The sequence below is a fragment of the Papaver somniferum genome, chromosome 8 (genome assembly GCF_003573695.1).
Source record: "Papaver somniferum cultivar HN1 chromosome 8, ASM357369v1, whole genome shotgun sequence".
In the NCBI taxonomy this organism is placed as follows: domain Eukaryota; kingdom Viridiplantae; phylum Streptophyta; class Magnoliopsida; order Ranunculales; family Papaveraceae; genus Papaver; species Papaver somniferum.
In genome coordinates this window covers 127045199-127099838 of record NC_039365.1, presented here as the reverse complement: position 1 = coordinate 127099838, position 54640 = coordinate 127045199, and the positions used below count along the sequence as shown (strand labels likewise).

At 35.8% G+C, this 54640-nt stretch overlaps 4 protein-coding genes across 5 annotated transcripts; 2 read left to right on the top strand and 2 right to left on the bottom strand.

Annotated features, from left to right (window-relative positions):
* Positions 1-13498: 13498 nt before the first annotated feature.
* On the top strand, positions 13499-18813 carry LOC113302967. Of its 2 annotated transcripts, XR_003337239.1 has the most exons (10): positions 13499-13782; positions 14475-14586; positions 14736-14845; positions 16093-16218; positions 16307-16427; positions 16515-16599; positions 17733-17846; positions 17929-17968; positions 18036-18099; positions 18425-18808. XR_003337239.1 is itself a non-coding variant. In XM_026551944.1 (9 exons), exons 1-9 carry the CDS (start codon positions 13615-13617, stop codon positions 18575-18577), a joined length of 1029 nt encoding a protein of 342 aa, XP_026407729.1. In that variant the 5' UTR covers positions 13501-13614; the 3' UTR covers positions 18578-18813. The 2 variants fall into 2 exon arrangements, 1 of the variants encoding a protein (XP_026407729.1); XM_026551944.1 differs by lacking the exon at positions 18036-18099 and having other exon boundaries at positions 13501-13782; positions 18425-18813.
* Positions 18814-18962: 149 nt separating this feature from the next.
* On the top strand, positions 18963-19367 carry LOC113306015. The gene has a single exon (XM_026555005.1). It carries the CDS (start codon positions 18963-18965, stop codon positions 19365-19367), a length of 405 nt encoding a protein of 134 aa, XP_026410790.1.
* A 2136-nt stretch (positions 19368-21503) lies between these two features.
* Positions 21504-22396, bottom strand: LOC113302966 (probable calcium-binding protein CML16). The gene has a single exon (XM_026551943.1). The coding sequence runs from the start codon at positions 22134-22136 to the stop codon at positions 21648-21650; it is 489 nt and encodes a 162-aa protein (XP_026407728.1). The 5' UTR covers positions 22137-22396; the 3' UTR covers positions 21504-21647.
* Positions 22397-22649: 253 nt separating this feature from the next.
* On the bottom strand, positions 22650-23760 carry LOC113306014. The gene is made up of 2 exons (XM_026555004.1): positions 23365-23760; positions 22650-23279 (listed from the first exon to the last, which is right to left on the bottom strand). Exons 1-2 carry the CDS (start codon positions 23758-23760, stop codon positions 22650-22652), a joined length of 1026 nt encoding a protein of 341 aa, XP_026410789.1.
* Between the last annotated feature and the right edge of the window lie 30880 nt (positions 23761-54640).

Sequence of the window (54640 nt, the reverse complement as noted above, 5' to 3'; positions counted from 1 at the left end):
GACTTTTATATGTGAAACTGATTTGTTTATCAAGTATTCGACTTTGGGTCGTAGCAACTCTTGGTTGTGGGTGGGATCAGCTAAGGGAATCAAGTGCGTAGAATCCTGTTGGGGTTCAGAGACGTAAGGAGCACAACTGTACCTTGATCAATGTGAGATTGATTAGGGCTCAACTACATTCCAGTCCGAAGTTCATTGGTAGTAGGCTAGTGTCTGTAGACGCTTAATACAGTGTGGTGTTCAAAGATGGACTAGGTCTCAGGGTTTTTCTCCATTTGCGGTTTTCTTCGTTAACAAAATTCTGGTGTCTGTGTTATTTCTTTTTCGCATTATATTTTGTTATATAATAAAAATATCATAGGTTGTGCGTTAAGATCAATCAATTAGATAATTCAACCTTTGGTTGTTGATATAAATTGATTGACACGTGATCATTGGTCTTTTGGCTAGCAAATTCCTATTTGTTGATTGCAGATTGAATTGAGAAATTGAGATATAAATACTTTGATATGCTTTTCTCTAGATTGAGTCTGACTGTCTAGTTGATTCTCTTGAAAGTATATTGGAGTTTGTCTATTCAGATTGGCGAACAAAATATTGGGTGTGGTTGTTAGACCCCCGTTTTTTCAATTGGTATCAGAGCAGGCAAACATGTTTAAGACCTCATAAGTCTATGTTTGTAGCAATCTGATTTATGTGGACTTAAGAAGTATCTCTCAAACTAATTACATAGAAATGTCTTCCAAAGTTTCTGATTATGCCAAAAATCTTGGGTTTCACTCAAAGGATAACTCCTTATCAGATTCTTCTGAATCCCGAGGAAAAAACGAGAAAATTAACATCGTATCAGAATCTGAAATGGAACTCACCAGATCGTTAAATAAATCTGTTGATATCGTTGATTTCCAAGGTTCTAAAATCAAGACTCTTGAAGAAAATAATGATCAGCTCATTGATGAATTCGAGAAATCTCTTAAAAGAGAACGTGAACTTTATTGCTTTATTGAATTTCTCTCTAACAATATCGAAAAATTGATTCACGAAACTACTCTACAACGTGAAAATATTAGTATGCTTGAAGATACTGTTAAAGAAGACTCAATTAGAGAAGAACGTTTAATCAAGACTCATTCATCGGAAATAAACAGTCATCGTGTTGAAAAAGAGAAACTTGTTGCATCTCTTCGATGTGCCCAAGAACAGTCTAACACCTTGAAAAAGGAAAACTCTATTTTGATGAGTAAGTCATCCTCTGTACCTTCTCTTGATACTCACAAGGCTTTACCCAGCGTGGAGAAAATTCCCTCCAAGGAATTACCCACAGTGAATCACCTGCAAAACTCGCATGTGCCGGAAAAGGTTATGAGTCAATGCAATTATGTTTCTAATACACGGTGTTGTTCCTTATGTGGGAAAAAGAATCATTATGCTCTTCATTGTTTTTCTAGAAAGAAACAAATCTCCGATCTTCATAATTTGCTTATTTTTACTGTCAACAGAGTAAATCGTCTGAAGACATATACAGTGAATTTCTTTCCTACAGAAAACCAGAATTCTTATAAGAATGATCTCTCTTCAAGAAATCATCACAGGTTGCAAGTTCATCTTAATGGTATAAACTCTTGTGCGACAAATGAACACATTCCCTGTGCTTATAAGAATAAGTCTGGCAAGTCTAAATCGAGAAGATGTAAGTCCTTCAACTCTTCTCCTCTGAAACCGATCTCTAGAGGTCTTAGACTTAGTCCTCAGAAAAATCCTTCCGATAGACTTTTAAAAGGGTTTATAACAAATTCACCTGGAATAAGTTATAATCAATGGAAAGATGGGAATACACGTCACAAACGCACAAAAGATTGGTACAACTCTTCTCCCATAATTCATAGTGAGATTACTTCTCACTCCTTTACATGATCTCAGGTAATCTCATCCTTGTATTTATCTTGAGAGTTGCAAGGATGATGATTGTGGGAGTCTCAAGATTAGTTTTATGTTTTTATGCGTTTTTATGTTATCCATTCTTGATCGTGCTGATCATGTGTCATGATCTAGATTTTTGAGCATTGTTAACAAATAGTGTGTTTCCTCTTGTTGGATTTTTTCCAAATCCATTCTTCATATGTGACCGGTCCAAGAACGTCCGTATCCCCTTTATATGAGTTCATAGGGTTTCCACAACAAGAGATTCCTTCTCCTGTTTACAAATATATATATATATATATATATATATATATATATATTCTATATTGTGTTATTCCATCACTAACAAAAATTATATGGAAAACTCTTCAAGATCTCAAGAGATTGTGAATCTTGACATGTAGGAGGACACTCAAGGACGTGGTTCAGTTCAAGAACTTGTTATGAAGAAGATGCTTGCAAGGAAAGAGCACAACTCTTGGATTGATGAATCTGTCAAGGATTTAATTCGTTTTCAGGATGATTCAAAGGTCGGGTTTGCAAATCTTCAACTACAAGTAAATCATCTTTTAGATGGCCAGGAAAGAATCCTTGCTAATCAACAGATCTTGATACGGAATCAGAAGAAACTTATCATGGACTGCGTTAAGGCTAGACAACCTGCTCGTGTTGTTGATCGTAAAGTTAGTGTTCTAACTCATGAACATGGAGTTTACACGGTCAAGAGATTCAAGGAAATCATCGACACCTTATATGATGGATTCGTTGAAAGGTATGAAGTTATCAAAGAACAATAATCTTTGTCTAAGAAACTTCTTATGAGAATTTATTCTTGTGTTTTTAAGAAGGATAACTAGGGTTTGGAATAGCCATTATTGTGAGTACACATAGCTATTGCCAACGTTTTCATCTTGCAATGTTTTTAGATTTATTTGTTTAAATTCTAAAGTTTTATTTGGAAGATGATTTTTGCAGTATTAATATTTATGGTTTTATATATTGTAAATGGTTATGGGATATATTTGTGTTTACAAAGAAGGTATGAAGTTATCAAAGAACAATAATCTTTGTCGAGGAAACTTCTTATGAGAATTTACGCTTATGTTGAAGAAGGAGAACTAGGGTTTGGAATAGATTTATTTGTGATTACACATAACTATTTCAATGATTTTCATCTTGCAATGTTTTTAGATTTATTTATTTAAATTCTAAAGTTATTTGGAAGATGATTTTTGCAGTATTTAATCTTTTTGATTTCATATATTGCAATTGCTTATGAGATATATCTGTGTTTACATTCGTGAACTTTGCTTATCTCATATATGCTGAAAAGTTAAGTCTATTATGTCTTTATGCAAATATTGAAAAAAGATAGAATGAACTTTTGAAAAATTCCGCAGTATTGATCTTTCCCCGATCCACTTTTATATGAAAGTATTGTATGGCTCTGTAAGTTCTCTTATGTTGACTGTTTCCGATTAAATTAATCAATAAGATCTTCTTGTGGTTAATTTATTTGAGTTTACTGGATAAAAATCCATGTGATTTGTTAATGTCCAGAGAAATCCTTCTTTTCTCGTAAAAGTAAGGTCGTTCATGTTGTTCTCTTGGGAATGACATCAAATGGGGGAGAGTTCTTAATTGAACTTGTACTTAATTGTCATATCTTTGTGGGGAGTGCGACTGTGGAATATTTTTATCTTGTATCTTTATAAACTCCTTGATGGATACACTAAGTTTTGACTATGTGAAATCATCGAAACAAAGTTGATATGTTCTCTTTTAGTCATGAAGTATCTTTTTGAAAATTTCATTATGATCCCGTAGTTTTCGTACCTTTTCCAATTTATATTAAAAAAAATGGGGAGTATTATTTGGTAGTTCACACTATATACATATGGTTTACGGATCATTATGTAAGGGGGAGTGGTTTTCATTGTAAGATGAAGTATTGACTAAGAAGAGTGATACATATCACCACAGTATTATTTCAAAGTTGTGATACAACTGGACTTTGATTATCTATAATAATACTATGACATTGTATATAACAATGACTGAGAACATCTGTTTTCTTATTGATATGGCCACGGGTCTTCAACAACAATGATGCTGAGTTGGACACGTTTAGAATCACTGAAGTACTTGGAGTAACGAAGAATTCAAGGAATGTTGAAGAGCCAAGGAAATCAAGCATGATGGATGAGAAGCTACAAAGTTTATTTATTTTGTAATAGAAACACGAAAAGAGGAGAGCTCTGCGAATCGGTTTTGACTCAGGCGAAAAATTGGTTTGACTCGTAACGTTTAATTCTTCGATCTACTTCGTTTTTCACAATTCTTTCATTAATTCAGGTGTTTTCTTCTGGTTTTTTCAATGATCGGTGTAGTAAAATACGATGATTACTATCAATAGATAAGTAAATATGTCAAAATTAATAGGAAATAGATCAGATAAACCAGTTTCTGAATCTTCTTCAAAACCTGATGAGAATCCAAATTTAAATTCTAGTGAAGCAAATCCTTCTGAGTTCTTATCGTTTATACCTGATGAAGATATCGATGAAAGTTTAGAGGAGTGAAAATTTAGTTTGATTGACAGATTAGATCTGGTAAAGCTGAAATTTGAGGTTGCAGAATCATCTTTAAGAAGACAATGGAATTCTTCAGGTAAGATTCAACTAATTCCAATTGGAAAAGGTTTCTTTATCGTCAAATTAGAAAATGAATCTGATATGAATCTTATTTGGATTGGTGATTGGGTGGTTGAATCTCAGAGTCTTAAGTTAAGAAAATGGGAACCAAATTTTAACCCTGAATCATATAAAACATCATTGGCTTATGTATTGGTTCAATTTCCTGGGTTGAGACTAGAGTATTGGAAGGAGAAAATATTGATGAATACTGGAAAAGCTTTAGGAAGACCAATAAAAGTTGATGAAACAACTCTTAAGAAAGAAGTAGGCTATTATGCAAGTCTTCTGGTGGAAATGGATTTAGCAAAAGCAATTCCAAGCAAAATCTGTGTGGAATCTAAATACGGGAAGTTTGAACAGGCAGTAAATATCCATAATCTCCCTAAATTTTGTTATCATTGCAAGATAGTAGGTCACTTTACAGCAGAGTGCAGAAATAAAAGAAGAGAGCAAGAACAACAATTTGTTGCTGCTGAGTTACCAAAGGAATCACCGAAAGTTTCGAGAAGAGTAGTTACAAAAATAAAGCCACAAATTACAGGTTTTGATATTTGTCCCCCTGCTAAGGATGTTTGTGAAACAAGTACTTCAGATATACAAAATTTAGAAACTCCACATGAAAAATCAGTTAACTCAGGTAAATTTCAGGTATTACAAGAACCTTAATGAGGAATATCTTAACTCAGATATTGAGTTTCCTGCTTTATCAGTGGAGCATCTTTTGAATACTGCTTCTAGTGCTCCATATATTAATAAGGTGAGTACAATTGTACCACATATTGGTAAAGGTTATTTAAATGAAAATGCTCCAAAAGTAAAACAGAAGACTCGGCAAGGTAATGTTGTCACAACAAGACAACAAGCAGCAAGTTTAGCTATTCACGGTAGTAAAAAATAGCTTTTGAGAAGGAATTCTTCTCAAACTCATTCTTCTAAATGAAAGTGGTATACTGGAATATCAGAGGCCTGAGAAGAATCAGAGCCAAAGATAAACTTAGAAGTTTAGTAAATTCTTTTAATCCTTCTTTAATTTTTCTTGCAGAGCCAAAAGTTCATTATTCTGCAGATTTTTGTAAAAAGTTGAAATTACTAGGAATGCATTATGAAGCTATACATAATTTAAGAGAAGATAGAAAAGGTAATATTTGGATTTTGTGGAGCTCTTCAATTCAGAAACCAAATGTAATATCTTCTTATGATCAACAAATAACAGTGGAAGTGGGGGACACATTAATAACATGAATTCATGCTGCATCTTTAACAGTAAATAGAATAAGCTTATGGGATGAATTGGTTGATACTAGCAATATTAATAAACCTTGGCTAGTGATGGGAGATTTCAACACAATAATGAGTGAAGATGAAAAGAAAGGTGGATTAAGGCCTTTAAGAATATCAATGCTGGAGTTTAATAATTGTCTTCATAACAGTGGTTTGATTCAGGCACAAAACTGGGTTAGAATTTACTTGGTGAAATAATAGATCTGGAAAGAAGAGAATTGTGTGCAATTTTGATAGAGCAGTTTTTAATGAAAAATGGTTAGAAAAATATCCGAGCTGGGGATACAAAGTTGTTATGAGAGGTATTTCTGATCATAATACTTTATATGGAGTAAATATTGATATTCCAAAGCCAAAGAATACTCCCTTCAGAGCACTAAAAGTATGGAAAAACCATCCAGAGTTCTTGAATGTTATAAGAAAATCTTGGGAACAACATATGGAAGGTAATCCCATCTTTATCTTCATGAGTAGACTGAAAAGATTGAAAATAGAATTAAAAGAGTGGAACTGGTTAGTATTTGGAGATGTAAATAAGAAGTTAAAGCTTGCAGAAGAAAAAGTAATGGAAACTATAGCAGCTTCAGATAGTAATCTTTCTGACAAATTCTTACTAAACAAACTTGTGACAACAAGGGGCAAACAGGAAGTACTGATTCAACAACAATAAGAGATTCTTCATCAGAAATCAAGAATTATGTGGTTAAAAGATGGTTCATCTAATTCAAAATACTTCCATGTGAATATGAAGTTAAGACAAACTCAAAGTATGATAACTGAACTTGAAAATTCTGCAGGAAATATCATCACTGATCAAAAAGAAATAGCTGGTGAGTTGGTCAACCATTTTGAAGAAAAATTCAAAAGTCAGGAGGTTAATATTGAAGAGAGCATATTTGAAAATATCCCAAAGGTGATGACTATTGAAGCCAACATCATGACAGATTTTGTTCCTACAAATGAAGAAATCAAAACTGCAATCTTTGAATTGAACCCAGAGAGTACTCCTGGTCCTGATGGATTTGCAGGTTGGTTCTATAGATTCTCATGGGATATAATTGGGCAAGATATAAAAAAATTAATACAATTTTGCTTGAGTAAGGGCTTCATTCCATCTGGTCTAAATGCAAACTTTCTAAAGCGGTTACCTAAAGTGAACAATGCAAAAAAGGCAAAATAGTTCAGACTAATTGGTCTTATGAACTTCAGCTTTAAGATCTTCACAAAAATTTGGGCAACAAGGCTGGGGAGAGTAATAAATAAAATAGTATCACCTAAGCAATGAGCATTCATAAAAGGCAGAATAATCCAAGAACAAATAACATTAGCCTCAGAAATGATAAATGAAATTGGAGTTAAGAAAATAGGAAGAAACTTTGGTTTAAAGCTTGACATTACTCAAGCACATGATTCTCTTATCTGGAAATTCATGTTCCAAGTGTTAAGTAATTTGGATTTTCAAATAAAGGTCTTCATTGGTTAAAAGTTCTACTACAATCAACTAAAATATTTTTTTTAGTAAATGGAGGTCCTGAGGGGTATTTTCAAGTTGGCAGAGGCCTAAGACAGGGTGACCCTCTGTCACCTCTTTTTTTTGTCATAACGGAAGATGTACTGAGCAGGAATATTTCCAAACTAATCCAAGATGGAAGTCTGAAAGCAATGTTAAACAGAGGAGGTATCCAACCATCACATATATTTTTTGCTGATGACATATTTCTATTTTGTAATGCTGAAAGAAGAAATGTCAGAAAGTTAATGAATTTACTCAAGACATATCAAGATGCTTCTGGTCAACAAGTGAATCTGGAAAAAAGCAAATGTTTCATTGGTGGCACAAGTGACAGTAGAAGATTGCAGATTTCAGAAGAATGTAATGTTGCATTAGCTGGTTTCCCAGACAAGTACTTGGGAGTAATGCTTGTTCCAGGTAATATCAAATCTTATCATGTATGGAGTGTTATGGATGTAATGTAAGATAGATTGGCAGGATGGAAAGGAAAACTATTATCATTTCAAGAGAGACTTATTTTGGTAAAGTTTGTGCTAAACAGTTTGCCAATATACTCAATGTCAGCTTACAAGTGGCCAAAGAAGGCTATAAATGAGTGTGAAAGAATAATGAGGAATTTTTTATGGTCAGGTGACCCAGCAAGTAGAAAAAAAATAACTTTGCAATAGAATAAAACATTTCCTCCAATAAGTGAAGGTGGTCTGGGTTTGAGAAGACTATAAATTGTCATTAAAGCTCTTTTAATGAAGCTATTCTGGAGGATTCAAAATGGATCAGATGATTGGTCTAAATTCTTTTAAGCAAAATTTCAAAATAAAAAAGGTGATTGGATTACATACTACAAGAAATCATCCATATGGCCAGGAGTAAAGTGGATTATTGAGGAAGTAAAGGAAAATACAAGATGGATAGTTGGAGATGGAAGTAACATATCTGCTTGGAATGATAAATGGGTGTTGGAGAAACCTCTACAAGAATGTATCTTGATAATACTTATATAAGACAATTTCCTGAAATGAAAGTATCAGATTTTCTTTTGGAAGGAGAATGGATCTTACCTACTGAATTACTGTAAATAATTCAACTGAATGACTTACCAGTTGTTAGTGGTGGAAGAGACAGGAGAATCTGGACTGGTACTATCACAGGGGATTTTACAGTATTTGCAGTGGAGATAATCAGGCAAAAATTTCCTCCCTTACAGTGAACTCAGAAGGTATGGCATAACTCTGTGCATCCTAGTATATCTAGTAATGTATGGAAACTTGCTAGAAACATATGTGCAACATATGACAGTATGAAAAAGAGAAAGTTTAATATGGCTTCAAGATGCATATTCTGTAGGAAGGAAGAGGAAACAAGAGATCATATCCTTTGGTACTGCAATTACAGTGAACTCATCTGGAGTTGGTTAGGTGGAATCTTCAATTTCATAAATCCAAGATCTTTTGAAGATGTTCTACCAGTAACAAAAGTCCTGCTATCAAAGAATTATGGAGACTGGCTGCATTTATAACTATGAAGGATCTCTGGTTTCTGAGAAATGAATTTATTTTTTGACAAAGGAAAATGTGATCTTAATATCCCTAAGAAGAAAATAATGAAAGCCATATTAGAAAGTGATATAATAATGAAAACACATATGTGGAACAATCAATATGATCCGCAAATACTAAAAATGTTTGGTATTTGAAGACAAGAAGGGTGAAGAGTCTGATAATCAAAGAAGTTTTCTTCCAACTGTCAAGTCAGGGTAAATTATTACTTTGCTGTGATGGTGCTTCTAGGGGAAACCCAGGTATGGCTTGTTATGGTATAGTAGGGAGAAATCACACAGGTGATTTTGTGATTGCAATTTCAAGAGGACTAGGCATTTCTACTAATTTCTATGCAGAGGTCTTTGCAATACTAATTGCAGGAGAATGGACAGTTCATAATGGATTCTATGAACTTGTTTTCAGAACAGATTCAAAAGCAGTTATGAACGCATTCCAAAGTAAGAGGCTTCCTTGGTTTGCAATAACAAGATGGGAAAAGATTTCTGCTGCAGTGTTTTCGTGGAGCTTCACTGATAGTTACAGAGAAGTTAACTTCTCTGCTGACAATATGACAAAAAAGGGAGCTGCTCTTGGTAGGATAAAAAAGAATCTTTGATAGTAAACCATCTTTCTTGAGCTGTATGGAAAGCCCAGACTAAATTTATTTTAGGTTTTGTTAAAAAAGTCATGTAATGGGCTTCTTTTTGGTCTTTTTTGTTTTTACATTTCTTGAGTTGTAAATTCTTTTGAACTTCTTTGGTTATTAATAAAATTTTATTGTTAAGAAAAAACAAATATTTATTTTTTAATCCATATATATTGATAGTTTTGTCATAAAATTGACAAAGGGGGAGATTGTTAGAGCACTGCTCGATCGAACTCGCAAGCGTTGCTATCTAAAGCTTGTTTTTCAAGTTTAGTTGATCAAAAATATATAATTGATTTCTAGTATACGTATAACTATGTCTCGGATTAGGATAAGATGTGTAGTTGAGCTTTAGACTTCACGGCGTTCACCAATTGAAGACGAAGATCTACTGAGGAGCTTAGAGGAACTTTATCAACAAAAGGTATGTGGAGACTAAAACTTATTTATCACTCAAAAGTCTATTCTATTCTATCTTCTAATGAGACTAAGTCGTATAGTTATATAGACTTTTACATTATACACATTTGATATTTCGAGCCGAGTTTATCTCACTTATCCATTTCTCGAAATATGTGTTGAAAGATTTTTGCTTTAGCTATGTTCATCATATTCTTGACGAGTTTAGTTGGAAACAATCTATTTGTTGGAAACTAAATATTATCTCAAAAGATGATCATGTGAAAATTACATTGAACATCTTATATGATTTGTGTGAGACAGTCAATTGATGTTAGCTTGGGAAGTTTCGTATTGATCATATGATCACTTGAAAATTACTTGAAGCTAATAGTTTGTGTGAAACAACCATTATCGTCTTCCAAGGTTGTTTCAATGATTGAAATCAGAGTTTAGAACGATTACCCATGTCTGGATACAACACGGTATGCATACCTAGTATGCGAACGAGTTTACCTGAGTTGGGTCCGGAACGGTTCTTCGGGAACCGAGTTTGCGAACGTCTTGACTAGGCCAAGGTACAGAGCTATTGTTCACGTACCTGGTTTGCGAATACAATGGTGAGGTTCTAAAATCGGTTATGTATGATTCTCATACTCGTGAACTAAAATATTTATAATTTAAGGAATGCAATATGTGCAAACCGTGGCATAATGTTCATGAATTTACATTTATGTATAATTACTTTGTAAGATTATTAATCAAACCGATTTCGATTCAATTTGTTCATATATATTTCCTTGAGATAGTGAACAATTGAACAGCTCTATTTGAAACACAATTAGATTCATTTGATTATCTTTCATGATTGATTGATCTTCATATTTGATCTAGAAGTGTTAAATGAATATGGTTAAGACAAAAGTGTTCATATGGCTAACTTCAGTTAACTGTTATTGAGTCAACTCAATATACACGTTTAGGTACGGTAACACATATCTAAATATAAGTATATTTCATTTGTGTGTAACAAGCTAAGACCATCTTACGGTGGAGATTGATTGCTTTATTTCTAAGAAAACTTAGCTTGAATCTTAAATCAGGATTTCATCTAATGGTGAATATCGAGTGCTTTGTTACTAAGCTATCTTAGCTTTGATTGAAAGTAACCCTGATTTGAAAGGCTATATAAGGGAGAACTCTAGCAACTGGAAAACCTAATCCCGACACTTTCCAGTGTCCTAGTTGCTTACTAGAGTCGATTCTCCTTTAACCTAGGTTTTTCCAAAACCATTATAGGTTAACGACTTGAAAACTTCATTTGGGATTCGTGAAGCCAGATCAAATTATTTTCTCTGTAGTTCCGTATTATGATCTTACTTGTTCTATCATATTGAGTTTTATCTTTTCTAAGATTTACTCGAGATTTATCTCCGATAGGTAAGACATAAAAAGTAATCACAACAGTTATTCATCTCAGACTCTTGTGATTCCGCAATAACTTTTCTTGTTAATCGGTTGGGTTATTGTGAAGTGACTAATATTTCTAGGCTGCTTTTCGGGAGTATAAGACTGGATTATTAGTTGGTTCCTATTCACCTTGATTTATCAAAAGACGGAACAAAAACCGAATAAAGAATAAACATATATGGGGGAGACAGATTTGTTTATAAGTCTTCGACTTTCGGTCGTATCAACTCTTAGTTGTGGGTGGGATCCGTAAAGGGAATCAAGTGCGCAGAATCCGGCGTGGTTCTAGAGATGTAAGGAATGCGACTGTACCTTAATCGGTGTGAGACTTTGTTAGAGCTCAACTATATTCCAGTCTGAAGTTAACTTGTAGTATGCTAGAGTCTGTAGTGGCTTAATACAGTGTGGTGTTCAAATCTAGACTAGGTCCCGGGGTTTTTCTGCATTTGCGGTTTCCTCGTTAACAAAATTTCTGGTGTCTGTTTTATTTCTTTTTCGCATTATATTTTTATATAATTGAAATATCACAGGTGTGCGTAGGTAAATCAGTTGATAAATCCAACCTTATTTATTGGATAAAACTTGATTGGCACTTGGGCATTTGGTCTTGGTACCGTCCAGGTTATTTATCATATCAATCAGGATCGCAGATCTCTATCTGTTTGATTTGCTGATTGTATTGAGAAATAGATAAAAACTCTTTGATATAATTCTTGATTGAGTTTCGCTTTTAAGTTGGTGCTCTCGGAATTACATTGTAGTTTAGTCCATAGAAATTGCCGAATGAATTACTGGGTGTGGTTGTTATACTCCCGCATTTCCAGTCTCAAACCAACTCCTTGCTTTGGCGTGCGTGTGATGCGCATACAACTTGTAACTGTCAGCTTGAGCCAATATCCAGCCACCATAACACTGTACATGTTTTGTCCTGAGCTAATGTAGCGCAACACTCGTCTTGGCATGATCCAATGTACATCTATCTTAGCGCTGTAATCATCCTGACCATGCACTTAACTCAGCTGATGACGACATTCGAGTAAAGTCATGACAATCATGCCTTGATCTGCTGCTTGGCTCAGTTTCATACTTTAGGTGCATCACTTGCATTTTTTTTTTGCCGCGCAATAGATAACAATGTCGCATCTGGCAACAACATTGTTGCATTGCACTGTCCAAGCCTTGGCCAATGCATGGGCCAATGTCTAAGTGATTGCATAACTTGCATTGCTTCCTTAATTCCTTCCTTGAGCTAACTCTGAATCAACGATATGCAATACTATAGCATAATGTTGCACATATAGCCTATCTTGTTTCAACCATCATATCGCTACATCACCGGACATTATAGCTATATCGGCTAGGCCTCTGACAACAGTATCATTGCGCTTCACTGGCTAGGCCGGTCATACATACTCTTTAAGAGCAAGTCTTATGGTGGAATCCAAATTATTCCAAGTGTGGAAAAATCATGGAATGTCAAGTCTAGTGGTTTCCAAGTTGGGGTCTTCCAAAGAAAATCCAAGCAAGTTTCCACGGTTTCGTGGAATCCATCTGAACGCCAATAAGAATAGCGTTAAACGCAATTAAGAATGGAGCTAAAAGAACGCAATCAAGAATTGCGTTTTTTTATCCGTAGATTTAAAATAAGTTGTTGAAATCTAACGGTTGAAAAAAAAAGCTCCATTCTTAATTGCGTTTTTTTAGCTCCATTAAGAATTGCGTTTGTTTTTTATCCGTTAGATTTAAAATGAGTTGTTGAAATCTAACGACTGAAAAAAGATCCATTCTTAATTGCGTTTTTTTAGCTCCATTCTTAATTGCGTTTTTTTAGCTCCATTAAGAATAGCGTTTCTACTATTTCATCATTACACTTGCGCTTCCATCCACAGTTCCAAATGTTGAGGTGACGTGGAAGATGGATGGATTCCACCATAAGACTTTCTCTAACTTAGTTTTAGATTCTAACACGACCGTCGGCCAGCAATGCTCACTAGCTGATTTAACAAGATGATCCGATCTGTATTATAACTCGTTATACGTTATTTTGACCCCAATTACCATTAGTTGCAGAAGAAACGTCTTCTATCGAATTCATCAAGCTTATCGTTGAAGAAAAAAGAAGAGGAGTGAGTGAGTGAGTGAGTGAGAGAGATGGGAGAAGATCCACAGAAAACAAAGAAGATCGCAGCAGCAGCATATGATTACGAGAATGATTCGAGATGGGAAGATTACTGGTCTAACATACTCATTCCTCCTCACATGGCTTCTCGTTCTGATGTGGTTGATCACTACAAGAAGAAGTTTTATCAGCGTTACATAGTTGAGTTTCCATTAAATTTTACCCTAGTTTTTATTTCGTTAAAGTTTTTTCATGGAATTATAACTGATGCTGACTGATTTAGGTCTACTTATTCGTTATTTTGAATCAGGATTGTGTTGGATTTGAGTTGAATTTTAGTTGAATTTAATTTTTTCTATTGTTTTTTAAGATTAAAAAACCTTAATCACGTCTGGGATTTTTGATGTTGGTCTTCTTTTCCAATGTCTCATCTTTTTATATCCATGAATCAAGTAAACTGGTTTTATTTGTTGAAAGTTAATTATGCTGCTTTGGATGAAATTCACGGTGGCATCATAGACTGTTACTCTTTGGTAGGGTTTCTTAAAAGAAATTAGTAGTGTTCGTCCATTTTTTTACTTTTTCTGTATGATCGATTCTTTTACTTGAATTCCTGATTCTCGTAGCCAGATTTTTTTATAGGGCATACCCGTAAGTGCTGGAAGTGTTTTAGTAGTTTCAATAAAAAACTGTTCAGTCTGGGTTTGTGAATTAGCTGCATTCTGGACGGGGGTGAAATCTAGGATTCTAGATCTGTCTTTCTTTACTATTTCTAATTTTCTAGAAAAACTTTTTTCCGTTGGTTTGTTGTGCTACCTTTGCAGCTTGTTGGTTTAATAGTTTACGTAAGCTATTAGTAAGAGTGTTAATTACAGTTAATTTATATGAACAGGACCCTGATCTCGTGGTTGAAGCGATGTCTTCTGGCAGTTCCTCTCAGTCATCGAAGTCTTCATCCACATCATCGCAACCTGCTTCTGAACAAGTACGGGGTCGAAGCACAGGTAGACAAAATAAAGCTCTGGTTCTGTAATAGTAGGTTTATACCAAAAGAATAACACGTAGTTGCCGTGAATGTTTTTTCACATTATTATTCACAGCTTAACCTCTTATAGTGCTCAGTAATCTAATGAAGATGAATTCTGTGGTTTAGGGGCAAGTACTAGAACATCTGCCACATCTGGAACTTCCACTACACCAGCTGCTAATCCAAGTTCTCTGCGTTTGGATCGACCAACCATACAATTTGCCGCCAATGCTTGGGTAAAAAAAGATACTCATTCCTATAATTCTACCTACATTTTGTAGTTACTAGCTAGCAAGCTGGTTTGGAACTATAGTAATAACGTAGCTTTAATAGCCTTTATAGTATAAATTGTTGCTCATCCTTGTTTATATTCTTAGGTTTTGAATAAATAAAAATTATTCTTAGGTTTTGAAAAATACTGTAGTTGCCTTCCTGAAGTTCTGGAATTTTATAAATTGCCAAATTACCGTCATTGAAACACTTCTATTTCCTGAGAAATTACGCTTCTACGTTTTAAGTGAATTCATACTGCTGGTAGTGGGCCTGCACTTTCTGGAAAAGAGAGTATTCCGATTTATGGCTAGATTATAGTCCTTATAATAACCATGTGTTACTTAACCTTTCCTTTCTGTGACACCTCACAACTAGGCTATAGAACACCTAGCTCCTTAAACTTAAGCCAATCTCAAGCTAACCTCAAGCACTGGAGTAAACCTTGATCTCATCTGAAACCAGGTTAGTGACATGTCACAACAAGACTATAGGACACCTAGCTACTCAAAACTTTATGCATTTGATCAAACCTTAATCTGATTTATAACTAATGCATCTTAACTTAAGCTAATCAAGGATTTACATAAACTGAACTTGTGTTGTGTAAATCATAAAATGCAAATACTGGAAACATGTGGCATCTGTAACTATGTTTCTGAGTCATGAAATTGAAGCCTTCTCCTTTTGACTTCAGAAAAATATTAATTTGCAAGAAGTAAAGTCGCAAATAGTTTTATCCTGCAAAATTCTCCAGAGTATTGGACAAACTCAACTTCACGATTTTGTTCAATATCTCGCTGCTTCTCAGAATATTTGTTTAACTGGGAGGAATCTCTACACCATATATTTGTATTCTAGTTTTATTTGTGGTTGTGTTTAAATGTATTCTAGTCCTCTGGTAAGTAAGAAGTAAAAGTAAGTATTCTGCTTACATTCTAGAAAGGGAATCGGTTGTGTAAACGAAGATTTCTCTGCCTTACCATTGTTTGAAACCATTATTTTTTTACAATCTTCAGAATTGGATGTTGAATTTATCTATAGTTTTATAAGAGAATTGTTTGAATCTAGCATACAATATCTGCCACTAACAAATTAGAAAGGCAATTATGAACTGATGTGATGACTGTTTTTGTTTGGATCCGTGTCTTTTCCCCCAGTATCTGTCCTTTTTAATTACTAACATCAGTTCAATATGCTTGATCTCCTACAGGTGTTTATCGTGGCAGTGCTTGCAATCATTCCTCTCACACCTAAAAATCTTTCAATTAGAGCATATCGACTGTCTTTTATGGGAACCACATGTTCCTCTTTGTTTTCGTTGTACGTAGTCTACGGGGTAAACATCCTAACAGAAAATTTTAACATGTATACCAGTTTCAAGCTCTTCCTAATGTTAAATGTTGCCACTTAATGTCTTGTTTCAGAAACCTAGGGCATGGAATCTACAAGCTGTCCAACTGTGGTTGCAATCACTACTTGCAACCAAGGATTTCATCTACTTCATTTACTGCCTTACTTTTGTCACCTCCAACCTTAACATGAAATGTAAGTGTTCCCTCTTAGTATCATAAATGTTAACTTCTTTTTCTGAATTCACTTTGAATTCCTCGCTTTTACACCTGTTAAATGCAGTTGCTTTAATACCTGTGCTCTGCCGATCGCTTGAACATGTGGCGAAGTTCCTAAGGCGCAATTTCAGTCACTCTTACTTGTATAGGTAATTACTTGCAGGCCAAGACGAATTTCCATATGTCATGTGTTAGTTTTGGATCACACCAGTAGTACTGTCATATAGGCTGTAGTCATTTTATGAAAGTTGTTGATTTTTTAGGCACTGGGAGTTGGGACCATCTTAGTAAAGTTGCAATTCATATCTTCGAGATCGTTTTAGTTTATATCTCCTAGATAGTTGCAATCTGTTTGATTAACGTCGATTCGAGCTTCTCACAACATAAAGTAGAATTAGAAGCAAATAAGTCAACTGCCTCGTCCTTTATTTTATTTTTGTTATTTTTATTTCATTTAATATTTACATTTCGTGGCGGCAAAACATGTGGTTTGTTCATCCTGGATCTTGGTGCTGGAGACTTTGTATCTGCCCCAATAGTCCTTCTACAGAGATAGATAGCCAGCGTCTCAATCCTTGCTTACTTTCTCCTTTTAATTTTTGTTTTAGGATTCTACATTGTCATAGTTTCATATTATGTGTCTGCGATATTGATAGCCAGATAGGCTTAGAAAGACTGGCTTTACTCAATGATGCGTCCCACTTGTCTGATAATGTGCAAACAAGAGTGCTTTTTCATGTCTAGTATTGAGTTGTTCAATAATTGCATCTCTAAACGTTAAACACTGTCTTCATCCTTGAGTTCTGAGTGGCGGACCTTTTGTTGCATGAGTAATGCTCGAATTATATTGTTTTGATAGGTGATAATGTAATCAATCTACATCTATTACGTTGTTCACCTCAGTTTTTAGTCAAATCAGTTAATCTAAAGTAGATCAGAAATATTGTCTTTCACTTTCTTCAATCCTAACTAGAAGTGACAAAATTATCTTTGAAAGATACAAATGTGGCTAGTTGGTGGGTTATCTTACACCTTACTTTCTATATTCCTTTCTGTATCAACCTACTAAGCACGAATATTTTGTGTATTTCTTTCTGTATCAACTTACTAAGCATGAATATCTTGTATATTCCTTCCTGTCCCAACCTACTAAGCACAAATTGTTGTCATTTGTTTTTTCGATTGACCTTCAAGTTTTTTTGTTTTTTTCTTCACGTCACCTATCTCCATATGCTTGTTTTGTCTTCTTTGGTTCCTTCTGGTGATAGTTTTTTCTGAGCAGGAAGTACTTGGATGAGGCTTGTCTCTGGGTGGAATCAAACACAACTACACTTGGTATACTGACATCTCATGCAGAGATCGGAGTTGGATTTCTTTTCATCGTTTCACTATTCTCGTGAGTTTCCTGATAATTTTGTCTTTCTTGTCTATTCAATCTCTTAAACATGAACCTAAATTTTGAAATTCTGTGGATTCAGGTGGCAACGCAACATTATACAGACCTTCATGTATTGGCAGGTTTGTTTCATTTCTTTTTGTGTTTGGTCAAATTGCTCCGTAGTTTGTTTGATCTCCTGTTTCTTAGTTTGCAGTATAAAAATTTTAAAAAGGAGAAGAAAAAGTATCAAGATCAGCATGTGAGCGTTTAGGTACAATATTTCTTATTCTAGCCTGTATAACCACCACATGCGACATGCCTACGTGCACCGGGGCTTTCCTCATTCCAGTGTGAAGCTCCTTTCCCTAGTGTGATCATGTCTAGAATCTGATTTTTAGTGGTAGACTGGTAGATATCAGAAAGAAGTTGGAATTGTCTGTTAACTAGAATCAGCAGTAGCGTTTCCATTAAGCTTTTCTTATCCGCCCTGAGTAACTTGTTTTCCACCTTTCGCTTCAGTAGTTTTTGTACTCTAATACGTTAAGTAGTTTCACTAACAACAAGCCTCTTTTCCTACTTGAAAAACACCCATGCAGGTATTGAAGTTCATGTACCGTGCACCTGTAACCTCTGGGTATCATCAAAGTGCATGGGCTAAGATCGGTCGGACTATTAATCCTCTGGTCAATCGCTACGCCCCATTCTTGAACACTCCATTATCTGCTGCTCAGAGATGGTGGTTGAGGTAATACAACAACAACAATAGTTAGACGAGGAGATACAAATGTAAAGTGGATGAAGGGTTTAAAAGAATCACATGGGTTAACCTTTTCTCAGGAATCTCTTTATGGAAAAGTCTGATTATAAGATTAGATTATGGAACCATTTTGATTAACTAGACTCGAGATTAACACCTCCATTTAACTCAAGGTCACCTTTAAAAATTTAAATCTGTTAATGCTTTTGCTTTTGGGTTTTTATCGTTTCCTTTTTCCATGTTGTCTCCCACTCATGCACACTAATGAGTCAGTTAAAGCGTGTACCCAGTTATTTTACTTTGTTTGAAAGTTACACTTCCTCGATATAAACCAATCTCTTGTGAGGCTCTCTGTTGTGAGAACTAGAAAAAGAGAGATGGCAGCTACATCAACAGGTTTGCCTTATCAGCAGGAGCAGCAACTGCAGCAGCAACCATTAATCTATCCGCAAGCTTCAACTTCTTTATCATCATCGAGTGGTCGTGCTTGGCATAATTCAGGTTCGGTGGGACCATTTTTTGCTGTGATGGCTGTGCTTACAGTTTTGACAGTGTTATCGTGTTTAGTTAGTCGATTCTGTGTCAGTAGAACTACGACTCCTCCACCTGATATAAGGTGTGGAGGTTGTTTGTGGTGGTTGCGGAGGAAGTGTAGTCGATGTGTTGTCTCCCATGGCGATATTGAACTTGGAGAGGAGCTGTCTGTTAAGAAAATCAATAATGGAAAACCACCAAAAGGTATTGATGAGACCGCTGCCTCTTCCCCTTCGCCTTCAGCCTGATACACTTAGCTGCTGTTAGTCTTTTTCAAAATTGATTGGATTATGAACTTCACATGTTAGATTTTTAATTAGCTTTGCTTTCTATACCAAGTTTGTTGATTTGATTCCAGACGGTGTGAGTCCAGCCCTTGAGATGCCATCTAATATCTGTTGGCCTCATTGAACTAGTTGTGGCATCATATGTTTACAAGATGCAATCTCTTCCTACTTACATGTTAATCCAAATGAGGCGAGTGTTAGGAGACTTGTCGGTTTTTTCTTTGTTTGGGCTCAGAGGTTTCAATAACAGATCAACCATTTTCCTGGACTTTTCACATTGAAGAGCTTCAAAACGCTTCCGTGTATTCCTCAATGCTTTTATGCATTGAATTTAGATCGCAAGGAAATGGGAAACGGAAAAGTAGTCATCTTTTTCTTTATGATCTTTTTCTTTTGCAAAGGTATTTTAGCTCTGGATAGGATTCCTTTGTATTTTCTCTTTACACGAGGGCGTGATGAAGAAGAACCTAACTGAACAGAGGAAAACCTCAAGGAATTGCCACATGTGGTACTAGGTTTTGTTTACATGATACCATTGAACGTTTAGACGACTTAAATCTTACAAGATCGGAACACCTAAAGATTGCTGTATGCCTGTATCGACTATTTCTGCACTTGTCCTGTCATCACGACAGTCTAAACTGTTGGTGATCTCTATTTGCGACTTGATTTGGTCTCAGACGGCAGTTTGTAGCCTTCGAAAGTCATCTAAGTTGGAGATTGAGTCGGTCAAATGATTGAAATCCTCTCTGATGACAACCGGTGAGACTTATTCTCGGTAAGTCAGGGTCAACCCAATCATTTTTAGGCAGATGGAAGTTTTCTTGCAGGGTAGAAGGTAAGATACATATATTTTTTTTTCTTTTTTTTCTAGTGGTCCCTAGAATACATCCAAACTCTTGAAATTGGAGTGGATTTTTGACAATTATAGGGTTCGAATTCTTACCTCCGCAATGGAAGGGAGCATGCCAATCAACAGAGCATGCCAACCACCAGACCACGACTACTTGGTGATTGGCGTGTTTTTAAAGCTCACTGTGATGTTGGAGATCGATGGTTATATTTCCTCCTCCGTAAATGTGCGTGTAGTTTGTTCAGGTTCCAGTCTCCAACTCCATATTGAGATAAGAAAAATAAAATCAAAAAGAGGAGTGTGTGATCTGTATCTCTTAATTTGTATACAGTGGCAACGATTTCCCTCTAAACTCTAATCTTGAACAGAAATACCCTACCATCCGGTGATGCATATGTAAAGATGATATCTAATCACCGTAAATTTACAGTTCGTCAAATCTTTTAAATGTGATAAATCCGTAAATTCAAAGAAACAAAAAAAAAATATTTTACTTATACCAGCTAATCGAGGTAGACAAATTAGAAGGTGAAAGCGGATCATTAATTTGTTCAGGGACAAACTAAAAGACCCCAAGAAGCAAAGCAATGGTCATCTCAAAGACCCCAAGAAACAGAAGGAATGTTCATCTCTCCTTCGGGGTTGGTAGGGACGGTGAAAATGAGACGAGCATACCAAAAAATCAAACATCTAGAATACGAGAAAAGTAGTCAGCTTCTCTTCCTCTCACATGCAAAGTTGACAAATATTCTGGATCTAATCAGTCATCTAGTGATTCCAATTTAGATAAATATATAGAGCTCCATTATCCTTCCGCAACCTAAGCTCAAAAGTTTCATATGATTATGAATATAGGTGAAGACTGCAGAGACAAGGTAATATGCAGGAACAGCATTCCGATGGTGGACCATTTTTATGTTTTATCTGTGCACAATGTCAATGTCAATAAATGCAGTGAAGTAGTGAATGTGGTCCAACAATCTAATTTCTTTGAGGTGGTAAGGAAAATGAATGTGGTTTACCTTGTTTAATTTACAAGGGAAAAGAAAAATTACAAATCTAAGATGAAGAGTAAAGAAGAATTCCAAATGAAATAAAGATAAACAATAAGATTTGAATCAGTCTTTTTTTCTGAAATTTATACAAATTAGAACCAAATCCACAATGTACACTAATTCTCCTAATTAATTAAATTTAATACTAATAAACAAAATCTAATTTAAAAAAAAAAAAAAGAAAAAGAGAGAACAAGTAAAATCCATAGATGTTAGTCATTTTTTTGATTAAGAATTTGATGATCACAATTAAAATGAGATTGCTAATGCTTGATTGATGAAGAATGATCAACCAACATACCACATACCAGTAGGTGATGTGATGATTTTGCACTATGAAACAGCAGCAAGACCAAGGAAATCAGCAGCAGATTTAGCCATAATGGTAGCAAATTCATTAAAATTGATAACACCATCTCCATCAATATCAGCTTCTCTCATCATCTCTGTTAATTCTCTATAACTCAACGGTTGGCCCATTTTAGCCATTGATCCGGCTAATTCAGCTGCAGTTATATATCCATTTCCATCTCTATCAAAAGATCTAAAAACTTCCATCAATTGTTCTTGATTTATCAAGATCTCTTCGTTCATGTCAGGCATAATAGCTGAAACTAATTCATCAAATTCGACAGATCCATTCCCATTCGCGTCTATATTTGATAACATGGCTTGAATCTGATCACCACTCGGTTTTAAACCTAATGATCTTAATAATGCTGCAAGTTCTAGCTGGGTTAAGCTTCCATCTGAATCCATATCAAATCTTGCAAATATATCTTTCAATTGTTGGAGCTGATCTGCTTGAAGAGACCCCATCATCCTCACCAAAAAAACAACAAATCCACAAAAGATTTATGAAGAGAAAAGAAGATTGATAATGGAAACTGGAAGGGGGCAGAAAATGTATTCAGATTTAGTTTTTCTCTTCTTCTTCTGGATTATGTCTTTGTATTAGGGTTTGTTATGGATGGAGGGGTGTTGTTCGTTCGAGAACGGAAGAGAGAGAGAGCGAGAAAGCGCGTCGGTGTTGTTTAGATAAATTACAAAAAGTTCCAGTAAGACGTTGTTTTGCGGTTTCTCAAACGTACTCCTTGAAAGTTCTAGGAAAATCTAGTTCTCCTATAAATAAATAAACTGTTGAATGATGGTGGTCGTTGGATGTTTGATGCTCTCCTTCACTCTTTCCTTGACCTGATTAGTGGTGGCCCTTTCCGTCTTGTCTCAGTTAGCTCGTTTGGTGTTTGACTTCGTGTCCAGGGTAAAGCCTGTGGGAAACATCCAACGTATGTGTTTGGTAGGTTTTTTTTGGATACTGAAGAAAGATTTTATTGATCAAATTCTTCTAGAGAGTACATCATCATCCTCGATCCATTTAACAATGTCAGGAAGGTAATTAAAAGAAAAGGAGAAATTATTAGCTTTAAGTCTAGCTTTTCTTGCTAATTCATGAGCTATACTATTACTTAATCTATTAACTAGTTTGCGAAACCAAAACTCATTGTTTAAAAACTTGTTTCTAACCGAAAGAAAAAGATGATGATTGAACCAATGCACTTGTGGATCTTCATTGTGTATCGAGTTCACCAAATTTTTGCAATCAGTCTCCACAATCCCTTTATTGAAACCATGTTCTTCTATCCATTCTACAGCTTTGATCAGTGCTTTGCATTCAAAATGTTCTGCTCCAACCTCAGCTTCCATTTCTTCCTCCAAGCTAAAGCCTTTTACTGCAAGCGCATACCCTGCATGATCACGAACTATTAGACCAATACTACCTTTTCTTGTTTCATAAACATAAGGTGCATCAATATTAACTTTTATATAACCTGTATCTGGTGAAAACCAAACCTTAGGAAGGATACACCTGTTTCTATTAATACTAGAAGAATTAGTATTAAATTCACATTGTTTTATGAGATTATAAATTCTTGAAAGAGTACTATGCATATTAGGTTTTACATCCTGAAAAACCAAACTTTCCATATATTATCCAAACCATGTTATTACCTTCATCAGTAGCAGTATAAAACCATGATATTATCCAAACCTGAAGAGATTCAAAGTTTTGAATAACATCTGAGATGTTGACATTTAAGGAATTCCAAATAGATCTAGCATAGGTACATTCAACAAGGAGATGACTAAGAGTTTCAGTACCATGAGTACAAAGACTACACTGTGCATCAATATCAGGTTTATAAACAGCTAATTTTCCTCTAACAGGTACAATATCTCTCAAGCATTTCCAAATGAAAAGTTGCACCCTATGTGGAACTCTAGTGTGCCAGAGTTTTTTCCAAACCTCTATAGGAATATAGTCTCCAATTATAGCATTGTTAACATGATTAATACATATTGCATTATATGCACTTTTCACAGAAAACTTACCTCTTCTATCTGGTTTCCAGACTAGATAGTCATCCCCTGTGTCAGGTACATACATACTAAGAATGGCATGAGAAGTTACTTCATCAAAAATAACACTAATAAGTTGGTTGTTCCAAACCCTAGTATCAGGATAAAACAGATCACAAACAAAAGTGAGAGTGCCAAGGCTAGAAAGTCCCACAATTGGGACAGGTGGACTATCAAGACCAATAATCCAATTATCAATCCAAATTTTTATTTTTGTGCCACATTGAACAATCCACTTGGAATGTTGTTGCACAACTTCAATGCCAGAGTATATACTCCTCCAAAGCCAGAACAATCATCTTTCAACTTATTTATATGAAGTAAATTACCATTGTTACCATACTTGGCTCTAACAATCTGCATACATAAAGAATTATCATCATTACAAGCCTTCCAAGCTAACTTAGTTAACAAAGCAGTATTAAAATGTTCAAGGTTCCTAAAACCAAGACCACCCAAAGCTTTTGGAATATTAAGCTTATCCCAACCTATCAAATAAATTCCTTAACTTTTTCTTTTGTATTATGGCCTCTTCAGGAATGTTGCGACAGTATGACAGGCCTAAATATTCTTGCGAAAATAAAGTCCCATGACATTACCGTCTTGCGACGAAATCGCAGGACGTCTTCGCACTTTCATGACAACAAGATAACTTGTGTGATTGATTGTGGATACAAGATCGAGACAATACAACAACGAAGTATGATTACTTGATAATAGGTTCGGACTTAACCAAACACAATAGGATTTCTATCAAGTAATTAGGAATTAACATTTGTGTATTTTACTTCTAATTATGATAAAAACAATTATAATTACGGAAATAGAAAAGTAAAAGACACAGCAAGATTTTGTTAACGAGGAAACTGCAAATGCATAAAAACCCAGGGACCTTGTCCAGAATTGAATACTCTCAGGATTAAGCCGCTATACAAACTCTAAACCAACTTCATATAGTTGAGACCAAGCAACTAAACCTATAGTTCACCTAGTTCCGTCTGTATTCATGCGCCTCCAACTTGCAATAAGTCACGTACTTGGAACAATTCCTTTGGTTCGTATTCCAAACAGTAAAGGAACAACAAATTTGTTCGGTAAAAACTCTTTTCAAACAAGTGATATGAGTTTGACAAAAGGCTCTTCCGTTTATCCCAATAAACTCCTTTGTTAGGTTCTTAGATCTATTTCTTAACAACTACCAAAGTAATTTTCTAGACTATGCAATCAATACTTTGAGTCACAAAGAATCGTATTGATGGCCATCTATTCAACTAATCAATCAAGGTTATCACAAAAATAAAACGATTATAGTTGGATCCCTGTCCGATCAAGTTATGTGCACACCAAAGATTATAAACTCAAATAAGAAATCTCATTTTTCTTCAAATCTTCTTAGATCTTCAACAAACACCTGCACACAATCAACTTCAATCTCTTGTGATCAATCACACACAGAACGGAGTCTGTTAACAATGGATTATCACAAGACGTCTTTAGATCTACAAACAGTCCAAAGATCCCCGTCGAAACTTCGATCTAGTTTGAGTGAATCTTATATCAGAAGAAAAGATTCCCAAGCATAAACAAACTAGGTGCAAACAAAGTTCAACAACCGTTAGTCAATCAAATCAATCGAAAACTAATAATAAACTGCAATTATCTAGTTTACCACCAATGGTACTCGTAGAGCTTCCCAATCCCAAAGAAGTCTTTAAAACGAGCGGTCGTAAGAGATTTATCCTAATTAGGGTACTCTCCTATCCGAATAGACGACACCACCAGTAACAACACAACTAGGTAGTTTTGCGGGCTCTGAGGATTAGTTTGCTTGAAATGTAAACTTCAATATTTATAGACCAAGGAAGTTTGGACACCAAGGAATTTCCAAAACCGAAAATATTCTCAAGATATGCAATATATTTCCAAATTCGGTTTTTATAATTCCTGGAAAAGCTCTGTCCAAATATTGACCGAAATCTCAGTAGAAAATCTCCAATTAGTAAATGCACATTACCAATTTTTATTTTCTAAAGATATGCATTTTAATTGCTGGAAATTAAAAGCATATAAAACTAAAAACCTTAATTAAAAGATTCTCAATTTATTTCGATATGAGATTCTCTTTTAGTTATTAAGGAATATCTTTGAACAATAAAAGGTAAGAATTACTGCACGTGTTCAAAGTATGTCGAAATCTTTACTTGGTAAATCCTTTTTCATACTTACCATCTTGGAACCGATTTGCCACACTTCCAAACGAGTTTAGAATTGGTTCATCTGACTTCCAAGAACTATGTGATTGATTATCCTATCAAATCACCATTAATGGGTTTCACGGTTCTACCAAAACCCAGATCTTCGGTTCTACCTCCATGTGGGTGATATGATTGGTCACACTAGCTTTCCAAAAATTGGTTGACTAGGTACTAGGATCGGTTACCACATAATTTTGGTATTTACTCATGATTGGTTGCACAAGTCATAGGATCAGTCACCAATTACTAAGACTTGTTGCACCTCTTACAAGGATGATTCCACAAACTTGTGATAGGTTGCACCTCTTACTAGGATCGGTTCCCCAATGTCTAGAATTGGGCATACCAATTACAATATATCGATCATACCATCTCAGGTGATTACTTAAGATCGGTTTCACTAATAAAAGTCATACCAATACAAAAGTCAGGCCTTGTGAATAGTTTTACCAAGATACATAAACAAGTTATGAGTGGCTATACTAAACACACATATTGGTAATCCAAAGATTTGTAATGAATAACAATACCAATAAGCCTAGCGGTTTCCCTTTCGATTCATAAAACAAGTTTATCAATTATACTTCCTTTAAACGAATGTAAAACATTGTTTCCTAGGACGAAATCTTCACCCATACCTATACATAATCACAATAGCATTCATACGATTATGTCGATGTCTTGTATACGAATTTAAAAAGATAGACGTTATATATTGTAATTCCTTAATACTATATCTAACTAGAGTATAATCATTCACAGCTTCGCAGTTATGTTTTCAATATGCACGACTTGAAAGATACGTTAGGAATGAAAATTTTCAAGTCAAATATTTCTAACCTCAAGAGGAAGGATGATGTCGTCATTGTAGCTCTTTACTTCTTCACATTCTTCAAGTCTTCACGTAATACTTGTAAGTCTCATATCCTAGTAACTTTCTAGCTAATCTATACGAAGTTGACTCTAGTAAATAATCAAGTGAATCTTTAAATGAGTTTTGATTCACTAAAATATGACAACCAAACTTGACATACCAACGCTTGATGGGTTCAACCGAGCAATGCTCTAACAGATCTTGTTACAAGGTTCGGTCTTGATAAGTCAACTCCAAAACTGACTCCTATGCCCACCACTGGTAAACTACATCGAGATAAGAAATGAGCGAATGTGGATCAAAAACTTTATCAATCTATCATTGGAATCCTTTTATATCTCACAGCCACTAGACCTAATATTGCTTTTAGTGTTGGTTGTTGTGCTAGATTTCAGGCTAATCCAAAGGAGTCTCATTGTGCAACCACAAAAAGGATCATGCAATACATTCAACACACTATCGGGTATGGTTTATCTTATACTTTTGATATTAACACTGATCTTACTGCCTATTCATATGATGATTGGGCAGGATGTGTGGAAGACAAAAAGAGTACATCTGGGGGTTTCTACTATGTAGGATTGAATCTTGTAGCTTGGCATAGCAAGAAAAAAAATTCACAATCCCTCTCAACGTGTGAAGTAGAATACATTGCTGCAGGATCATGTTGTACTCAACTTCTATGGATGAAACATATGCTTGCTGATTATGAAATTGACACTGGAAAATGAAAATCTTTTGTGATAACTCTAGCGCGATTCGCATCATTGAGAATCTGCTGAGCATTCAAGAACTAAGCACATCGACATCGGGTATCATTTTATTAGAGATCTTTATGAGAATGGTATCATTAGTATAGAATTTTTGCCTTCCGAACAACAATTGTCTGATATTCTCACCAAACCTCTAGATACTGCTACGTTTCAACCCTTACGACAATCTGTTGGTGTTGTTCTGGTTCATTAAATTTATAGTTTTTTTCTTGCCCCTGGATCTATCAATATATTTTGGGCAATAAAATCTTGAAGTTTCAATGAAGTGTTGTTTCAATTCCTCATTTGTTTCTAGTTATAGTAGTTTGTTTCTGTTTACTATCAATTTGTCCAAAGAAATCCTTGTTTTCTTGTAAAAGTAAGGTTGCCCTTGTTGTTCTTTCGGGAATGACATTTTATGAGGAGAGTTCTTAATTGAACTTGTGCTTAATTGCCAAATCTTTGTGGGGAGTGCGGTTGTGGAATATTGTAGGAGTTATCTTGTATCTTTATAAACTCCTTGATGAATACACTAAGTTTCGACTATGTGAAATCATCGAAACAAAGCTGATATGTTATCTTTTATTCATGAAGTATATCTATGAGAATTTCATTATGATCCCACTAGTTTTCGTACCTTTGCCAATTTATATTGACAAAAAGGGGGAGAATTATTGTGTAGTTCAATTACAAATATATATGTTTTACGGATCATTATGTAAGATGGAGTGGTTTTCATTGTGAGATGAAGTATTGACTAAGGGGGAGTGATACATATCACCGTAGTATCATTGTCAAAGTTGTGATACAATTGAACTTTGATGTTGTGTAATAATACTATGACAGTGTATAACAATAATTGAGAACAATTGTTTTCTTATTGTTATGGCTACTGATCTTCAACAACTATGATGCTGAGTTGAACACGTTCAGAATCACTGAAGTACTTGGAAGTGACGAAGATTTCAAGTAATGTTGAAGAACCAAGGAAATCAAGCATTTGAATGAGAAGCTACAAAGTTTATTTATTTTGTAATGCATATGTATTGATAGTTTTTCCACTAAAATTGACAAACGGGGAGATTTTTAGAGCACTGCTCGGTTGAACTCGCAAGAGTTGCTATATCAAGCTTGTTTGTCAAGTTTAGTTGTCAAAACTGTAAGTTTTGATTTCTAGTCTACTTATAGCTACGTCTCGGATTAGGATAGAATGTGTAGTTGAGCTTTAAACTTCACGACGTTCATCGATTGAAGACGAAGAACAATTAAGGGGATCTTATGGAACTTCATCAACAAAAGTTATGTGGAGACTTGAACTCATCTATCACTCATAAGTCTATTTCTATTTTATCTCCTATTGAGATAAAAGTTGTATAGCTGTATAGACTTTACATTATACACATTTGATATTTCGATCTGAGTTTAACTCGGTTACATATTTCTCAAAATATTTATTGGTAAGATTTCGCTTTAACCAATTTCATATTTTATTCTTGACGAAAGTCAAAAGTTGATCATGTGAAAATCGCCTAGTAACATCTTACATGATTTGTGTGAGACAGGCATTTGACGTAGACTCGGAATGTTTTGTATTGATCATTTGATCACTTGAAAATTGCTTTGAAGCTAATAGTTCGTGTGAGACAGGCATTCTCGTCTTCTAAGAATGTTTCAATGATTAAAATGTAAGTTTAGAACAATTAACCTTTGATTGAATATAGCATAGTTTGCGGACTTGTATGCTAACTGTTGCAAGTGTATTCAAGTCCGAAATTTAGTATGCATACCTGTATGCGTACTGATTTAACAATTGAAGTCCGGGACTATAGTATGCATACCCGTAGGCGTACTGATTTCAATTGAGTTCGGTCATGAACGACAGTATGCGTACCCGTTTGCATACTGGTGAACAAGACTAAGTCCAGAAACTTAGGTATGCGTACCTATTTGCATACCTGAGTGGGTTAAGTTCTAAAATCGGCTAAGTATGTCTACATACTCATGAAAAAATATATTTATATATTAAGGAATGCAATCTTTGCAAACCTTGGCTATAACGTTCATGAATTGATTCGAGTGAATCAAAACCGATCTTGCTTCACTTGTGTCTTGTATACTTTTATGAGAATATAAACAATTGAACAAATCTATAACTAGTTTCATTTGAGTCATTTGAACTAGTTGTTGTTAAGATGAACAAGGTTGATATGAAAGTGTTCATATGGCTAACTTCGGCTAACTATTGTTGATCCAACTAATTAAGTATACATGTTTAGGTACGGTTACCTATATCTAATTGAAGGTACATTTCATTTGTGTGTAACAAGCTAAGACAATCTAACGGTTGAAAGATATTATCTTTAATCTAATCAGGTTTTCATCTAACGGTAAATATTGAATGCTTTGTTACCAAGGTAACATTGATTGCAAACCATAATTTAAAGACTATATAAGGGAGAACTCTAGCAACTGGGATACCTAATCTCCACATCTCCTGTGTGATACTAGTTACGACTAGAGTCGATTCTCCTTTAACCTAGGTTTTTCCTAAAACCATTATAGGTTAACAACTTAAAGACTTCATTGGGATTATGAAGCCAGACCCAACTATTTTCTCTGTAGTTGTGTGTTCTGATCTTACTTTGTTCTATCCTATTGAGTACTATCTTCTCTAAGATTTGCTCGAGATTTAATCTTCGATGGGTAAGATATAAAAAGTAATCACAAAGCTTTTCGTTTCATTCTTTGTGATTCCGCAGTATCTTGTTCCACAGTATGGTTAAGTTATTGTGAGGTTATTGATATTACTAGGTTGTTCTTCACGAATATAAGTCTGGTGTATCAATTGGTTCATGTTCACCTTTATTTATCAAAATACGGAACAAAACTCGTAGGTATTTATTTGGGAGACAAATTTATCTAATCAATAGACTTTTCTGTGTGAGACAGATTTGTTTATCAAGTCTTCGACTTTGAGTCGTAGAAACTCTTAGTTGTGTGTGAGATCAGCTAAGGGAATCAAGTACGTAAAGTCTTGCTGGGATTCAGAGGCGTAAGGAACGCGAGTATACCTTAATCAGTGTGATATTGGTTAGGGCTCAACTACATTCCAGTCTGAAGTTAACTTGTAGTAGGCTAGAGTCTGTAGCGGTTTAATACAGTGTGGTGTTCAAATCTGGACTAGGTTCCGGGGTTTTTCTGCATTTGCGGTTTCCTCGTTAACAAAATTTCTGGTGTCTGTGTTATTTCTTTTCCACATTATATTTTTTATATAAATGAAATATCACAGGTTGTGCGTAGTTCAATCAATTAGATAATCCAACCTTTGGTTGTTGATATAAATTGATTAACACTTGAACATTGGTCTTTGGTACCGTTCAAGTTGTTTCACATAATAGTCAGGCTCACAGATTTCTATCTGTTCGATTTGCTGATTACATTGTGAAACAGAGATATTAAACTCTCTGATGTACTTTACTCTAGATTGAGTCTGATTGTCTAGTTGATTCTCTAGAAAGTGTATTGGAGTAAGTCCTCTCAGATTTCCAAACGAATTGTTGGGTGTGGTTGTTAGACCCCCGCATTTTCAGTTGGTATCAGAGCCGGCAAACACGTTTAAGACCTTATAAGTCTGTGTTTGTAGTGATCTGACTCTATGGACATAAGTGTTATCTCAATAAATGCACCACTAGATCCAAGTATTTCAAAATTCTCTTCCATTACTGATTTAATAAAATATGTAGAAGAAATTATATCTAAACCTCCTCCAGGTTTAAAATCCCTTGAAGTGTTTTCAGGGCTTGAAAAGAAACTTGAAAGCCTATCTCTTGATGTTGAGTTACCTCCAGAAAAAACAAGAATCTCTTGACAAGATAAATCAAGTTATGATGAATAATACCCATATCGAGGTTGATATTGATTTACTAATTAGTGAGAGCAATGCTCCTCCTATGTGTAATCCACTTGGTTGTAGTAAACTAAACGTATTACAAGAGGAGTTTAAATCTCAGTCATCTGACGGTATCACCTCAAAGCATGAATCAGTTCATTGGTCAATTCCTGATACACTGCGTCATGATAATTGTTTTGTTTACTGTTGTGAACATGTCAGGATGTCTTCTTTCACCAAAAGAGTTTCCCTGCGCAGTACTATACATTATCTGCAGACATTGTATTTATTAAGTTTTAAAATGAGATATCAGGAACTCAAATTTTTGTGTATATCTCTAAAGTCTTTTGCAAAACTTGTAAAAACAGATTCTGGATGTTTCTCAACCTTGTTGAATTCAAAAGTAGTTGGAAAGAAACTCTTTCTTGGTGCCATGGTGAGCAACACATTGTTCACCTCAACACAAATTGATTGTGTTGTTAGTGCATCCTCACCAAGAAATGCCTTGCTATGTATACGATGAGGGAAGCACGAGAATTGGGGCTCAAAGATTGTGTTCGGTAAGGATGTAGAATTCGATTTGATTCTTCTAAAAAGGTATGTCTATAAACTTGAGCAATATTTGTGTTTTTACTTGCTTAGAGTACTTATAATGATACATGTACCTTGCTTATCGTTCATTTCCACCTAACTTGGTATGTGTTTAAGGTTCTTATATGTTTAGGTTTGAAAATAGTAGTTCGGGATGTTTGGATTTCATTGTACACATACTAGGTATGCATACCATCATTTAAAATCAAAATCTAGGGGTTTAAGTACGCACACCCGTTTGCATACTGCTCCAAGTCACGAAAACTCGTTTGCAAACCCGTATGCATACTGGCCTATAGACGTCGATATTCGGTAAACTTGTTTTGGCCGTATCTTCTTCGCCCGAACTCGGAATAACCTAATTCTTTTTGCATTCTCTTCCTCTTTGAATTCTCTTCGAAATGGAGATGATAATTATTGAATTTGGATGAGTTAAGATTGGTATTTGTCCTATCTCTTGCTTTTGAGTGTTTTGTCCCGTTTCGTCGCACTTGTTCCACTTCTATTGGACTTGGGCACTTGGTTTCTTTGAGTAATATTATTCTAAGATAATTTGTAGATTTTAAAGGAATGTTGTTGGTGAATCACAAAGAAGGAAGTTCAAGAATGGACAGTAGTACGTACTGCTATTGGATTCTTGAATGTTCACAATCATCTTATGTGAACTATGGTGCATGGTCATTAATGACTTTATATGTTCTTCTTTGTTAAGAAAATATTTTTATACGCCTTTGGTAGTTATTCTTGGTGTAAATCCATGCGAAAAAGATTGATTCTACCTCTAAGGACAAATCATCTTGTATGTGCATTACGAGTTTGTCTTATGTCTAGGAAACTTCTTATGAGAATTTATTCTTGTGTTTTAAGAAGGATAACTAGGGTTTGGAATAGCCATTATTGTGATTACACATAACTATGTCCAACGATTTCTCATCTTCAATGTTTTTAGATTTCTTAGTTGTGGGTGAGATCAGCTAAGGGAATAAAGTACGTAGAGTCCTGCTGGGATTCAGAGGTGTAAGGAACGCGAGTGTACCTTAATCAGTGTGAGATTGGTTAGGGCTCAACTAAATTCCAGTCCCAAGTTAACTTGTAGTAGGCTAGAGTCTGTAGCGGCTTAATATAGTGTGGTGTTCATATCTGGACTAGGTCCCAGGATTTTTCTGCATTTGCGGTTTCCTCGTTAACAAAATTTCTGGTGTCTGTGTTATTTCTTTTTCGCATTATATTTTTTATATAATTGAAATATCACAGGTTATGCGTAGTTCAATCAATTAGATAATACAACCTTTTGTTGTTGATATAAATTGATTGACACTTGAACATTGGTGTTTGGTACCGTTCAAGTTGTTTCTCATAATAATCAGGCTCGTCGATTCTATTTGTTTGATTTGCTGATTACATTGAGAAACATAGATACAACTCGTGGATATATTTCCATTGATTGTGTTAGATCATTGCTCGGTCGAACTCGCATGCGTTGCTATCTCAAGCATGTTTGTCAATGTTAGTGATCAAAACTATAAGTCTTGATTTCTAGTCTATTATAGCTAAGTCACGGACTAGGATAGAAAGTGTAGTTGAGCTCAAGGACTTCATGGCGATTCATCATACAATAATAAGAACTACGCAAGGAACCGGTGGAACTTCTCGAAAAAAAGGTATGTGAAGACTTGAACTTATCTGTCACTCAAAATTCTATCTACTCTATCTCCTACTCTTTGACACAAGAATTCGTATGCTATATATATAGACTGGATTATACACATTTGGTATTTCGAGCCGAGTATACCTCGCCTATCTATATCTCGAAATATTTGTTGGTAAGCGTTTCGCTTCAATCAAGTTTATCTTTACCTAGTGACGAAAGTCATGATATGTTTCAATCACTTTGAAAATTTCTTTGACGAGAAATGGTTTGTGAATAACAACTATATAACGTCCTCTAAGAATGTTTCAATGATTGAAATGAGAGTTTAGATTACATAACCAATGGTGGACATAAACATTGTTGTGGAAACACATTTATGTATAAGTCATATTCCTTGAACCAAAGTTTGCGAACTTTGTTGATCAAGAGAAACCAGAGAACGGCGTGAGCCAAGTCCGTGAACTCAGTCCGCGAACTGCCGAACTTCTCATTTCAAGAAATTCTGCTGGAGTTGACAAACTAGACTAGTCCGCGAACCGGCGGAAGGTCTTTGCCGAGATTTTCTGCTGGAGTTTTTCAACTCTACCGGTTGCTTAAGTCCGCGAACCTAGTCTGCGAACTTGAGAAAGGTTATATATCTGAAGATGATTTCTGAACTTAAACTTATAAAGACTAAGGAATGCAGTTTACAAACCGTGGCTATAAATTTCATGAACCGATTCGAGTGAATCAAATCATATTTGCTTCAATTGTGTCTTGTGTGGTACATGAGATTTCCTTGCAATTGAATAACTCTCTAACTAGTTCATTTGAGTCATTTGAACTAGTTATGGTGAAGAAGAACATGGTTGATATGATATGCTCATATGACTAACCTTTTGGTTGACTATTATTGAACCAACAAGTGCATACGTTTGGGTACGGTTAACAAACCTAGAAGTGTGCATTGTCAAGTGTGTGTAACAAGCTAAGTTTTCGATCTAACGGTTGAGAAATATTAGCTTGAATCTAAATCAGGTTTTCATATAACGGTGGATATTGTTTGCTTTGTGACCAAGGAAAAACTCTGATTTGAAAGACTATATAAAGGAGACATATAGTATTGTGCAAAACTAATCCCCACACCTTACGTGTGATACTAGTTTGAATACTAGAGTCGATTCTCCTTTAACCTCTTGTTTTCTTTTCTCAAATCAGGTTAACGACTTAAAGACTTCATTGGGATTGTGAAGCCAGACCGATACTACTTTTATCGTAGTTGTGTGATTTGATCTTGCATCTTCTATCGTACGAGTACAATCAGATTGATTGGCTTGAGATTGATATCTCCGATAGGCAAGATATAAAAAGTAATCACAAACGTCTTCGTCTCATCGTTTGTGATTCCAAAACATCTTGTTTCGCTACCATACGATTAAGATTGTTGTGAGGTGATTGATTAATCTAGGTTGTTCTTCGGGAATATAAGACCGGATTATCAATTGGTTCATGTTCACCTTGATTGTTATCGAAAGACAGAATAAAACCTTTAGGGTTTATTTGTGGGAGACAGATTGATCATTTGATAGACTTGTCTGTGTGAGACAGATATTGTTAAAGCCTGCGATTTTGGGTCGTAGAAACTCTTAGTTGTGGGTGAGATCATCTAAGGGAATAAAGTGCGCAGTGTCCTACTGGGATTAGAGGCGTAGGAGAATAACTGTACCTGGGATCAGTGGGAGATTGATTGGGGTTCAACTACAGTCCAGTCCGAAGTTAGCTTGGAGTAGGCTAGTGTCTGTAGCGGCTTAATACAGTGTGTGTTCAATATGGACTAGGTCCCGGGGTTTTTCTGCATTTGCGGTTTCCTCGTTAACAAAATTTCTGGTATCTGTGTTATTTCTATTCCGCATTATATTTGTTTATATAATTGAAATAATACAGGTTGTGTGTTTGAATCAATCAATTGGAAATCCGACCTTTGGTTGTTGGTTGATATTGATTGATCCTTGGATATTGGTCTTTGGTACCATCCAAGTTATTCCTTGTATTTGATTATAACTCGCATTCTTGCTTGAGTAAATCAAATCAAGAGAGAGATATAAACTTGTTGATGTACTTTTAATTGATTGAGTCTTGTTGATTCTCTTAAAAGTATTATTCGAGTTTGTCCATACAGATTGCTAAGCGAAATATTGGGTGGTGTTATTAGACCCCCGCCTTTTCAATTGGTATCAGAGCAGGAAAATACATTCAAGACCTTACAAGTCTGTGTTTGTAGTGATCTGACTCTATGGACAAGAGTAGTATCTCTGGTAAACGCGTCACCAGAAATAAAAACTCTGTCTTGTCTAAGTCTAATAAAGAGAAAGATACTTCAATCTCGAATATAGACGAACCTTGTGTTCTGACGAGACAGACAAACACTGACATGTGTGATTTCGAATACCCTTCAAAAGATACCGTCTCTATTAACGAACGGAAAACATCTGAAGAGAGTGAACTGATTCTAAATCTTGCTAGAATCCAAGATGATAGATTTAATCGGTTGAAACACCATGTCAATGTTCTTCTTGGTGTAATAAGAGACTGCAAATTCAAGGAAAATACTGAAGATCATTCTTCACGTATGACTCTTGAGGCTAGCCTGAAAAAGGATGCCTTGGAAATTGAACATCGCTTGAGTAAACTCTCTATTCAAGGATCCTCTAAGCAGTCTAACATATCAAGTACTTCTGCTATGACTGAAAACGTTCCTCGTTCAGAAGTAAATTCAAAATCTCTTTTTGTTATAAAAAATGTGATTGTTTCCTCTAATCGAGGAAAGTTTACATCACGAGGAAGGAAGAGGCCTCCCAACGATGGTTTTAAGACTTTTCCCTCTAGTCATCTATATGATCAGAAAGTATGTCCATTTTTTGATTCAAAAGGACACGCCGAACAAAAGAGGAATTTTCCTATAGGTTCCTCAAATGTTCAAAAGCGAAACAGTCTCTCTAAACCATTCCATCAAAGAAGAACTCATGAATATTCTTATGAGAAAAAGGGAGATAATGATAGTCTTGATGTGAAAAAGATACCAAAAGAAGGAAATTCGGAAGACATACTAAAAATGATTATAAAGGATTATGAAGAGATCATCAACAGGTTGTCAAATCCCTCAGGTAAGAATCTACATTATGTTTATATTAGCAGATTCTATGATAAGTTTTCACATCATAATGGTTTTCCTCCAAAGTCTCGCAGAAAAGGGGATTATCATAATCAACATCCAATTAATGAGCCAAAGGCTCATACTTGTGTTAATTAATCACAAGGTTGAAGTCTCACCTACAAAAATCCTAGTGAGTGAGATTTGGATAGGTATACTTTTGTTAAAGTGTCTTTGATTATCTAGCTAATTTCTTATCGTCCTTAGAAGGATTATCAGTTACAAATCACTTTACATTAGTATTTTTGCTAACTAAACCATTTGGTTTAGCCTTGCTTCTAAGCATTGTGCTGTATATTTTCACAATTAGCCTTATTGTTCAGGGTTTTGTGAACCCTTCTATCTCTGGGTACACACACGGTTCCTGGGTGACCACACAAACCGATCTTGTAAACCCTAAGTCCTTTCAAAATCGTTTATATACCCTTCCTATCGAGTTGAGATATCTCACTCTAGGCTTCCTATTATCAATGGGTTCTTCTTCATGTTCTTGGGATTTACCTGAAGACTTTGTTGATAACGCGGTGTATTTCGAGTTTGATAAAAAGAAAAGAACCTTTGTTGAAGTCAAAGGATCTTTTCCTCAATCTCTTGATTCCTACTCAGATATTGGGGAGAAGATTCCAATTGATATGGTTCTTGACGTTCAACAACTTGTTGATGCAAAGAAGTGTCTTGATATGGTAAAATCTGAGTTGAAAAAGGTTAATCCCGACCTTAGTCTCATGAAATATCATGCAAAAGATCCTCCAAACAAGGATGTCCTCTCTAAAGATGCAGAGGTTGATGTCGATCATAAGCTCAAAGACCCTATGACTAGTGAGGATCCTGAACCGTACATATGATCTTAGTTCGTGTTCGGGAATACGCTGGAGTTTGTTTTCTTTTAGCTTGTTGCTTTTTAGTTTCATAGTATATCTTCTTTTTGGCTTAGTTGGAAGAATAACTAGTGCTTGAATAACAATGATTGTGACTACACATAGCTATTCTTTTTCATCTTCTTGTTCTTTTTAGGTTTATTGGTTTAAATTCTAAAAATATTTGGAGGATGATGTTTTTGCAGTATTAATCTTTATGATTTGTTATATTGCAATTTGTTATCGGATATGTATGTTTACGTCCGTGAACTTGAAGGTCCCATATATTGTCAAAAGTAAAGTCGTTCATGAGTTGGTATTCACGTACTGGTAAAAGAATGAATAGACTTTTGACAAATACAAAATTTAAGCCTATATTGTCAATTCTTTCATGGAAGATAGGTTAAAATATTTTGTTTCCAAGGATTATGTCTATTAATATCATTATGCATATAGTGATTGAAGATAGAATGAATCCTTGTGTATTCCGCAGTATTGATCACCAGTGATCCATATTTTATGTATTACTGTGAGGCTCCGTAATGCATCTCATGTTGAGCACGATACGGCCGAGTTGATTAATTTTTGATTAGCTTTGTTGGTTGTTCCGTGAGATATGTTATGGCGAGCATTTTGAACTAAATTAATCAACTTGTTTGGCTATTTAGTTATTGCTTCATAATTCTTTTTATGTTGAGCAAAACAATTGACAATTGAATTGATTACTTTTGTAATTAGTTTGGTTGTGTATTCCAATTAGATTAATTATGTGTTCTCTTGTAATCAATCTAGTTGAGTATCTTCATACTCCGTAAGATTCCTATTATGTTGAGTCTATGAACGACTATCCTATCCATTTTCTGATGGTTATGTTAGTCATATGCTCCGTAAGTTCTCTTATGTCGAGAATAATCAATTAAGTTGATCACTATTTGTGTTTAATTTGATTGCGTATTCCGATTAAATTAATTATGGGTTTACTTGTGATTAATTTGATTGAGTTTTTGGATATAGAAAATCATTCTCATGGTTTTTGGTGTCCATTAAAATCCTTCTTTTCTTTTGAAATTAAGGTCGCTCTTGTTGTTCTTTCGGGAATTACATCAAATGGGGGAGAGTTCTTTTGAACTTGTGCTTATTGGTAATATCTTGAGGGGAGTGCGGATGTGGAATATTAGAGGGGTTATCTTGTATCTTTAAACTCCTTGATGAATGCTATTAGCTTCGGCTATATGATTGCATCTAAATTAGATGGTATATATTTTCTTTTAGTCATGAAATGTCTCTTACGAAAATTTCATTATGATCCTGTTCTTGTACCTTTGCCAATTTTATTGACAAAAAGGGGGAGAATTAATATGTAGTTCACACTTTAAATACATATGGTTTTCGGATTATTGTGTAAGGGGGAGTGGTTTCCATGTGAGATGGAATATTGACTAAGGGGGAGTGATACATATCACCATAGTATTATTGTTGAAGTTGTGATACAATTGAACTTTGACACTGTGTAATAATACTATGACACTGTATACCAATGATCGATACCGATGCTTTCTCATTTTTATAGCTACAGATCTTCAACAACGGTGATACTAAACTTACAACCTTTGGGAACATTGGAGTACTTGGAAATGACGAAGATTTCGAGGAATGTTGAAGATTAGACATGTGGAATAGGAGCTACTAGAGTTTCTTTATCTTTTTTGTATTCCATATGTATTGATAGTTTTGTCTCTAAAATTGACAAAGGGGGAGATTGTTAGAGCATTGCTCGGTCGAACTCGCATGCGTTGCTATCTCAAGCATTTTTGTCAATGTTAGTGATTAAAACTATAAGTTTTGATTTCTAGTCTATTATAGCTAAGTCTCGGACTAGGATAGAAAGTGTAATTTAGCTCAAGGACTTCATGGCGATTCATCATACAAGAAGAAGAACTATTCAAGGAACCGGTGGAACTTCTCGACAAAAAGGTATGTGAAGACTTGAACTTATCTGTCACTCAAAAGTCTATATACTCTTTCTCCTACTCTTTGAGACAAGAAGTCGTATGTTATATATATTACTGGATTATACACATTTGCTATTTCGAGCCGAGTATACCTCGCCTATCTATATCTCGAAATATGTGTTGGTAAGCGTTTCGCTTCAATCAAGTTTATCTTTACCTAGTGACGAAAGTCATGATATGTTTCAATCACTTTGAAAATTGCTTTGGTGTTGTTGTTAGACCCCCGCTTTTTCAGATTGAGTCTGACTGTCTAGTTGATTCTCTCTTGGAATTATATTGGAGTTTATCCATACAAATTTCCTAAACGAAATATTGGGTGTGGTTGTTAGACCCCCGCTTTTTCAGAGCCAATATCTTTTGAGTAACATCACAAGATTCTTTCGAACAAACCTGAGTCACATCGCTTTTAGCAAAGTCTAAGCCTCGTTTATCTCCAAAATGACGATAATTCTTTAGACAATAATTAAGAGAATTACTCAGATCCTTGGTAAAATTGGACGATTTTTCAACAGTGTTCAAAACCTCAAGAGTTTGAGAAAGATTTTGAATCACTTAACTTTGCAATTATCTCTTTATTAATTTGAATCTGATTATCCAATTTATACTGGAGAATTTTTTCCCTTTCAGATCCTTCTCGAAGATCATAATCTTTGATATCGTTTTTACTTTAGATCATAATTTTTTCCCTTTCACAGTGAAGTCCATCGATTTTACTTATCAATCGTTTTTTCTCAAGACAAAGTTTTTTGATCATCTTCTTTAGATCACAACCAAAATTATCATCGATGGTTTCTAAAACATACTCGGGATCTGGTATAGTCTGAGCGGATGATACATATTAGAGATAGTACTTTCGTCCATATAGTAAGATTGCTTCAAACACAGACTTTAGTTTCACGTGTTTTCCTGCTCTGATACCAATTGAAAATATGGGGGTACCAAAATACACTACCAACTTTTTTTAGGCAACCTGTATGGAGTAAACTCAAATACAATTCCGAGAGTTACAACTTAATGAATCTCAATCAGGAATTATATTAGAAGTTTATATCTCTTTCTCTCACAATCAATATGTAAACGGAGACAAGTCTATGAGCCTGATTATAACGTGAGAGTATTTGGACGATACCAAAGATCAATATCCAAGATCAATCAAGTCGTATCCAACAATTATGATGGACATGTCTACTTTAATTGATTTACGTACAACCTGTGATATTTCAATTGTAAAGATAAATAATATAATAAGGAAAAAGAAATAACACAGACACCAGAAATTTTGTTAACGAGGAAACCGAAAATGCAGAAAAACCCCGGGACCTAGTCCATATTGAACACCAAAATGTATTAAGTCGCTACAGACACTAGCATACTACAAGTAACTTCATACTGTAATGTAGTTGAGATCGAATATACCGTCACAGCTATTTAGTTACAGTCGCGCTCCTTCCGCCTCTTGAATCTCACAAGATTCTATGCAATTGATTCCCTTAGATGATGTCCTTTACAGCCTAAGAGTTGCTTCAACTCAATTGAAGAATTTTAAACCAATCTTCCTCCCACAGAGAAGCCTATATTTGATTTCCGTTTAGATCAAATATTAAGGAAAGATAGGAAATCGATTGCAATACACAAAGTCTAGCAAACCTCAAAATCCGGTATTTACGACTCCTGAAGAGCAGCCTAGATTATTATTCACCTCACAAGTAATTCCAATCCGATATCAACAAAAAATTGTTATGGAGGAATATACCTACGGAACCACAAAGTGTGAGACAAAGAAATTTTGCGATTTCCATCTATCTCGCCTGATTGGAGTGAGACTCAACAATCAGTAGCAAGATCAAGATACACAAACTATCAAGATAAAGATAGTTGGACCTGGCTTCACAAATCCATAAGCGAAGTATTTTTAATCTCTAAACCTAAATTTTTTAAAGGATAGGACGACTCTGGTTTACAACAAGGACACACAAGAAGTGTCGGGGATTCAAAGATCCCAGTTTCTTGAGGTTCTCCTTATGTAGACTTTCAAAATCAAAGGTTACTTTAGATTTAAGCTAAGGTATCTTTGGAATCAAGCAATCAATATCCGCCGTTATATGAATATTTGATTTGAGATTAACACAACAAAATATACACTATGGTTATGATGAATCGTAACCGAACCGTGTACAAAATACTTGTTCATAAAAGGTTTGCCGAAACTAACCAGACGAACTATATGCTTAAATATTTTCATAAACACGTGAGACTTTAATCTCGAGTCACAATAATGTGATCAAACATGTCTAGATGTATTTTTTAAAGAGTTTTTCAAATGCCGATTATCTCATAGAAATAATTATGATGCATCTGAAAATATTCGACAGGGTAAGTATGTGTACTGGGTACGTGTACTTACTTCCAGTTCGTCCGTTATTTTGTCATGGTACGTGTACCGGGTTTGTATACCCTTAATACAAATTGAGTTCAGGAGTTCAGAGATATTTTCCGATTTGCATACTAGGTATGCGTACCAACCTGGTTCGGGAGTCAACAGACCTTTTCCGTTTTTCATACTGGGTATGCGCACCAACCTGGTTCAGGAGTTAACAAATCTTTTTCGGTGTGCATACTAGGTATGCGTACCATCCTGAGTTCACGAGTCAACAGACTTTTTATGGTTTGCATACTTGGTATGCGTACCAAAAATTGTTGCCGAACTATAGCTACGTCGGTACGTGTATTGGGTACATGTACTTCGGTTATCGGACCTATAACAGTTGCTTCAGTATGTAAGATGGTATGCGTACTGTCCTGTATCCAGATTTACAATAGTTCTATATCTCTTTAATAATCAATTTGAAACATTCTCGAATAACATCAATGACACATATCACTGTTCCAGGCTATTTTCAAATGATAATCTTGAATCACGGTTTAGGTCATAAACAATAAATTGTATTTTTAGTTTTGCGTTAGGCCACTATTAAGGGCAGTAGAGAAGAAAATGAGTAATTTCGACATTGAATGTGACTGTGAAAGCTTAACAATTTTTTTGAATGAGAAGCAATCTATGATCTCTTGGGACAACAAAGCACTTTTTAAAGGAACAAATAATTTAGCTAAATCATGTTCTAATTTTTGTAGTTTTCAGTTCTTTCGTAGAACAAAAAATGAAGTAGTTGATACACTTGCAAAAAAAAAAAGCGAAATCTTTTAGAAATTATTTTGATTAGGAAAGTGTACCCCCAATATATATTTTGCAATAACTTTTAGTAGATAAATATGTATTAGGGAAGGGTTCACACCTTACTTCATATTAGCTGACTCTATTTATGATGTAACCTTGGCTCCGTCTGTTTCTTAGTTTTTGAATGAAATCTGTTAGAGCATTGCTCGGTCGACCTCGCATGTGTTGCTATCTCATGCATGTTTGTCAATGTTAGTGATCAAAACTATAAGTCTTGATTTATAGTCTATTATAGTTAAGTCTCGGACTAGGATAGAAAGTGTAGTTGAGCTCAAGGACTTCATGGCGATTCATCATACAAGAAGAAGAACTACTCAAGGAACCGGTAGAACTTCTCGACAAAAAGGTATGTGAAGACTTGAACTTATCTGTCACTCAAAAGTCTATCTACTCTATATCCTACTCTTTGAGACTAGAAGTCGTATGCTATATATATAGACTTGGATTATACACATTTGGTATTTCGAGCCGAGTATACCTCTCCTATCTATATCTCGAAATATGTGTTGGTAAGCGTTTCTCTTCGATCAAGTTTATCTTTACCTAGTGACGAAAGTCATGATATGTTTCAATCACTTTGAAAATTGCTTTGACGAGAAATGGTGTAACAACTATATAATGTCCTCTAAGAATGTTTCAATGATTGAAATGAGAGTTTAGATTACATAACCAATGATGGAAATAAACATTGTTATGGAAACACATTTATGTATAAGTCCTATTCCTTGAACCAAAGTTTGCGAACTTTGTTGATCAAGAGAACCCGTAAAATGGCGTGAGCCAAGTCCGCGAACTGCCGAACTTCTCATCCCGAGAAATTCTGCTGGAGTTGACAAACTAGACTAGTCCGCGAACCGGCGGAAAGTCTTTGCCGAGATTTTCTGCTGGAGTTTATAAACTCTACCGGTTGCTTAAGTCCGCGAACCTAGTCTGCGAACTTGAGAAAGGTTATATATCTGAAGATGATTTATGAACTTAAACTTATAAAGACTAAGGAATGCAGTATGAAAACCGTGGCAATAAAGTTCATGAAACGATTCGAGTGAATCAAATCATCTTTGCTTCAATTGTGTCTTGTGTAGTGTTGTAGATGGGGAAAAACGATTTGCTGGTTTTTATAGAATTGAGGAGATAACCATACGGAGACTCCTTGAACCGAGCAAATGCTCAACCTCACACAGATGCACTGCAAGAAGGGAGTGCTTTAAGTTCGAGAGATCAATCTGTGGGACTCCGACCTAAACCAAGACAATGGCCATTCCAGAGTCAATTCGTTCACAAGAGAGGATGGGATGATCTGTAGGAGGGAAGCTGAGAAATGTGTGAGATCAATGGTGATCGAGATTGTAGGTGTGTTGTGTATTCTGTGTAAGAAATTTCTGAATGATTGAATTTTACTCAGTTGAGAGTGATTTCTCAGACGATGAGTTCGTGTAGACGAAAGATTGTCTGTGTGAACTTGTCGAGAAATTCTTGTCCATTTCAATCAGGATTCAGAGACTTATTTATATTGCTGGAATTTTAAACACCTTGATCCCATGAAGTGTGACAGTTGTTGAAGTCAAAGAGTGGAGAAGTGGGAAATCGTGTCAAAACCAGTTGCTCATCGTGCAGAGACTTGGTTAATTTTCCATTCAATACTTTGCTAACTCCTTCAACTGATTGCACGACTTGCTCACATTCTCATCATGTGTATGAACACACGTGCCGTAGACGCCAGACCAAAACCCTAGTTAATATCCCTCCATGTGACGTGATTGACATATCGTGATTGTGGAGTTAATTGCTGACTTTATGGGACAATGAGTCCTTGTATTGCTGAGTTGAACATAATTTGCAAATGTTCTGAGACTCATGAATTGAACATGTCCGCTGAGACAAAAATACCATTGTCGAATAAATATTGATAACCTGAGCAAACTGTGCTGCTGAATCGTTGAATATTGATAGTTAACCAATATTCCTTAGTCTGAGCAAATATTGCTAGTCTGAGCAAATGTTGCTCATCTGTTGAATTATTGAATATTGATAGTTGAACCAATATTCATGATTTGAACAAATATTGCTCGTATGAGCAAATGTTGCTTGTATGAGCAAATGCTGCTCGCATGAGCAAATGTTGCTCATTTAATGAATTATTGAATATTGACAGTTGAACCAATATTCTTAACGTGAACAAATATTGTTCATTTGAGCGAATGTTGCTTATTTGAGGGATCATTGGTAACAAGACCAAGATAAACATTAATCTAAAATACTGGCAGCTGAACCGAGTATAATTAATTAGGATGTTGATCATGGGATCAACATAAAATTATTAGCATTTGATTCTTGAATTATGAACCTTGGATTCAAAACCCTAATTTTGATCAACTGCTGAATTGATGATAAATTGATAATTTATTGAAAATCATTCATGAAATGGAGAAGGGACCGACTACATGGGATGATGAACCGACCATGTAGAGCCCAGATGCTCAAGTGAGCAAAATACCGAAGTCTATTGAAGACAAGTGGTAGGTTTTTAAGAAAGCCTACAACTCCACCTGCAAGTATACAGGGTCGAATGTAGCTAGTGATGGGAAGAAAGGGAAAGTCCTCAGGGACTTGGAGGGTGCAAATGTTGTTTCTACTTTTCTAGTGACAGTGGGAATGAATTTTGTGTTGTGTTGAAACACAACTGAGCTGTTTTGGTATGTGACTGAAATAGTGACAGAAATTAAAGGTAACAGTGGCAGGGTACTAAGGCTTCAAATCCACCATTTTACCTATGCTAAGGCAATCTCAGTTCAATACTGCTCTTGTCCCTTGTTAGTTATCAGTCAGCTTCTAGGCTTTCTGACTAACTAGATGGCAGTGGAGGTTCTATGCCTCCTGCTCATCAAAGGGTTGGGTTAGAAAGGAGGCTAAAGGCACTAAGATAATTCTAAACCTTGTGATAGTTGGGGCTCTCACACTACAACTACCCGCAGAGAAGCCACTTAGGTGTTTTAACAACCTAAAGGATGTTCTTTGATTAAGACTATCCTAAACATTTCAGCACAACAAGCACAATATCTAGCTTGGATTGAATTAGCAGAAGCATCATGATTTCATATCCCCCTTAGCAATTAAACTAGAACATGATGAATTGAACAACTGAAATTTAAAATGAACTGATATTGAAAACAAAATTAACAGTTGAGGTCCTGGCTATTCCAGGCCTCTTGGTGGTGCTCTGTCTAGTCCAGGCATCTCTTCTAACACACACCCACACATCATATTTATAGTTACAAGCTTCAATTAGGGTTCTACACAAGTTTTCCCCAAATCCCCAAAAACAGCAGAAATTAGGGTTACTGATTTACCTAATTTGATGGGATGATTCGTTCCCATGTCTTCGACCCATCCTTCCTCTGCTCTTCCTTCTCCATCTCATGTTCCAACTGCTCCTCTAGCTCGAGCTATTTTATCAATTTCTCTTCTTTCCTGTCTCTGAAACCCTAGGAGAGAAATTGGTACGATAGCTGGCTAGAAAGAAGGGGAAATAGATGGGGTTTCGTTAGGTAATAGCCATGATGGCTTTTGGTGGTGGTTGTGGCAGTTGAGGAAGGTGGTGGTGATGATGGTGGTGCGGCAGGGTATGGTGGTGTTGCAGAGGGTGAGGGAGAAAGAGAAGAAGTCGATGGAAAATGGATTGGGGTGCGTTTGTTTTGGGTATAGGGTATTTGGTACTCGGGTGTTGAGCGGGTTTAGCAATTGTTGATGAACAGCGAGGATGAGACGTTGGATGCGAAGATGATGGATCGATCTAACGGCGATACATAAGGAAGCGAGGAGCGACCGTTGGATGCGGAAGTACAACGAAACTGACGGCTCAAGATGGAGTTAGGTGCTGTAGTGTTTGACAGGAGCTTCAGACTTCGATGCACGACGATGAAGCGACCGTAGGATGCATCTGTGGATCCAATCTGACGGCTACGAGCTTAGGCAACTTTGGGCTTGGTCTTGGACTTAGGTTAGAGTTTGGGCTTAGACAATTCTGAGCCCACTTCTTCTTTAAGAACAAATTCTTCCTTCCAAGCCCACTTCTAGTTGATCCGGCTCTTGCAAACATCATTCTTCGCTGCCTTTCTGCGGGAGTCTTTGCGTTTCTTTGCTCTTTTCACTCCGTGAGTTAACCAGGCTTTATTTAGTACCTAAAAATGCAAAATTAATTAAGAAAAGTATTTATTCTTGAAAACAATGAAAATACAGAATATGGGTTAAAATGGAGAATTAGAACACAAAAGATGAGTTAATTGCCAAGAAAAATATATAGAAATATGCACTTTTTAGCACTCATCAAATACCCCCAAACCTGAATTTTACTTGTCCTCAAGTAAAACAAAACTAAGGAAATCCTACCTATACCACTGTCGCTGGTTTCTCGAATGCATTTAGCGTATACACTAAGCCTTTTAAACCACTAAGTGTCCCTAGTGGACGAGTGAAGTCTCGTGAAGGTTTGCTTAGAACGTACCTACAAAGTTCTAGGACAAAATATAAGCTCAGATTCCATGAAATGTGACATGTGCAAGACAGTAGAAGCTCACAGCAAAATGGAGATGTCAATCTAGCTATCAAAGGCACAATCCTAGCACTGATAACAAATAAAGACATGTGATAAGAGTGTTAAGTGTATCTACACATGTGTCTAGAATGACCTGAAGTTATGACTACTAATCACCAAGAGATAGTTTTTAGGCTAAGAACCGAATTCTAAGCCAAGCTAGCTGTCCGGCTTTACGAGAATTGTGAATGTTCACCCAATGAGTTGGTGATATTTCAGTTTACCCGCGTTATACATCGATGGCTGCACCCTCGTTGCTTATTACAAAACTATTTACAACAAAAAGATGACTCTTTACATGACTCTTATTTACATTGATTACTCTTTTATTTTTGGAACAAGAGAGAATATTGTCTTTAACATGACAAAACATGGAATAAATAAATACTTGATTGATTTTTTTTTTTTTTTTTGGATTTTTTTTTTTTTTGGATTTTTTGGATTTTTTTTTTTGTTTTTTTTTTGAAGAAATAACTTTGATCTTTACAACATAGTGACACTTTTGATACATGAACAAAAAGAAAAACATAATTACATGACTCTTAGCAAGAGATGGCCCTTATCGAATGCATCCGGTCAAATTCTATGGTTGCTTTTCTTAACGTATCCTCCAACTTCTATCCAAGCCAACCAAAGAACAAGCTAGTCAAGTCTCATTCAGTATTCTAAAGTGATTGGCAATCTAACTTCCTATCAAACACCTTGAAGATCGAGGCTATACATGTATTGGTAGATTGTGCGTGTGCAAGTTTCTTATCACATGTGAATTGTGCTAGAATCAGGGTGCCTAAATATCTAGACTAAGAATCCTTATGTTTACATACATGCACAAGAGTCAACATTTCAAGGTAAATGAGCTCCATTTTATGTTTTTTTTTTTTCAATTTTTCAATTTTTTATTTTAATTTTTCCTTTTTTTTTTCCAAAAAGAATGAGTTCTATTTTTCGATTATGGCATATTATCAAAGTATCTACTTTTCACCCCCAAACCTAAACTAAACATTGTCCTCAATGTTTCAAAATATGAACAAAATTATAATACAACATATGAAGAGGATCATGTTGAGTAGAGAAAAAGGAAAGAGAATACCCGATTTCGGCGAAAGCAAGATTAGAACTCCGTTATTCAAGGCAAGAATCCAACATATGTCAGCCGAGATCATATTGGATTAGCAAAATATATACAAAAGGAACAAAAGGATTTTTAAAATATTTATCTACTGGATTATATACAAAAAATTCACCATACACTAACAATCTAAAGAGTTGAGGATCAACCCAAAAGACAAAGTGTAGAGGTTTCAACAGCTTCACACAAATATAACAGAAAAGAAACGCAAGTGAAACTGTGAAACAAAATGAGCTACCCCCAAACCTGGATTTTTCAACATATATAATTTTGGGTACAAAATCTCGCAGTTTTGGGGGTTCATCATGCACAAGGTCTAACTCAAAGTGAACTTTGGTAGGGACGGGAAAACATGCATATCCTAACTGTGGCTCCTCGAAAGTATTGTATTTAGATGCAAAATAGTCTAAGAGGACTTGAGAGGCACACAGCTCCAGGCCTAGATTAGGTATTCTCATGAAAATTGGTTTGACAATATTGTTACAAACCAAATCTAGGTAGGATGCAAGGCTATCAGATTGTGACTTAGGCAAGAAAGTGACATCTAAGTGTCTCACATGCATGAGAACAAGAGTATCAATATTATCAGTCACATCAGCATTATTTAAGTCACACTCAAGATGTGTAGCATGCTCATCATCACAAAAAATTTGCACAAGTCCTAATTCAGAATCATGGTTATCCGATATATTCAAATTATCATCAACAGAAGCAATATATTGTGGCTTAAGTATGGAATCAGACACATCAACTATGTTTTCATGCATAGGATCATTAGTGTCAACAGAAGATTTACCTAAGTCATGCTCTTCACAGGATAATTGCACAATATCTAAATCAGTATCAACATCACATGCATATGGAATACTAGAAGAAATATCATTCATGAAGGTCGGGGCAGAAAAGCCTAATGTATTTGAAACCAAAGGTTCCACAACATTTTCAGCATAGACATGTTCTTCTAACATAACATTATCATCATCATCATCATCATCATCATCATCATCATAGTAATATGCATACTTGTCCCTATTAGCAGTTGTGGTGTCATTAGTCAACTCATGTTCCTCTAGATTAGGTTCATATTCAATATCATACACATGGGAAGGACTAGACATGCTATTTTCAAAGTTCAATTCATTATCACCTATATCATGTGACAGTGTCTCAGTTTCCCTAATGGATTCCCATTGACGGGTTTTCTCTGCACTCTCAGCTAAAAATTTCCATGCATCATCCACAGTTTTATCAACAAATTCACCATTACACATACACTCAACCATGGCTCGAGATTTAAAGTCTAGTCCCTCATAGAGGATAGCGACAAGTCTCCACTTCTCAAATCCATGGTGTGGACATTCGCTCAACAAATCATTAAAACGTTCAAAATAGTCAAAAACAGTTTCCTCATCCAATTGGACAAAACAATTGATACTTTGACGAATAGCGATGGTCCTATGATGTGGAAAGAATTTTTTGAAAAATAGATCTGTGAGTTGGTCCCAAGTGTTGATTGATTGTGGTCTCAAACCGTAAAACCATGTTTTGGCCCTTTCCTTTAGAGAAAATGTAAACAAACGCAATTTCAAAGAGTCTTCGGACATATGATCAGGTTGCATAGTCCGACAAATTTGTTCAAACTCTCTTACATGAGTATAGGGGTTCTCAGAATCGAACCCTCGAAATATAGGAAGTATTTGTATCATGCTTGCATTTATTTTAAAAGGGTTATTGGTTTGAGGTAAGACAATACATGATAATGGAATTTTTATTGTGGGATACATGTATTCATGGAGAGCACGAGGTTGGCCCATATTGAAAAGACACAAAGCCCACTATTTGGTTTTAAAGGGTTTTCAAAAATTTGGTTTTTTATGGGAAAATTTTGGTTTTTATGGGTTTTGAAAACTTTGGTTTTTATGGGATTAAAAATTTTTTTCGAAATTAGGAGCAATTTTTTTTTTTTTTTTGTGTTGGGTTTTGAAGCCCAAATTTTAGTTTAAAAGAAACTACAAGCCTAACAAACAACTAAATTACAAGCCCAAATAAAGAAAGAAAGAAATAAAATAAAACTAATTATTACAAACCCAAAAAAAAAAAAACAAAAAAAAAATAAAACTAAAATTATTACAATCCCAAATAAAAAAAAATAAAAAAAAAAATTAAAATAATTATTACATGCCCAAAAAGATAATTACAATTACAAGCCCAAAAGAGAATAACAATACAAACCAAAAAAATTACAAGCCCAAAAAATTTGGGTTTGGGTTTAGGCTTACCTTTTTGGAGGAAGCCCAGTTGGGCTTTGGTCCCTATTTTTTTTGTTGCACAAGCCCAGTTGGGCTTTGGATCTTCCTAAACTTTTGTTGGAGAGGCCCAGTTGGGCTTTGGCTTTCCTTTAGCTTTACAACAGAAACCCAGTTGGGTCAACCCAACAGCACCAGGCAGCTTGGAGAAGGCAGCACCAGCAAGAATGGCTAGCTGCACCAGGTTCACTCCAACTGCACCAGGGAAGCCTAGCAGGCAGCAGTACAACAGCAACAAGCAGCAGCAGGGCTACACAACGCTCAACAGCAGCTGGTGAGAACAATATGCAAAACAGTAGGAACTAGCAAAGGACTAGCTCAGAAAAGCAATGAAGATGAACAAGCTAAGATGACTTGGTAATGCAAAACAGTATGCAAGAACTTAAGTATGCAAGAACTAAGTATGCAAGACCAGCTAAATGCTTACACTAAATGCACAGAAGCAAGTGAGACTAAGATGCAGTTACACAGTGATGCTTATGCAAATGGATGCAGTGCAAGAAGATATGCAAGAATATAAGATGACAAGTATGCCAAGATGATGTAAGATGCAATGCAGATGGCATTAGCTTCAGATGACAAATAAGAAAGTTACAGGACAGAATCAATGAGCTGCAAGATGAGTTGATAACTGAATATGCAGGACAAAACTAGATGCAAGCTAAAGCTAATGATGCATCCATAAAGGATAGATGGTGCAAGTTAAGAATTCTGTGAGGCTAGATGACAGTAAATGAAAGAATGCAAGAATGCAGTTGTAATGAAACAGTAATTGCAGTGAAGATGCAACAGGATGTACTAAGGATGCAAAGATGGAACCAAAAAAAATTAAGATGCTACTAAGTTACAGAATAGTAAACAAGTTAAGAGTTATAAACTGAAACACAAGTTCTAAACAGTAAACAAGCTACAGAATCTAACAGTAAACAAAATTCAAGTGAAAATACACAAGACTAAGCTAAAAATCAGAAAAGTAATGAAAACAACAATGGCACCGCTACCGAGTCCCCGGCAGCGGCGCCAAAAACTTGGTAGGTTTTTAAGAAAGCCTACAACTCCACCTGCAAGTATACAGGGTCGAATGTAGCTAGTGATGGGAAGAAAGGGAAAGTCCTCAGGGACTTGGAGGGTGCAAATGTTGTTTCTACTTTTCTAGTGACAGTGGGAATGAATTTTGTGTTGTGTTGAAACACAACTGAGCTGTTTTGGTATGTGACTGAAATAGTGACAGAAAGTAAAGGTAACAGTGGCAGGGTACTAAGGCTTCAAATCCACCATTTTACCTATGCTAAGGCAATCTCAGTTTAATACTGCTCTTGTCCCTTGTTAGTTATCAGTCAGCTTCTAGGCTTTCTGACTAACTAGATGGCAGTGGAGGTTCTATGCCTCCTGCTCATCAAAGGGTTGGGTTAGAAAGGAGGCTAAAGGCACTAAGATAATTCTAAACCTTGTGATAGTTGGGGCTCTCACACTACAACTACCCGCAGAGAAGCCACTTAGGTGTTTTAACAACCTAAAGGATGTTCTTTGATTAAGACTATCCTAAACATTTCAGCACAACAAGCACAATATCTAGCTTGGATTGAATTAGCAGAAGCATCATGATTTCATCTCCCCCTTAGAAATTAAACTAGAACATGATGAATTGAACAACTGAAATTTAAAATGAACTGATATTGAAAACAAAATTAACAGTTGAGGTCCTGGCTATTCCAGGCCTCTTGGTGGTGCTCTGGCTAGTCCAGGCATCTCTTCTAACACACACCCACACATCATATTTATAGTTACAAGCTTCAATTAGGGTTCTACACAAGTTTTCCCCAAATCCCCAAAAACAGCAGAAATTAGGGTTACTGATTTACCTAATTTGATGGGATGATTCGTTCCCATGTCTTCGACCCATCCTTCCTCTGCTCTTCCTTCTCCATCTCCTGTTCCAACTGCTCCTCTAGCTCGAGCTATTTTATCAATTTCTCTTCTTTCCTGTCTCTGAAACCCTAGGAGAGAAATTGGTATGATAGTTAGCTAGAAAGAAGGGGAAATAGATGGGGTTTCGTTAGGTAATAGCCATGATGGATTTTGGTGGTGGTTGTGGCAGTTGAGGAAGGTGGTGGTGATGATGGTGGTGCGGCAGGGTATGGTGGTGTTGCAGAGGGTGAGGGAGAAAGAGAAGAAGTCGATGGAAAATGGATTGGGGTGCGTTTGTTTTGGGTATAGGGTATTTGGTACTCGGGTGTTGAGCGGGTTTAGCAATTGTTGATGAACAGCGAGGATGAGACGTTGGATGCGAAGATGATGGATCGATCTAACGGCGAGACAGAATGAAGCGAGGAGCGACCGTTGGATGCGGAAGTACAACGAAACTGACGTCTCAAGATGGAGTTAGGTGCTGTAGTGTTTGACAGGAGCATCAGACTTCGATGCACGACGATGAAGCGACCGTAGGATGCATCTTTGGATCCAATCTGACGGCTACGAGCTTAGGCAGGCTTTGGGCTTGGTCTTGGACTTAGGTTAGAGTTTGGGCTTAGACAATTCTGAGCCCACTTCTTCTTTAAGAACAAATTCTTCCTTCCAAGCCCACTTCTAGTTGATCCGGCTCTTGCAAACATCATTCTTCGCTGCCTTTCTGCGGGAGTCTTTGCCGTTTCTTTGCTCTTTTCACTCGGTGAGTTAACCAGGCTTTATTTAGTACCTAAAAATGCAAAATTAATTAAGAAAAGTTTTTATTCTTGAAAACAATGAAAATACAGAATATGGGTTAAAATGGAGAATTAGAACACAAAAGATGAGTTAATTGCCAAGAAAAATATATAGAAATATGCACTTTTTAGCACTCATCAACAAGTTGGTCCCAGGATGATTAAATTCTGGTTTAATCATTTATTCAAATAGTGCTCGTGTGAGCGTTAGGTAGTAGAACCTGATTATTGAGAGATGAGGGACCGACCAAGGGGTCATGGGACCGGCCCTTGGTGGTCGTGGGACCATTTGATGGTCGTGTGAGCAAACTCCCAATTGTTTGAGAAGATTTTGGACCCAATGTGAGCAATTGAGCAAATTAGGTCAAAATTGTTAAAACAAGCGGGACCGGCTTTTGCAAGCCTCAGGGTCGGCCTTGGTCGGTCGAGGAAACATGCCCATGTTACCATAATGTCTGTGTCTCGGTCCTGAGAGTTTCGGTATTTTCCGGTGTGCGATTGAGCAACATTTTGAGAAAATATGAAGAAATCAGGGATTTTGCTGACACCGTAAAACTTCATGAGATTAGAGAAATAATAATAAAATAGGGAGTGATGGTGGGACCGGCCACGGCCAGGGCATGGCAGGTCGGCCAATGGGCACGGTCCCAAGGCACTCTTCCCAATTTTATAATATTTTTCATGATTTATGGAAATGTCATAAAATCAAGAGATTTGTTGAAACCAAGGATTTTGTTGAAATCAGGGAGTTTCCATGAGATGAGGGAAACATAAATAATAATAATAAAATAAGGGACATGTGGGACCGGCTAGGGCATGACCGGATTTGGCTAGGGCCCGGTCCCACGAGATTCCCAATTTTATATTATTTTCA

Bases quoted from the DNA above. Each gene is read 5' to 3' on its own strand.
- LOC113306014 (XM_026555004.1), bottom strand. From the start codon at position 23,760: ATGTATGTACCTGACACAGGGGATGACTATCTAGTCTGGAAACCAGAT. The intron at 23,280-23,364 runs GTTTGGATAATA...TTGGTTTTTCAG, and splicing joins AAAACTTTGAATCTCTTCAG to GATGTAAAACCTAATATGCA.
- LOC113302966 (XM_026551943.1), bottom strand. From the start codon at position 22,136: ATGATGGGGTCTCTTCAAGCAGATCAGCTCCAACAATTGAAAGATATA.
- LOC113306015 (XM_026555005.1), top strand. From the start codon at position 18,963: ATGGCAGCTACATCAACAGGTTTGCCTTATCAGCAGGAGCAGCAACTG.
- LOC113302967 (XM_026551944.1), top strand. From the start codon at position 13,615: ATGGGAGAAGATCCACAGAAAACAAAGAAGATCGCAGCAGCAGCATAT. The intron at 17,847-17,928 runs GTGAGTTTCCTG...CTGTGGATTCAG, and splicing joins TTCATCGTTTCACTATTCTC to GTGGCAACGCAACATTATAC. The intron at 17,969-18,424 runs GTTTGTTTCATT...ACACCCATGCAG, and splicing joins AGACCTTCATGTATTGGCAG to GTATTGAAGTTCATGTACCG.